At 39.6% G+C, this 72,089-nt stretch overlaps 1 protein-coding gene across 3 annotated transcripts; it reads right to left on the bottom strand.

Annotated features, from left to right (window-relative positions):
• Positions 1 to 37,976: 37,976 nt before the first annotated feature.
• Positions 37,977 to 71,875, bottom strand: usp25 (ubiquitin specific peptidase 25). 3 transcript variants are annotated; one of them, XM_073479055.1, is made up of 26 exons: positions 71,639 to 71,875; positions 64,998 to 65,075; positions 64,278 to 64,422; positions 64,005 to 64,128; positions 62,007 to 62,169; positions 59,551 to 59,637; positions 57,980 to 58,117; positions 55,562 to 55,638; positions 55,325 to 55,398; positions 54,237 to 54,388; positions 52,845 to 52,972; positions 52,625 to 52,720; positions 52,272 to 52,436; positions 50,338 to 50,576; positions 50,125 to 50,195; positions 49,802 to 50,030; positions 48,676 to 48,942; positions 47,964 to 48,103; positions 46,682 to 46,888; positions 45,732 to 45,827; positions 44,198 to 44,376; positions 43,458 to 43,536; positions 43,198 to 43,277; positions 42,745 to 42,868; positions 40,424 to 40,616; positions 38,586 to 38,849 (listed from the first exon to the last, which is right to left on the bottom strand). In XM_073479055.1, the coding sequence occupies exons 1-26, from the start codon at positions 71,678 to 71,680 to the stop codon at positions 38,677 to 38,679; spliced, it is 3,546 nt and encodes a 1,181-aa protein (XP_073335156.1). In that variant the 5' UTR covers positions 71,681 to 71,875; the 3' UTR covers positions 38,586 to 38,676. The 3 variants fall into 3 exon arrangements, with proteins under 3 accessions (XP_073335155.1, XP_073335154.1, XP_073335156.1); XM_073479054.1 differs by lacking the exons at positions 45,732 to 45,827; positions 46,682 to 46,888 and adding an exon at positions 69,655 to 69,800 and having other exon boundaries at positions 37,977 to 38,849; positions 71,639 to 71,858; XM_073479053.1 differs by lacking the exons at positions 45,732 to 45,827; positions 46,682 to 46,888 and having other exon boundaries at positions 37,977 to 38,849.
• Between the last annotated feature and the right edge of the window lie 214 nt (positions 71,876 to 72,089).

Raw genomic sequence — 72,089 nt, 5'->3', positions numbered from 1 at the left:
ATTAAAGTCAGCAGTTACATTTCTGGAAATATCCCTATGTTTAAAAAAATATATACACACATATACAGTGTATGTAGTCATTAACACTTAATAATAACCTTCATTAATAAATGGTAAATTTATAATTATTTAAACTTTAGTTAATAGTTATTTGACTGAACAAACAATAAAATGCTTTATAAACTATTTAAAAAGCAATTTTAAAGGTTTATAAACATCAGCTGCAAATTTATAATGGCCATCCAAATAATGTTTATAAATGAACTACACAATATTTTTTTAACAAAGTATTACAAACATCACTTGCAACTTTACAATAAGTAATTGCTTAAAAAATGGTTTATAAATCATTTCATTTTTCTTAACAGTGAAATAACTATTAATTCAAGCATAATTAACTATAAATGTACAATTTACTAATGCTGGTTATTATAAAGTATTACCTTGTAGTCCTCTTCACCAGAATTCTATTAGTGTCAGTGTCTTTAAAATGCTAAAAGCCTCTCAAACAGCATTTAGACCATCGTGAGACACTAAAACTCCCCTGAAATCCAAACTAATGAAATTCTTTTAGGGTTGTCAGGGTGACGGACTACATCAATTTAAAGGCGTGAAAATCCTGGGAGACATTACGCCTTTAAATAAAGAATTAATTACCAAAATTAATAATTAAACAAAATAATAAAATCAAATTTTGATGCATTCTTGAGGAACAACGCTTGTGGTCAAGGAGCCCCTGGATACGATGACAGGCTGAAATGTAATTTTTAATAAAAGGCAGAAGTCAACCTCGCCTATCCCCACACCAACAGATCAGTGTTAACACTGCTGCTAACCTCACTGACACACACAAAAAAAAAATCTGAGTTGAACTAACTTAGACACCATTACTCACGATGTGTTGTCCCTTCCCAGGGGCCACAAAGGCATGTGTCTCCATCCCTCAGGTCAAGCCCATAGGCTGCTGCACAAAAAACAGAGGGCATCATAATCTCCTCAACCCCCTGGAGTCTACCCTGCTCACAATCCACAATGCTAAGCACATCCACAACATCTTCACTATATTGTGTGGCCCATAAGATTGTACTGCGTTTGGCTTCTGTGTTAACACATTTCACATTTCAATTATTACTAATTACTAAAATGTTGTTTTGCAGCATGAAACATAATTAAAAAGGTCAGTTTTGATAACGACTCTGGACATGAGGGGCCATCTTTACAAAACGAAACACTCACTACATGAAAACTTGCGCTAATTTATGAGATGAAATACACCGTTGGACACCCCTGTAGATCACAAACAGTGTTAAGAGCTGTGATCATTGTGTCTGAAGGCAGTCCCTGTGTTTGTCACAGCGAGGCCGGCGCACCATCACTGTCACCAAAGTCAAACATTAAGCTTTCGAAGGTGCTTTAGAAGGTGAATTGGAACAAAGGGCCCCTCGCCATAACCACTAGTCAAAGCACGGTTTAATTAGGTGTAGAGCAACAAATCCTCCCTATTCAGTGGCCGGACACTTGTGGTGTTGGAGTGGAGTGTATCGACGGTGAAAGACTCCCGTCATAACACTAGAGGAGTGTCCCCTCCCTCACAAAGACACACACTGATTCACTAATGCCTGTGTGTTAACAAGCCCATCGTCTGCTTCTCTAACTCATTGTCTCTTGAATGGGTGCTAATGGAGAGACAAAACAGCACACACACACACTGAGGCCCTCCTGCAATGCGCTGCTCTTTTTATAGAGACTCAACACTTGTGCCTATAAGTTGAGGGACATACCATACTTCAGCTTGTCAGACAGGCTGCTCCGACTGAATCGAACCATGAACTCTGAAAATGGAACAAAACAGGCACCAGAAAAATTTTGAAAGTACAAACTTTCAAATAAAATGAAAATACTGTCTATGACAATTGTATGAGGGGAAACTTGATTGAAAAATACTGCTGATTTCAATATTTTGTATTATTATTAAGTATTCAAAACTAAATAAAAAATGTAAACCACTGTTAAAATGCAAATAAATGTTACTGTAATTTATATCAAAGTTTTACAACCTTTGTGAAATAAATGAAAATCTGCTTTGTTTAATCCTTTCTTTTTAAAGTTTGGTATTTAATTAAATTAAATAAGAAAAGCGGTTTTGCATTTTTTTATTTACTTCATCAAATTATGTATTTTTAATTTTGTAAAATGTTTGGATCACTAAAATTAGTAAATAAAGATATAAGATGTATAAAGAGATAATGTTTCAAATATTTCGAAACAAAACAAAAAAAGGCTGGTTTGTTCCTAAAATAATTAAAACTCTACAGGCACACTTTTGGCAACTGTCTAGAAATATACAAGACAAAGTAAGTGAGACTGTGGCTGAATATGGGTGGTGGGCTCTAATCCTGAAGGACAAAACCAGAATATCCACCGAGACAAATCTTGTTTGATGGATCCCTGCTGCTAGATCCAACCGCAATAGTCCGGTCTGGGAGGCCCATTGTATCAGAGACGCTCGAGAAGGAAACACACTCAAAATTTATTAGAAACGGGGCTCCTCAAATACCATATTAATTCAAAGACAGCATGGTAAAAGCAAATTATCTTAATCCAACCAAGCTTCATGCATTTCAGTACAATTTTAATGCAATTGTTTCAGTATTTATCTAATCACAAAAAAGCTTCAAGATTTGTAAATGTTTTTGAATCTTTTGCATTTCTATTAATATTAAACATTTTAGATTTTTCCCAATTAAATGTATATCTCTATTTTAATGCAGCTATCCTGATAAAATCATTTCATATTATTCTCCAAATGCAGATAAACATCTAATAGTCAAATTAAATTGATGAATTCAATGAAACAATCTATCACTAACTGCTCTTTAAATTTTAAATACTTTGTGATTTTTGGATTACATCATTTTCTGGCCACTTCAACAATAAAAATGTATTTAAGAAAAAACAACATAAATTATAACAAACAAACTTCTTTCTTACTGCTAAGGAGTTAAATCATCTGTATGTGGGGATAGTTTGGGTGGGCAAAAGAGTGAAGTGAGGGTTAATGAAATAAAGAAAGGATTGAGAGAGAAAAAAAGAGTGTATTGCAACAGTGGCGTCTCCCTGGGATTTAGCATGGCTGTCTGTGTATGTGTAAGACAGAGACAGTGACAGAGAATGAGACGGTGCTCAGTGTTCCCAAGTGCTCAAGTGTATCTAATTGTGTGAGTGCAATTATGAGCATCTGCTTTTTTCATCTTTAGTGTAAGCGAATGTACGTGAGCTCACACAAACGCGTGTGTGTGTTGCAGCTGAAAATGTGCTCGGCTCTCAGCTCTGTGGTCTGAGGGCAGAGGCTGGGCAGTGCCTTTAAGCCGGCTCTAGGTCAGTCCAAACACTGGCAGCTATTCATGACCAGATCAAGTTGATGTGAGATTCTGTCCCTCCTCTGCCCTCCATTTCCATATGAATGTGGAATATGCTAAAGAAGAAAAACAAGCAAGATCCTTGTCCCAGGGAGCCACCACAGGGTGAGAAAACACTCTACATCCTCCCCCATGGCAAATAACAGAAATATTGGCATCATAAGCACATTTAGATGGAATAATAAAAAAGAGGAAAAAACAGATTTCACACACACACAAACTCTTCCTCTCTATCTCCTCTCCACACACATTCAAAGCCAGCCAAGGTCAACGCTGCTGTCAGCCTAGCAGCTTATGAATCAAAACACAACTGCATACACATATTTAGAAAGGCTTTATCATGAATGGACAAACATCAGCGCACACACATATACACAAGAACAGCTCCATGCAGGCTACATCCCCGCCACTCTATATAAAGGGTTTAACCAGACAAAGGGGTTTGTCCTGAAAGACAAACAGCAGGAAACACGGAAACGGCAATGAACGTGATGCACAGACGATCGCATCAAGCAACCCCCACAAGTACGAAGCTATGTTGGAGAAACAGCAGTGGACTGAAAAGACATAAGAGTAAAAAATGAACAAAAAACACAGATCTGCATACCCTGGACGTCCCGTATCCTCCCTCTGCTACCTGACAGGCCCAGGCTGAAGCCAGGCAGCATCAACACCTCGCCATCACGTGTTTATACATGTGTTTCAGACAGACGTGGGCCTCCTAATACACACAGACAATGTCACACGCTCCTATTGTTCCACTCCATCGTTTGGCCGGAGACAAACCCCAGTCCTGTCTAGCTGTTTAAAGGTGGGCTCAAACCCAGAGCGATGAGGCCATCTATTACCAGGAGGGATGAGGGGAGGGGAGACAGAGACCCCTAAATAGGGGGAAAGCTCACTCAGCTAGGTTTATAACTGCCGGTGAGCACAGGGAGCCCAAAGCCTGCCGCCGCATTCGGCTACACACATATACAATGAACATCAAGACACCTTTTCAGATTGACTGCTTTTTACCACAGAAACCTGAAATAAAAGCACATAAATTACATATTCTCTCTTTCATTCAAGGAAGGAGAATGAACCAACAATTACCTTTTATACTATCAGAATAGGTTTGACCCACCTTTTGAAGGTATCAGAAATATCCCTGATGTTAATTTAGTACATGTGGAGGCATTGATCGAACTACAACATGGATCAAACTAATGTAAGTCAGAAAAACAAGGACAATCTAGCAGATGTTATATATATATTATGTGTTCTTATTGTTCATTCTCTGCCTTGTGATTATATATAATTTATGTGGTAGTTACAACTTATAATAGTAACCAGCAAAATGTGGATAAAATAAGTACCCTCAGTAAATCAAACAAGGTATTAAAGTAAGAAAAAAATAAACTGGTTTCATACATTCATCATTCATTTGTTTAATTAGTAGAAGCACCTTTCACTTTTTATAACAGCAGTCCAAATGAAAAAACATCTACCAATTTAGTTTATATTGATTTAGCTTTTCTCTCGTGCTTCTTGGCAGAAGAGTTCAGCATTGCTCATTTTGCAAGAGGACCTCAAGTCTGACTTAATTTTTATTTATTTATTTTCAGGCTTAAAGGCAATAACAAGGCAAAAAAAAAAAGAACATTTCAGAGGATATGTAATTTTTTTTGTATCCAGTGTGGATGCAATCATGCACCATTTATAGGAGTCACAGCAATGTTGATAGAAGAAAAGACAAAGAAATGCGTTTCAATCCATACTTATTACAGTAACGTGTATGTAAAATGCCTACTTGTGTAGGTTTTGAAAAACAAATAGTTGAAACCTGTTTTACTAATGCCATGGGGCAGCATGCACTGCTGGCCGCAGTGCAGTAATCATAAACACAGCACCACAAACAAACGCTAACCCTAACTGCGACACAGAGGAAGGCAAACAGCCAGCTATACTGCAACAACATTACAGAGTAATGTAATTATAACCATCCCATGTGCAAGTAACTGCATTAATGTAAATTCAGTCAGCGAGACTCAGTCGCAAGTCCCCAACAGAGTGATGATTCTCCTCTTGTGAGGACTAACTTTAGGCTCCATTTCACAACAGTTGGGGTCTCAAGATCGGTGTATAATGCTACTCAGAAATATCTGTCATTGCTAATCACTCGGCTAAAACCGGATGTGTATGTTCATGTTTTTATTTAGAAAGAGCCAATCAGAGGGATTTTGCCTCCTTTGGTCGCCCCTTGTAAGACACAGATGATAACTGTTAAGACCAGTTGCTGTGAGACCTCCCCACTCTTTACACCATCCACAACCTGATGATATTTAACTTATTTGACTGTGCTGCAATGGTGGAGTTTGCACAGTGATATTTACTGTGAAAAACGTCTGTGGGATGATGTTCCAGTGACCCTGACATAGTTAAAAAAATAGACTTGTGCTTTCTGTAATATTACAGCAGTGATTTATTTTCTGCGTGCAGACATCAGTCTGGTCTGGTTACCATCAGCCCAGCGCCAGCCACCTGTGCACAGGCCCTCCTGTATTTACGTTTTGATAATCACAAAGAGTGATCTCGACCACATTTTGTGTCTTATCTACAAAGAGCGCTCACTCCTGTCCGGATCAGAAAGTTACAAGAGACCTTAAACAGATTAAAAACATGGAATGTTGGTCCAAGATTTTATATCATCTTGTCCAAATAGAAACAAAGAGAAAACCAGAAACTGAAAGAAAAAAGACAAGAAATTTTTGTTGCAGCAGATTTGATCCTACAATTTGGACAATGTCCTACTGGGCTGCTCTGGTCTCGACTGAGTCATAGTGTGCGACCTTCTCCAGCAGCACGCCGGCCTCTGCCAGCTACACAAACAGTGAGAGAGAACATGACATCACCCCTCTATCATTCACTAGATACACTCGAGGCTCACAGTTCAGCAGGTTCAAATGCTCCATGCAGATGGAGGCTAATGTTAACCCACTGAAGCAAGAGATCTTTGCTTCAGGAGGCAGAACGGGTCATCACTGACAGTTCAACCTGAGGCTCCTCCTGTACACATGTCCATCAGTATGTGAGCCTGTGCAGCCTGGGCAAAAATTGTGAACTGCTTTGTCTGTTATGGTCGAAAAGTCTTACGTAAATGCCTTCTTTTCACCATTATCCTACTATCACCGCCACCATTTTTAAACTTTCCCCCAAAGCGCTGGCCTGCTTAACAGACACTGGAAGTCATTACAAGGAGATGGTGTTACAGTTTGGTTTGAAGCAGATTTTCTCTGTCCCTACTAAAAGTGGAGAGAGAGGCAGAAAGACAACAGTGTGGCCATGCTGGATGCTGATGTAAAGGGAATACAGTCTCTCCGGGCCGTAAGCCTCAGCAGGCATGTGGAGGGTGTTCCCTCCTGACTGTGCCTGCTGTAATAAGTACGACCAGCCTCAGCAGGAGTAAACAGAGACGCAAATCTCCCTTCCCTCTGGGCGGCCCAGGCAGGAGACATCAATTCCCCCTTGCAATCACCACGTCTACATTCAAAGAGATTTCATTACACCCTTGCGACATCACACCCTTCAACAGCTAACATGCGGAAATGATTTTGGATTTTGTCTCCATTTAATAAACAGACCCAAACCAAGACTCTAGCTTTGACAGTTGGCAAAGGGCAAACAAGAATATAGTTTTTTAATGGGTCAGTCTCAAAATGAGGTGTCATTATCACAACATAAAAATGTCATGACCATGTAGTGCATTTTCAATTTATCTATAACATGAAAAACAGCAGTTTTTGACAGGAAAAATACAACCTTGTCTGACTGAAGCAGAGGTGGAAGAAGAAGGAGAAAGAGAAAGAGAAAGAGAAAGAGAAAGAGAAAGAGAAAGAAAAAAAACAGTAGTCCACCATGTGGCCCTCAATCTATTCATTGCTCCCGTTTAATTTCTTTTGGGTGCATAATCCTTTCAGTTTCAATAGCAAATTTAACAGTCCCCAAGGCCCAAGCACCAGACTGGTCAATACAAAACCAGACAACTAATTACTGAGCGCACCACGCTCTCCTCTACCCCCTCCTCCCTCCCTCTTTCTCTCCCTCTTGCCTCTCTCTCTCCAGCAGCTGTGGGGTTCATGTACACAAGAGCAGCAGTCAGGCAGTATTAGGTTTCCACTTCCCAGATCTCCCTTAAAAGCCTGTCCCATAATGGCCCTTCAGTCACACAAACACGCATAGGGTTTCATACAAAAAAAGCACACACAGTTGGACAACCACATGTGAATATATATTCACTTAAGCCATTTTTAAGATTCCTAAAATCGAGTTTTGCTTGCCACAATTTGTTTGCTAGTTTTCCTCTTTTTTTGGTTTCTTAAGTGAATTCCCTTACTTTGATGCTTAATTGTTAATTGTTCTGATTATATTGTTTCCTAGTGGCTAAACAAAAGTAAATTGCATGTTTACTGAGAGACAACAACATAAATGTTGATAACGTCTAGCAGTTAAGCAGTAGCTTTAAGAGCGTGTAATTACCATGTAATTGACGCCTTGTTTTCAAGTAATAAATTAGAGCACAACTTGACAGGCTGTTTAGCTAATAAAAAATGCTAAAAGCTGACGGACATGTGAGCACTAAAGTGGTTAGTGGAGCTGAAATGAGCAGTCAATAAATCAGTTACTTATTTGACAGAAAATTAATCAGCAACTATTCTGATAATCAATTCATCATTGAAGTCATAAAAAAAACACATTTTTTCCTGCCTCTCTAATGTCAAGGTTTGCTGATGTCCTGCTTCACATTATTCTTAACTGAATATCTTTGGATTCTGGACTCATTGAAGACATTACCTTGGGATTTACGTAACAACAATGGGTGTGGACATTTTGTGATCCAAGTTATTAAGCAATTAATCAGGAAATAATGGGCAGATTAACCAGAAAAAATTTAGTCTTAGTTGAGCAAGGGTTGGGTACCAAACTCAGTGCCTTTAAGAGTAAGAACTGAAGTATTTTGTACTACAGTACACACTAAACTCAATGTGAAGCATTAACAAGTTTATCAACATCTTCATGTAATTCATTAGCTAGCAGAATAAGTTCTTATTGGAGATAACTGGGCTTTTCTGATGTCTGGTTGACGTTAACTGAGCACTTTTACTATCAATAGTAAGCCACTGGCTGTGTCCAAAATTCCTGACCAACATGCTATTTAGCTTGCTAAAACAGCTATGTGGGTTTTTTTTAGTATGCCCATAACATCAGTATGAAACCAATAGTATGTGAATTGAGTACTATTTACAAGTACCAAAAAAAAAGATAGGATGTAGTACAACTTCAAATTCCAGGAATTGGTATTGGATCAGATTTAAATGGTACCCAATTCGAGTTGCAGTCCTGGTGGTTACTACTATGAGGACTAATACTATTGGAAAGCAAATTCAAAAAGTCATGCCTATCAGGTAGAACTTGATTTGTTTTAAACACAATGCCAACAATACTAGGGCTGCAACTAACTATTATTTTAATTCTTGATTAATCAATTAATTGTTTGCTCTAAAAAAAATGGCAGAAAATGGTGAAAAAAAGTTGCATTAACCATGTGAGTATACTCATCTTCAACATTCTGAGGCAACATTATGGCTGCAAATGACAATTATTTTTATTTTCTATCAATCTGTCGATTATTTTCTTGATTAAATAATTAGGTGTTTCGTCTATAAAATGGTGAAAAATGTCGATCAGTGTTTCTCAAAGACCAAGATGATGTCCTCAAATGATTTATTTTGTCCATAACCAAAAGATATCCAGTTTACTGTCATAGAGGAGTTAAGAAACCAGAAAATATTCACAGTTCGAAAGCTGGAAATTACTCAAACCTGTTAAATGATTATCAAATCGAATAGTTGGCAGTTAATTTAATAGTTGACAACAAATCGTTAATCGTTAATCGCTGCAGTTCTGAATGATATCAATGAACAATTAACAAAAGGGAAATTAAATGAAAGCTCATTCATCAAAAAATATTAGACAATTTTTCTGTGCAGGAGAAAACAAATAATCGATACCTCAAACATAAACCCTAATACTGTATCCAGAGATGGATGATATTTTGGCTATTTTGAAAGCAGAAGAGGATGCATATGGTGTATGAACCCTCAGTTGACCTTATGACATATGGTGCTTATGGTGTTTTTAGTGTAGATGAGAAAGAACTTATCCTCTGCTTCCCATGAGTAAATACCCTGGCTATGACAATGAAAACATGGTCATGATAGCATGTTCAGTGCTACCCCTGCCCCATGTTGTGTCGTGTTGTGACTGCTGTCCTATGCTTTACAGCCTTCCTCTATAAACAGATGCACTCTCAAGGCTTTGATCACGACCCAACGCACACATCAACTCAGCACAGCCCCTAATTTGCTGATGGGTTTAAAAAGTCCCTCAGTTAAGATCACTTCCCTCAGATAATGGGAAGAGTTGCCCCCCCGTGACCTGAGTGGAGTGTCCTTTGTCTCACTCCTAATGTTTGCCTTAGCCCATTGTGTCTGCATTATCCAGCACCTCCACCCCTCCTTGCAGCACAGCTTTGACGCGACAACCCCACTGCACCACACTGGACCGCTGTCAAAGAGGAAACACTAAATGTATGGAAGCCATTTCCCAGTGTGCCTCTGAGCCCTGTATGGGCTCCCCTCCTCCGTGGACCTCACCCCCCGCCATGTCTGTGTGACCACCGAGAGGCTGCGATGGTTAAAGAAGCCAAGCAGTTTAAAATGGAGTACAGAGTCATGTGGTTAGAAACATTGGGGCCGACATACATGCATGAACACGCACATGCATCCAACTGATGCTACAAAGAGGTCCTGCACCCCCTTCGCTTGCAAACAAGGAGGACGAGCTCCTGTCAGCTCAAAGACAAGCAGACAAATTGCCTATGATCTCTTGACCCAAGACACCAGCAACTGTCTAAAATAAACGTCTCTAAAATTGACAGGACACAAAATATAACTAACTTTAATGCATATAATGTAAATTGGATGCATCAAAGCACAATGATCAGCACTTTTGTGTGTTTAAATGACCAAGATCCAGTAGCAAATTTGGTTTAACCATTCTTTCACTTCTAATAGGGACATTTTAATGGCAGATATAAAGTTGGCTGGAGGTGGGTGGGGTACAGGATAACAAATAAAAGGCCACTTTCTTTCTGCCTTTCTTTGTTCTTTCTTTCCTTTTCTCTGCTTTGAGTCAGGAAGGACAGCTGGATAAGAAATGGATCACTGGTAAAGGGACACACAGTCTCCATCACAGACATGACATCACCCCCTTTATAACCAACCCATTGGGGGCCATTTGTGCCAGAATGCAATGCTGTGTGTGTGTGTTTGTGTGAGCGCCTGATTAGTTGGTGCTGCAATATCTTTTTTATATCACTATAAGTTCAAAGACCAACATGGTGTTCCACTTTTCTTATTCATATGGAAATAATAAGTTTAACTGAACATATAGACATGGGTATTAATTTATTACAGAAAAGAATGAAAACTAAACATCTGCGTTATTTTCCTCTGGCAAGGCACAAGACTTGGCTCATGTCATTAATAATTCAATAAGAATTTGACTTATGATGCATATCATCTGTCATCATTATCTAAGTGCTGAATGACATCTTGCATCCATCTGTCCTTGATACTATTAATCAAAGAAAGAAATCACGCTAATGACCCATACTGTCATATCTGTCTTTCACCCCATGAATAAAGTTTAACAACTATGGAATACCTTAAAACATTCAGTGACAAATCATGGTGTTACTCACCCTTGGGTCTCTTGGGACTATCACTATGGTACCATCTTTATATAATCACTGCCCACAGGGTGATGAATTAAAATTTATGTCTCTGTCTTTAGAGTTTTACCATCTACCATCCACCATTTACCATCTGAATTCAAATTGCGGCAGCTCAATGATGGTGCCACATTAACTTTGTTTACCAGGTGAAGGGCCTTTCGTGATTAACCCAGAGGCTGCATGTACAGTTTGTTAGATCTTCTGAGAATCCTCTCGGTACACAAAGAGGCTTCTATCCTGGTGAAGTCAGCCACAGCTCGCTCAGAGCTGCAGGGTCTTAAAAAACATAAACTAGTAAACATGGTAATAAGTCAACGGGAAAGAGAGTTCTGACTGGGCACTAGTTGAGCATTACTATTTTTAAACTTTCTTGCACAGTTTCACAGTATTTTTCCACACCAGTTTTCCACCTGATTAACCACAGGGATGATACATAGTTTACTCAGTTTGCAAACTGCACAGCTTGCCAGGAAGAAAACCCTCTCAGAAGCATGATGATGTGATCTTTGATCAACTGATGTGTGGCCTTCACAGCTACTGTAAATGATCTAAACTAGAGAAGATGATTCAAGCTTTGAGCAGAATAAACCCTGCGATGGCACATCATGCTGATAAATTGTGAAGGTGGCCTCCACAGCATTATGCCTCTCCTTCAACGCACTACTGCCTCATGAAGGACACAGTTGGACATTCATTTTAAGTTTTCCATCTAAATTTAGCAGGACCTCTTGCTTGAGGATCATATGGATGATTATGTTGGGAACCCTCAGCTTTGTGGTGAGTATAATGAAGGAGCAACTACCTGAAGAGGTCTCTCTCAGGAAGCAATGGTTGTACCACTCAGATCAGTCAAAGCACTGAAAAGAGACAAGGGTGCTGGGACAAGATGTAGTCAGTCAGCTCTCTGTTTTCTTGGCATCCAGGGTTATCAACTCCTTCAGTTGCCTGAGCAGCTGCAATGTTGAAAAAGTTATTCTCATAACTAGTCACGTCATATTCCTCCCTGGAACAGCATGGATTTCCATTCACACACTGTGTATCCACATTAGTCAGCAATGTTCACTAGAGGCCTACCCTTTCGTCCAGTTTTAAGACTTTTAAGTTGTGTCTGCCATTGGTCTACTGTCAGTAAAGAACTGAGGTGTATCATTTAGGGTACCACAACGTTTCTTCACATTCCCTGCAGAAATAGCCTCTCAGATAAAATCCTATTGTTGACCTGAGATGCTGAGTTTCTTTCTCAAAATATTTCTTGTTCAAGAGGGAAAACTGTGGTTTTCTCCCTGAATACTTATGTGGGAGACAGAACAGGAGAGGTCAACAGGGTTGTCACTTATTGTGTTTACATGCACTTTAGTAATTTGATCACAACCCGAGTAAGGTAATACTGAGATTACTGCAACTGTCATACAAACATCTTAACAAAGTTATCTTACTTGCATTAAGGTTGTAATCGGAGTAAGCGCAACTCAATTTACAGAGATGGATTACTCATCGATCTTTCAAATGACTCTCGACATGCACAGTATACACCATATAGCCTGGTTTCTCTCTCTGATTTGAATTCGTACACGTGCCATAAAAGTCCCAGCATGAACCAGATGAAAAGCAGAGTCTTTTGAGGAAAGATTCACCAACCATGGAAAAATAAAAATGCTTTTCGGGGTAACAGCAAATGGATTTGCATTTGAAAGTACCGGTGTGTATAACATAAGGATGTGTTAAATTGATTCGATTACGAATCAACAAAAAAGTGCATTCATTTTACTTCATGTACATTCATATCTACTTTTTCCCTGTAAGCCTTTTAAGATCCTTATAGACTTGACTATCAAACAACTCATATGAAGCAGGGAGTGGTAAAAATGTATTCCTTAAAATTAAAATCACAGGAAATACTACATGAATTACATTGTGGAACTTTTAACAAGCTCTGCACGACTAAAAACATTATTGGAAGGAATACTAAAAGCTAAATCATGCAAATTCTCTCTTGGTTGAGTGGCAGAAAAGGAAACCACCTCCTATTTCCTGAAGCAGTCAGATCCTGCCTGCTTTCTGAGTTTCTGTTTTCATCCTCAATGGCACCTCTGTCATTCACATGGCAGCAGCAGGCTAACAACTAATAAATCACTTCTACTAAGTGAGCTTTTCCTTTCACTGCTTGCAAACAACCGAGCTAATTTATAACCGGAGGAGGCATGAGGGAGAGGCTAAAATTGGCTGTAGAGGTCAGGCAGGTTATCTGACGACATGTCTTCACCTGGCATAAAAGACAACAAACAACTGAGAACAGCTACAGACATACACCAGATGAGCACTATTAATAAATTAAATACTAAATACCACCCAGATTCAAATAATCCAGCCTCCTTGGTGAGAGGACTAACTGTACCATACCAACTGGCTTAAAGTAAGCCACTGCAGCCTTTATTCTTTAAGCACCTGCACTCCTGTGAATTCAGAAACATTTTAAGTCACCTAAAATGTGTTTTTTTACTAAGACTCAGTTAACAATCGTGCTGTATGATTTTTAGAAATATAATGGATGAATATCACCACAACAGAAATATATAAATAATATACTGTACACAAAAGCAAATTCTGGTGCTTCAAAAACCAACAAAATTACCTGGCACAAAACACACCTGATCAAAGCACAGAAAGCTTTGGGATGGCAGAGAACACAAATATGTTCCTAACTTCAATTTAAAGCTCTTGATCAACAAGATACCTATCCACAAATTTTCTATTTCCCAGTGCTGAGCAAGCGATTTATGTTTCTGTACTTCACATGGTTGAGACTGATGCAGTGGCCACTTCAACCAAGAATACAACTTTTTGACAGTTACTTTATGAGTCCTCATTAAGCGGGGTTGCAGTGCTGCTTCATTAGATTGTGACCCACATGCCAAAAATAGAGAACTAGATTCTGCAGCAGACACAGTTTATATTTATTCATAAAAGAGCAGTAGTAGTGCAAAAGTCCAGCAAAGCTTTCCAGTATACTACTGTATAAGTTAAACAGACATTATGCTGCAGAGAGAGCAGACCAAAAATAATTTCATAAAGACACAAGTGAACTTCAAAATCTTGCCTTAATACCACCTTTCAGGGGTGCCGGTCGAGACACTTCATTCCCATGTTACTAAGATGTCTAATGAACGGAGGGAGCGAGGGAGGATTAGAATGAGTCAGTCAGAGAGACGGCTTCTGATTTCCTCAAAGAGACCAGCATGAAGGGAGTGAGGTCAGAACCCCAAACTGCCAATGAACCATCAAGGTGAGACACATAAATCACAGCTCTCAAGTTCAATAGCTTTCTGAAAAGAGTTCACTCACTCACTTACTCAACTCAGCTCATTCCCAGACTTACACACACACACACACACACACACTTTCTTTTAGAGTGCAAATATGTTATACTTTGAAGTCAGAGAACTATTCATAGTTTCTCAGAGTTAGTACCACTTACTTGTACAGAACCTTTGCCCCTCAGAAATATAATAATGTATTTGAAGTCAAGATGATTATATTTCATGTTAAAGATTTGTCTGAGATTAATTAAAGGACAAGCAGACTGGTCAGTTATTTCAGCACGTTGTTTTCTATTGCCTAGTTTTATCTCAGGCAATGATCTATACAAACCTAGTCAAAATCATAATGTTATGAAGATATTAGGTAACATTACTGAATCAATACTATTAACTATCTGATTTATGGAGAATGTTACTTGCAAAAATTGCTCATCACCAACATGACTGTCAAATCTAGTATAAATATTTAAACAGAAACAAATGTCAAATTGTAGTTTTAACAGCTATATGGAAGCCCAGTGCTCCAGAGGTATCACTTCCATTTATCACATAATGGAGTTATTCAGTCAGCCTGCAGTAATGCATTAGTTTGCTCTGGCAGCAACATCCACCGTGACCTTGTCTCAAAATTCTACGGAGGTGAACCAACTGCAAATAATCTGCAACAACGAGTTTCCCCAACACTATCAACACAATCTGGATTCATTAGGCATTGTGTATGAAATATGTAACATGGCTTAGTCTACAAGAGACATAATGATCTTGAAATCTTAAGTTTCTGTCTGATTTCTTTTTCCAAAATTAGTCAGAAATGCACTTCTCATCTTTGAATGTTAGTCAATGCTTTTTTTAACATCATTTCTATAAAAGGAATAAGTTTGAAATATATAACAAGACATAACAATGCAAAAGTTTTATCAGATGATGAGTGTATCAAAACTTCAATACTCATCGTCTCAAAACTGCGCTAAACACTGACTAAAAAATTAAATACTCATGAAAAGTGAAATGAATACAACAGATATCCTACAAGTCGGCTGAGACATGCAGCAGTTTCCAGGTTTCGAGGCCGACACATGATTCACAGTGACAATGTCAAAAAAGTAACTAAAAAAGTTTTCAGAGCCATTGTGTTGCCTCGGCCAAGTGCCATTCTCTTTGACCCCTCCAAATTCCCTTCCCCCAGTCGGCCTCCACTCCACCTCCCCTCTCACTCTACCTTGACCCTCAAAACTTGGTCCAAATTCAAATGCACAAAGCCCGTCTTATCACTAGAGCTCACAAATTAATTGTAACAATGGAACATGAACTTGGACAAACTGAAATGAAGTAGAAGAATAATTAGGCCCAGTTTCGAAGCTCAAACACAAAACCACAAGTCCAAGAATAAAATAGGTAACTGTTGGAAACACATGAATCAAAAGCAAAGTGGTATCAAACAAACTGCTGAGAATTCATGCATATGGAGACTCTTGGGTAGTACAGAACTTCAGAAAAGTGCTAAGAAAGAGAAAGAGAAAAGCACTTACCACATAGATCCCGACATCCAAGCCCAAGAATGACAGATTCCTCTCTTGTCTATCTCCGATCCACTTCCATTTTTCTGAGCTCCCATATGGCACCCCCCACCCCTCCGAGAGGCAGAAAGCAGAGAGAGTGCGGCAGAGGGAGAGCCAAACACACAGGGAAAGAGAGGGAGAGAGGGGGGCATTAGTCCTGGTGTGGAGATGGAGGGGACTGTTGCAGCTGTGCACCCCCGTCAGTATCTCCTCAAATCCAATCCTCTCCTCCATGTGTGTCTGCAGCACCGCGGAAAAAGGCAACGGACACAAAGTGATCCTCTTACACACAGCCCAGAGAAAGAGAGAGAGGGAGAGGGCGAGGGAGGGAGAAAGACAGAGACAGAGAGAGACAGAGAGAGAGAGAGAGAAACATAGTGAGGAAACGTCGGTGAAAGAAAACAAGTGAGCTAGAAGGCCGAGGCAGCTGAAGAATAGCAGGTTCAAGTTTTCAGCGTTTCCTCTACTGTGTCGTAGAACTCTGCCGGCCGAGTGGGAGGGAATAGCTTCTAGGAAGCCGAGGAAATAGTGCATAATACCTTCCAGCTTCTTTCTACCCCCACTTCTCCCTCCTACCCTCCCTCCCTCTCTCTCTCTCTCTTTTCTCTCACTCTCTATCACTCTTTCTCTCTCTCTGGTAATAAGCCTGGCTGCAACAACCCCCTCCTCCGGGCTTTGGAATGCAAGGCAAGAGTTTCAAGAGGCCCAGTTAGACAACCCTCAGAGTCACTGCACCTTGACCCCCGGGTCAGACGCACTGTGTATGTGTGTGTGTGTGTGTGTGTGTCTGTGTGTGTGTGTGTGTGTGTGCAGGAGGGGCTGGGGAGCTTTAGTTGTGTCTGTGTATGCTTAAATTCGTGGGGCCAGCTTTGCCTCACGAGATCACATAACCGTACCCGGACAGCCACTTGACAGAGATAATACTGTCGGACATTTACACCGCTGTAGTAAGTCACAATCAATGTAACACTGACTGTTGTTATATGCACACAATAGCTGCCTTCACTCTGCAAGAGTAATTGTATTTAGCTGGTTTATATGTGGAAAGAATATCACATTACTGAACATTATTCTTCACTTTTTAAATTGTTTTTGCAGTTTTTGTGGCTTGAGATTTATTTTTTCTGATTTGCTAAATCAGATGTTTAATTTACTGAATTTGCAGAAGTTGTTATATGTGTAATCCACAATCACATTAAAGAAAGCATCTCCAATTAGTATGACAACTAAAGCTGCAACGATTAATCGATTATTCTCAAGTAACTATTCTGATAAACAATTTATCGGTTTGAGTAATTTTTGAAGGAAATAAAAGTCAAAATTCTCTGACTCCAATATCTTTGGGACATGGACAAACAAGTGATTTGAGGACATCATCTTGGGCTTTGGCAGACCGCCATTTTTTACCTTTTTCTAACATTTTATAGACCAAACAACCAATTGATTAATCAAGAAAATAATAGTCAGATTAATTGAAAATAACAATAATTGTATTTACTGTGCTGCTTTGTTTAGGAGTTTTATTTGCAACTATATTTTATGGAATTTAACTTATAGATGGATGGAATTTCTCAGAACTTTTATGGGGTCCATTTTAGCAAAATTACACAGCTAGAACTGAAGTTACAAAGCTCTCCAATGTTTTCTTTTTTGTCAGATTTCAGATTAGTGGCGGTAAAAGTTAGACAACTGGACTGTTTTGTTTGGACGCTCTGCTGAAACAAGTTTTTAAATCCCTCCAATCAGGCAGGTTTGCGTCATTTGAATCGGAGAAGCTGGTACTTTCTGCCAGTCAGGGCCCACTATTGTGGCTGTTCTGCATGTAAAAACCTATTCTTCAAATTCATTCAAGTGTCCCAGCTAATACGGGTCCCTCCTGCCCTCACTCCCTCTGTCTGTCTGTCTCTCTGTCTCACGCCCTCACACACACAAACTCCCCATCAGTGCATACCTTTCAGCAAGGACAGGTTCACTAACAGTTATACTGAGGTACAAACAGTACAGCCTGACTTATGGACAGTTTTTCTCTTACCAGTATTTGAAATATTATGAGCAACTATATAGGCATTTTGACATCACTGAAAGGCATGGATTCTGTGACAAAAAATAACCTTAGCAAAACAGAAACACCCTCTCACATACATGTTGAAAGGTCAACAACATGACAGTAAAAAGCAAACAGAAAAAACAGATCACTTACCAGCCAGAAGTTCATATTTCTGCTGCAGCTAGCAGGGCAGTCCTGACAGGAAGATCCTGTTAAAGGAATAATATACATTATGCAGCCACTCCCAGGACCCAGCTGGGCTTATATCATGAAGCAAGTTATAATGAGGTTATAGATTCCACATAAAAGATAATACCTTGCCGAGTTGGGCACTCAACTGTTTATGTAATACTCAAGTCCCATATATTTGCATTTTTAATTAAGCTGGCATATCACAGTGAGTAAGATGTTGTTTTTGTGATGGAGATTAGGAAAATGGTTTAAATATGTCTTTTTAGTATTTAAAAAATACAAAACACTTGATTCAGAGCTTCTAAAATTATACCAAACAAATGTATTTTCATGCTTTTGACCTCTCTCAAGACATTCATGACTTAGAAAGAGGAGAGAGAGGGAATAAAAAGAATCTCTGATATTAGTTACAGAGGGCTGCTTGTCAGTAAATTAATAACTGTTCTTTTAATTATAATGAAATTTCAAAATTCATTGGTTCTAAGAGCCATGTTAGTATAATTTATAATATCCCACTACAATCTGAGTGATCTCTTTGTAATAATGAACAGCCTGCTCTTATCACCACTCGAGTCTTTGAATATAAGTAATTATCTGATTACCCATAGAGTTTATAACAGATACTAAACACACTACACTCTTCTACCAGTTGTCAAAACCATGAAGACTTGTCATATTGAATAAGTCTGTGGCCAAACTTAGGTAATAAATGTAAGCTTACCATTAGTGATGCAAGAACAAACTCCTTTAATTTTATAAGAACAGCTGCTGATGAATCTTCAAAACTGTTTAATCATTATTTCAGAAAAAATGTCCAATTCTTCAAATAAATACGTATGTGCCCTTTTCGTTTAAACCTATATTCTACGAGTAGTTAATGCGTTATAATGCGGAATATTTTGGCTCACATGTCCAATTTGGTGAATTTTGCAGCTCAGCTTTTACAAATTCATTTAGAAACCATGTTTGTACCCGAGTTGGCACAAGAGAAGGGTGGAATGCCTCAGGGCTCCATCTTGGGCCTCCTTCTGTCCTGACTTTAGCTGCTTCCTCTGGGTTATTTTATTCACAAAAAGCATGTGTTTTCCAGTATTGTCCTGCTGACAGCCTCTTCTATTCCCCAATAAGCCAAACTGACAGCCATGAACCATAGACACTGGATGAATGGTCAGATTCTCATACCTATATTAAACATGAACAAAGCTTTGCATTCTTTCTGGTAAAGGGCTTTGGAATGCTCTCTACAGATGGAAATGTCTTTACAAATATGCTTTGCTTGTTACAGTGCAAATTTTCTTACTGGAAATCTTTAAAAGAAAAAAAAAATTCAACTTACTTATTCTTAAACTTGTCATTCAGAAAGCTACTAGCTTTAGTTCCTGATTTTTCAGCATGTAAATACTTCACAACTTGGATTGCAAACTATGTGAGCAAACAACTGACCACAACAATATTGTTCACCCTATTTATTTTATCACTATATTATAGATAGACCTCACCACACTAATATATAACGTTAGGTCTAGCTCACTGTAAAAGCATTGCTAGAAACAGCTCAGTTTCAAGTTTACCTCCCGTCAGCTATAGGCCTTTTTCATGGCTGAAATTTTGACCTGTCATCACACGAAAGTTCAGGTGTGATTAACAACATTCGTTACACCTTAAATAGGGTAATATGACCATAATAGAGCTATCTTGAAAAATCAGCTAGGCCATTTCATCTGCCCAAAATTACATTATTGCAGATATATCAGTATCAGTGTATATATGTTGACCAGTAAGTAACAAGAAATTGAAGGACAGAAATGCCAAATTAAGCATAAGGACCTGTCGGAAGTGTCACCATTACATAGTTTGTCCACCAGAGAGCGGGTCAATTTTTTTTAGCTTTAGAGCTGCATCAATTAACCAATTAGTCGTCAACTACTTAATTAATCAGCAACTATTTCCATAATAGATTAATGCATGTGAGTATTTTTTAAAGAAAAAAGTCACATTTCTCTTCTTTCCTAGCCTCTTATGTGAATATTTCCGGGTTTATTTATTCCTCTAATGACAGTAAATTGAATAGATTTTGGCTGTGGAAAAAACAAGACTGTGAGGATGTCATCTTCGTCTTTGTGAAACACTGATTGACATTTTACCGTTTTATAGACAAAACACCCCTAATCAATTAATTGAGAAAATAATTGACAGATTAATAGAAAATGAAAATAATTGTTATTTGCAGCCACAATCCTCAGAATGTTAAAGATGAGCATATTCACATGGTAAACCCAACTTAAAGCCTTAAAAAATAATATCTCATTCAAGCAGAATATGAGCTGATATATCAACATTTCAGGTGATGGTGTTTGTTTTCTTTTAAGTGAAAGCTGCACTCAGATCACACCGGGGAATCCTTTGGAAAAGAGAGCCACTTGTCTGGACTTCATGCAAAACAAACAATTCAAACAAGATTTCTCAACATTGTCAGACATTTTATAGATTTAATTGATTAATCAAGAAAATAATCACCAGATTAATCAACAATGTCAACAGTTGTTGGTTGCAGCCCTATTCAGCTGTAAAAGGTGTCACTCAAGCATGTATTTCAGTCACAATTCTTTGACAAAACTAATCTGAAAAAGACAAAAAATGTCTTTTATGTTATGTATTTATGGTAAAAACATTACTGGTTGGTTGATTTTGAAACTCCCAAATATTGATCACTATTGGACTCAAAAATCCAGTATTATTGGGTGAACTAACCTCCCTCAGCCAGAGGGATCAGACGGCTCCTTTCTATTCCAGTGTAGCAGTCAGCCATGACAGTGTGACAGTGGGCAAGCACAAAGCCCAGACCATGAGTCTGAAGAAGATAAATGGAATTCAGAAATTATTCATCTTAATATTAACTCATGCTTTCCATACTGTGACATGACAAAATGTCAGTTGTGAAAAAATATTAGATCAAAAAAATATTAAATAATGCATATGTGGCATGGACTTGGACACTGATGGTAACATCTTCCATGTTATTAGCTATACCTGTGCTTTTGCTGTTATAACAAATCAAAATGTTGGCTGCAAAAATGGTCAGTTGATATCAGTAAATATTGCATCAAGGATAAATGTAATTTAATGTATATGTCTTTGCTTTAAATTGTAACATGGTTTCTAATATAGTCTTATTTTGGATCAACTGAGGCTAACCTGGTCTAATGTTGACAGATTAGAAATTCAAGAGCCCTTAAAATTCAATAATTCCTCATATTGATGTACTGATGACTTTGTTCAATATTGTTATAACCACGATGTTTTTGTCATCACCCTTAGTAAAAAAATATTTTTACAGTACTTTCGAAATACATCAGTTGCCATTTAAACTTGATGTCACTGACCACATCGTGCAAGACAGTGAAAGTGGCAAACTCAAAGATATCCCGAAGCGGCAATTGCAAATGTATTTTTGGACCTCCCAGAGATCCAGTGTTGCCTTGTGTGACATCAGTCAGTTGGCAGTTGCCAGCTTTGTCACGCCTCCATAACATTTCATTCCATTCATTCCTCAATTTCATCGTCCGCTGTTATCGGTCTTCTCTTTGTTTGTCTGGCCATGGCCGTTAACAGTAACGTTACTGCTTACTCCCAACGCTAGCAGAGACCAGGACAAACAAAACTGTTGTGTCGCGTGCGAACCACCTACTCCCTCTGGCTGACCAGCCACTGCTGGGTGAACGCACCACTGACTGTGCGCCACTTGAGATATTTTCCGGGAAAGTCGCCAGTGTACATCTTTAGTATTACAGCAAATGCAAGAGCTTTCATCAGTGGGCCACAGGCTCAATCATCATTGTGTTACCTCAGACGGTGATAGATAGTGACTTAACAGATATTTATTTACATGAAAATCTTCAAGATTATTACTTTACAGGTAGGATAAACGGTTTACAATCTAAACTGGGTTGGGAGTTATACATACAACTATTTTTTTCACATACAGTATCAGCAGCTGTATTGTATTATAACTGAATGTGACCAGGTCCAGTTCCATCACAACTAAACAAAAGATTATTTAGTTGCTCTTTTAAGTTTGTCACTTTATTGTCACACTGTTTTATTTACTGAGTGCTGGTCCAAAAGTTGTGTCTTTCTGCCACACCTTTTAAACTGCATTTAGATCAAGATGTTTGTGTGAAATTTAAGTTGCCACTGCTGAGTCATCTCAAGATGGATCTGCTTTAGCAGTAATTTGAAAACTGATGAGTTTAACTTTAAAGGTCCGGTCAGTGAGGACTTAGCTTAAGTACAGTACATATGCAACAAGGTTTTCAAATGGGCTGGACTATTGTTGTTCGCCTTCCCATTCTTGTTCTGCTTTTAACACAAGGAGCAGCCTAGATGCATCTCAAGCCTGCTGCTGCCCTCCACAGGTAATAATGAGACATACCTATTCAGTTACTGATCAATGGAAGTAAGAGAGAGAAAATCAAAGCAGTTGAAATTCCTTGGCATTTTTACATTTCATTAAAAACAGCAACAAATAGCTTCAGTCAACATTACCTGTTTTGGGAGAAAAAAAAAGTTTGTACTCATAATTAGTCGATCTTGCATTAGTAAGAGAAATTAACGCTGCATTCATGTTTGATTCATGATTAATGGGATTCAGTATGTTATTAGATCGATTATGTGCTTATTTTCAAGCGAAAGAATGGCAGATTTGTATTGTTTTTTTAATCATTATATCATCTTTTTCTGTGGAACATAAAAAATATTTCCTGTGAATTAATGGACAGGAAAGGTGTCAGCATTTGTTTACTTGATTCTCAATGTGTGACGCCACGACTGCTCGATTTAATGGCAGATTACAGATCTTCAAAGCTTTGATAACGTTCCCAGCACTGATGGGAAATTGCATGTTTTAATACTACATGCACAGCAAGGCTACACTCACAAAACAGTCAGAGGAGTGTGTAAACACATGAGACATGAGTGCCATGGAGTCTGGATTCCCTCACAGATTCTGCCTCCCACCCCCTGCCTTCTCACAAACACACACTTACTATGCACACTGTGATATATTAATATAAGCAATGTTCTCAAGTTCAGAAAGTACATGATTAAAAGACTCCATCATCACACTGAGTACGTGTGGCCCAGCATATCAACTCACTTAAGTAAAAGCAATGGAAAAATACCTAATGCCACCAAATTCAAAACTTTCTTTGAATTAGTTATTATGATACAGCAGAGATACAATACACTTACCAATATCCCAATGTTGCACTCCCTCTCTTGCTTTTTCCACACAGACTGAGGAAGTAACAGAAACAAGAAAATTTGATTCAAGGTCAAAGAAGTGGCATCATGAGCACATACTTATGATGATTTCTAGCTTCTTTGTTTCGTTAATTAATTAGCTTGTTAAGTGGTCAACTTGCTGACTGACAACTTGCCAATCAGAAAAAGATTTCATTATTCACGCTGTACAGTATCCAGTTTTAATATAAGCATATTAAATTTCATAGAAAGAAACAAACCTTTTCCTAAGGTTACTCTGATTTAAAACCTAAGAGGTCACCCCCAGTTAACAGTGTATGACAGGAACTTCTACAATCTGAGGTTTGGCTCTCATTAATCTTTGTCAAAGAGTGTATTTACATTATTGAAATATTATCAATATTATTAGGATTTCTGTGGCCCAAGAAGAGTAGTCGATATGACATGAGAATGACTGAGAACACCTGAAGCAAACACACACACACACACACACACACACACACAAACAAACAAATAAACAAACACACACACACAACAGGAGAAACCTCTACTGGGGCACACAATATTTTTGGTATGTTTAGTGCTCTGTTAATGGCCAGAAAAACAAGGGAATTTATCTTACACACGAAAAAATAGCTTAAAGCAGCCAGTCAGTGTTTGAATAACTCTATAGTTGGGAAACTGGTTAAAAACAGAAAGGAAAGGGAAAAGAGGAATCCACTGAAAGGCTCTTTAAAAAGAAGGGAATGGCAGAAAAATGGAAAACGCCTGAATCTTAGTCCTCTGATGAAAATGAGGTTCAATTGCTAGCGGATGCTTGACTGGACTCACCCTGTGGTTTCCTCTGTTGTTTTAGTGGGATGTCAGCTCCAAATGAGGGAGAGGAACAATCCAAAACTTTGTTGGCTGAGACGAAAATTTTCCTGGCTACTGGATTTTTTTTCTGTCAAAAGAAAAACAGGGCGATAACAATGTATACAACTGACTGTATTTTAACCCTTTTCTATATTACTGTAGTATAAATTAAACCAAATGAGAGAACGGTCAGTGTTCATTTTCCTGAATAACAACTGCGTCAGCTTACGTTAGCTTACAAGCTCATATAACTAAGCTAGCTAGCAAGTTCATCACAACCAAATGAGGCGAATTAAAAAGTTAACGTTAAAATTCATATAGAACGACGCATATACACATATAATAACAATAATAACAATAATAATAATAATAATAATAATAAACATAATCGTTAATTTTACCGTTAATAAAAGCAAACCTAAGAAACATAAACTACTGACAGGCTTGTCATAAATGCATGCAAGAAAATGAGGGTAAAAGCAGTTGAGCGCGGTGTGAACTGTTGTGTCCAAACATCAGTCTGAAGGCTACACGGAGAGCCTTGATGGAAAGATGTCCCGCCAGGTGCCAATAGTAGTAACTGCACGGAAACGCAATGCATTGTGGGACAGTTTTTTGTGGGGAATTGCTCAAAATTTTAAAATAAATGTCTGAGGTATCTGTAAAGCTGGTAGTTATTACTCTGACATTCCCTATTCTCATCAGATAGACCTCCTGCATGTCTACCAAGTTACGTCTTCACGGTTAAAGCCACAGTTTGACTCCATCCCAAGGATTTACAGATAGCCTCCTTTTTCTGTGATTTTTGCGTGGCTCCATCTCGAAGGTCGTCAGTGAGACTTTATCCTAGTAGACAGACGTCAGTGTGGGAATGTTAAGATTCAGAGCTGCAGCAATTTACACTGTGACAGGCATCGCACCGACAGGTCCGACTGGACCAGGCACTGTGGCAGTACGATGTTCTCAACTTTTGATCGATTTGCATGACATTTGGTTTGCGTGCCTTAAATTGGTCTCCTGGCAGACTGAAGTATCAAGAGTTCCAATTTCAGTTTTAAGTTGGATTTTTTCCTCATGTCATCATTGACTCTACTGAGTTTTTGATGGCAGGAAACATTGAAAATAAAGTGTTTCCCACAGTGGATTAAATTTGAAAATGAATGCTATTGGCTATTAAGTTTGGTTTAACTAGCAGGAACATTGAGGGAACTAACTACAACAGAGAACGATGGCAAATAACTTCATTATGTTTTAAAGGGAAAGTTCACCCAAAAATCAAAATTCAGTCATTATCTACTGTCCCCCATGCTGATGGAAAGTCGGGTGAAGTTTCTATGATCATAAAACATTTCTGTAAGCGTTGCAGCATTCTCCTGAACAACTGAAGTAGCCTCGATGAGGACTTGTTTTAAAACATCACAAAACAGCCAAGAAAAAATGCAACAATAACCCAAGTCTCCAGAAGCCTCAAGATCCCAAATTAATTTGAAAAGACGTCATTATTTACACCCTCGACGTGCAGCAGGCTTGCCCTTTCACTTCAGACGGGGTGCTCGCTAATGCTTTTAACTTAGCAGCTGAAAGATATTGGCTTAAAAAACATTGTTAATCATGTCTTTTCAAATAAATCTGGGGTCTCAGGGCTTCCAGGGACATGGATTACACCAAACAAGCTGTATGGAGCCATTTTATGTTTCTTTGTTTTTTCAGTCGTGTTTTGAGGTTAGATTTCCCCACACTCCTCAGTTGTTCAGGAGAATGCTGCAACACTGTTTTGCTGTGAATCTCCAGAAATGTTTTGTGGACTACAAAACTTCACTCGACTTCCTTCGGGGTGAGTAGATAATGTTGATGATGAGTTTTCATTTTTCGGTGAACTTTTTCTTAAACCTTGAAGAAAAACTGACATGTTGCACTGTTTTTTTTCCTTTGTTTTACTTTCTTCGTTGAGAAAAAGAAAATGAAAAAGAAATCCAACAAAATACACAAATTCATCACTGTTTAAAAAAGGGAACAACATGCAGCATAGACCGCCGATAGGCAGGCATGTGGTACGTCCCAGAGCACTGGCCCACAAGGACACTCTTTAACGCTTTCAGTCCTGCTCCCAGCTGAGACTTGGTTCAACTACTTGCTGCTGACAGTAATCCATCTTAAGAATATGGATTTCCAGTTATACTTTTTGGAGAATTGTAATCATTAACAGCCAGGTCGTTAAGATAGTCCCCAAACATTGTCTTTCATGAAAATCTGACTGTTTAAAAGCTTCTATAATTTATACATGTTGGCTTGGCAGCTACCGCAACCACCATCAGTCATACAGACAACTTCTTCATAGCTGCTGCCAGCATCAAGTTTACTGTCACATGCATTAGTCAAACTGTTGATATAAAGGAAGGTTCTTTAAGGACAACCTCATAAATACCTTTAACACCGCTTATTCCCTCCTCCTGCCAAACAGCCAGAGGGTTCTAAATAAAACTAGTTATGCCAAGTGAGCTGGCAGGAGGAACAATGCTGTTCCTCAGTGATCTGGGCCACGAGGTAGGGGGCTGGTGGTGGTGGTGGTGGTGGTGGGGTGCAAATTAAAGAAGAAAACTGCGGGCTGAAAGGACTTAAGGTAATGATTCATGGCCTTGGGTTTCAGTGAATGTTTCTTCATATATTAAATGCATCAGTCCTTTTCCTCATTGACTGGATGCCAAGACACTCTTTTTGCTGATTGTGACTTTGCCCAAATGGGAAATTGAATGCTGAATGTCTTGAGTGCTTTTCATGCGAGTGCTTAGTGCTCCTGCTTCGTTTCCTTCACTCTGTGTCCATGACTTCATTTCTTATTGGCTGCTTCTGAAAGAAAAGTATTCAATAGCACTTAGGAGTTACTTCATCAACACTAATTAAGAACGTATTACAAAGGATCAACCAAAGAGGCAGTAATGCATTTTATTGCAGATATAAAACCACATTGAAAATGTTCAGAAACAAGCAAAAGGCCGCCATTATTACCCGCCGCGACAGCATCGGCTAGTAATGTTTTCACCTTGTGAGTCTGTGTGTGTGTGTGTGTGTGACATCATGGCATAGTGTGGTTCTGGAGACACCTTCTGTAGCAGGTGTTTATATGTCTGTCTGTCTGTTTGTGTGTCTGTGGACAGATTTTGTCAGCCAATAGCGTCACAGTCGTGCAGGATGAAGTCACTTTAAAGGTGTGTAGTGAAAATGAAATGTAGTGTAATTCTCTCTTATTTGACTGCTCAATGGAGAAGGGATGTACTCTACTCACGAAAGTACAGCGAGAAGATGGGAAAAAGAACACAGATAGCTTGTTAGCCTTAGCAAGCTAGGTAGCATCCAACTAGGTGGGCTTGTTTATTTAACTTGGCTCGCTTTAGCTCCACCTCTTTGCCCATTTTTGATCTGCTGGAAGTGAGGTGGAGTCAGACCAGTACCACCCAATTTAAGCTTTATTCTGGCTCTTCAAAAACCTATGGGTCATTGTTGTCACTGTCAATGGGTTTGAGCAAGGTGCCGTGCTGTAGGAAGTAGGATGGGGGCAATTGGCCCCACACTTTACGCCCCTGGCCCACATTTGTTTTTAGCTGTGGATCAGCGTATCACAGTTCCAACCATTCCCGTCCACTCAGGAGCAGCTGTTATTGTTTGCACCATGTCCGTCTGTCTGTCTGCCTGTGGACAGATATTGTCAACATGACAGCATCACAAAGTTCACAGTGTGTAGTTGAGATCAAAATGAAGGCCGAGTTTGAACATGGACGCGCTCCGACCCATGAGTAATGGTTCCAGTTGTTTTAATGGTACTTTTTTGCAAAGTCACTGATGAAATAACAATTTAGGAAACAACAGCTCAGGGGTTTGGTCACAGGGTTGCGTTACTATTGGTTTTAGCTGTCAATGTATTTAGATCAGAAATAATGTGTGTCTCTTCATTGATTATACATTAAAAATATTACGACATATTCATCAATAATCAAATAAAGAGTCACAACAGGTTTACGGTGTACATACTACCACAATCCCACAATCCCCCGTGACCATCTTGTGATGTCAATGCTTCATCCTGTTGCGGTCTTATCAGAGCAAACACATGCTGGGTTCTTTCCACATGTGCTGATTGAATGCAGATCATGAACACAGTGCCACACTGTGTTTAGAAAGGAGACTGGTAGCACTTTCTGCTTTTTCAGCCAACACTCCAAGAGTCCCGATGTTGATGATTAGAGAGAAGTAGGAGTGGTGAGAGGGACAGTCAAGTATGAGGTGACCTGAGTGCCTTGTCTTCAAGCTTGCCTAAAGAAGCATGCTGAAAACAGAGCGCTCTGACAACGCTGAGCTGACAGAGACAGAAAGTCAACAAGGCAAGAAAATGTGTTTAAACAAAACAAAAGCAAGTGACAGAAAGTATGCCCAGTTTTGAGGTTGGAGTTGACTCAAAAATGAAAAACATTTGAGAAGAGGCACACACAGACTGCAGCCTGCTGCCGACAGCAAGATGCTTATTTCCAAGGCAACTGAGCCAGCAGCCACAACAACAGCCAGTCCCATGAGAAAAGATTTATGCTCGACATCACTCACTACCACAAGATGTTGATTAGCGTTGCCCTCACTGACGGCACGAAAAAGCAGATCTCAGCAGTTTGGTGGCGGCTGCTGGGCCTCCAGTAATGAGGCAGTCAGGCAGCTACCTCACCTTTTGTTTGTCCACCGATGGAAGTCTTGTTTGGCCCAACTGCGTCTCCATGGAGGTGGCACCTTTAGAGACCTCTTCTTCCACCGAGTTTCTCATCACGTCCCGGTGCGAGGCAGTGGCTGCTGTGAAACACCAGCCCCTGGCACGGAGCCCAGATGGCATTTTTCTCCCTGCACAACTTTTATCTGACCGTAAAACACAGCCCAACGAGGGCAGGGCTCTCAGAAAGCACCATTAAGTGCTAAGTGAACAGGCAGCAATTTACCATCAGCTATTCTCAAACCTGACTATAGAGTTGGCTGTTAATTGATATTCAGTTCAAGGGGGATTAAAGACCCGCATGAACAAAGATGTTAAATATGTGTTCAGAATGGCTGTATGAAGAATGCCCTCCGCTGCTTTCTATTCATGCGACGGCTGCAAATTGCCAGCAGCGTGAACTTGGAGCGGTCTGTGCTCTCAGAGGCTTTTTTTTTGCCTGAATCAGTCGCTGCAGCTGCAGAGGCCCGAGCTCCCTCTGCACACTTATTTTCTGCACATTTCTAAAGAAGGAACTCTTTGACAAACTCAAAATGCTGACTCAGCTGAAATGTGAGTCATTTAAGTTTGGAGGGGAAGAAAAGGTTGTGTAACATTTATTAGCTGCAAAGTTGGAACCTGTTTCTTTTGCCATCTATAGGCTTCAAATGCGTCACTGGCTGTCACCTAACATCTCACTGCAGTGGCGCAGGAGGGATGGGGGGCGCTGGCATGATGCTACTTGTCTGGTCTTTTAGCATAGGAAGCAAAGCTTAGTAACAGCTTATGTATTTAAACCTGCGGACATTTAATATGACTGAACAGCAGCAAAAGACATGAGCAGGCAGGCTAAAATAGAACATCAAAGACAAGCGTAAAACTAAAATTGAAACTTGGATGGGGAAAGTGGACTTATAAAAAAAACAACCAGGAAATTATCAAATGAGCATGAATCATGACCAATATGACCAGATGCTCTCACAGTGATTGCTCACAGCTTAGGTAATCATAACCGCCACAGTGGAGCCCATGTCTCTACGCCCAGAGCCACAGCCTGTCAGAATCACAGCCATTCCAGCTGCTATTTCCAGTCAAAATCAGCAGGTGTTTATTAAGCAGGTTGTTTATGGTGTTCTTCATATGGGCTGGCAAGAACTCACCAAAGTCCTCATTGGTGCAGTGCTGGAGCTGCCTGGTTGGTGAGGACAGCAGCTAAGGTATCATGAAGCTAAGGTTGGTAGGATTGTAGACATTTTTTTAAGTATCCAACCAAAGAAATCCCACCTCCTCCCTTAAGACCACAGCAACTTCTCCAGATCACATGAACACACACTGATTGACTGTACTGACATCCATCGCCTGTCGATGAGCCTCCTAGCGCTTGCTGGCCAGCAAGGAGATGTGGTAGCAACTAGTTTGCTACTGTCAATACGTAAATGAACAACTCTGTTAAATGCCACTGTTGTATAAACACAAGCAAAATGGCCTACACGAGCGTACCTCAGTTTGAAAAAGCGACAGTTTGAAAATGAGGGCTTGCCCTCAATGACTCTTTGAGATCTAAATAAAGGTTGTATGAATGAATGACAGTTACTCCTCAAGAGGTTTTCTCACCGCTGCGCGGTAACTCGCTGCCTCCGGTCATTTCAATTAGGGAAGGGCAGCAGAGGAGAAACGGTTTGGACAGCAGCGGTTGGACTAAGAAGTGGTTGCTGCCCACATGAATGCACACAGATTTTGCTCTGCCGCTCACAGTTCACCATGCTGAACTTCTGGTGGTAGCTGCCTGGCGTTGGCCAATCAAATAGATGGGAGCATGCATCGCAGAAATAGCAAACATGGATGAGCTGATAATGTTGGTGTCTGAGTACCCAGGGCTGTACAACATGGGGCTAGCCTCGTTTAAGGACAATCTGAAGAAAAACTGGGCATGGGACAATACTTCCACCAAACTAGGGATGACTGGTTGATTGCCTAAATATGTAGAGATCTTTGGTAATGTTAGTTATTGTCCTGCTGCCACTCCTTGTACCCTGTGTATACACGACAGGACTTTCAAAATCTTCTCACAACTTATTTTCTGCACATATTATAAGATTAGCAAGGATGTATACTATACACAAAGAAATAAATAAGCAGATGGAAAAAAGTATCTGGTTGTTATTAAGTCTTCTGAAGCACCAGCCTGTCATCACAGCCCTGGACCGCGGCAGCAGCCACTTTTAAAAACACTTTGCTTTCCGAGGGAATCCTCCTGGCGGGTGTCAGGGTATGAAAAATCCTCTACTGCTGTGGGTGGGTGCTTTGTGCCTACTGGGTTAGCCACTGAATGGGGCTGTTGCTGCCATAGCAGCTCTGTTCTCTGGCTCAGGGGCTGGAGTGCTTTGTGCTACTGAGTTAGCAAGCTGTATACTGTGAGCGCAGTACATCATTGTCATAGCTAATCATACAGTACCATTAATAAAAGTAAATTACGCACATGGCTATTGTAAGCACTCACCGCTGTCAACCTAAAATGCTACTATTGGGAAATTTTGGCTGCATTTTTCTCTTCCATTCTTGAGGGACTGGCTGGCTCATAGCTTTAGCAAAACATGCCTTGACAAGTCATGCGCAGTGACAGGTAGCCTGTAAATCAGTATTTTTGCACTTCCATTTCTCTCAAAGTCAGCGGGGTTTTTTGGTTAAATGCCTGAAATAAGGTGTGTGGTTACCACAAGCTGAAGATAGTGGTGCATGACCAAGCCGACTAACTTCTGGTTTAGCGTGCGGCTGACTTGAATCGGGATGAACTAATTTAATTGTGGATTATTGGACCTAATGGCTCAAATTATGACAGTCAAAGGATTCTTTTCCTTGGGCTCAAAAAAATTTATCCACCGTTTTACAGATGCTTCATTCACAATGTTAGCTTATGGGAAAAAGTCTTTTCGGACCCTAGTGCCTCATGTGACGATGTAATTACACGGTTTGGCCACTACGAAAACTGGCTTCAGAGCCTGGCGCTCATCCTGGGGGGCCTACATTGGAGGCCTTCAAAAGCCACAGATACTTAAAATTTAAAGATGGCGCCAGTCAGATATCTTCTTCTTTCCTCTTGATTGGATAGCTGCTCAGTAGCAGTACTGCAGCTGGTGGCCGGAGGCTGTATTGCACCTTTAAATTATTTAAACTGCTGTCACAGTTATGGAGGGTGATGTAAAGAGGAAGTTGAATAATGGACTTTTTAAATGATAGAACTGTCCCAGTAGGATCAGAAATGTCCAGTTATTATCCTTAATATTAGAGCAGAGTAGTATTTGTATGGTGCTGTGTCCAAGCATTACAGCACGGACAACTCTCACCTGTAAACAAATGAACAGGAGGCAGCCTTATAAGCAAAGATGCACATACATGTAAGATATATATTATGCACATCTTATTGAATAGATAATAAGAAGGACTTGGCAGAGATGGGTGTATTGTCTCAGCTGTTTTTGCCCACTAACAACTGCAGGTCATGAATCTGGCCTGTGGGGTTTAAATTTGGATGCTGTTGTAAAACCAGTTCAAACCACCAATTAAGCCTGTCCATCAGTATCATGGATGGTATAAACTGCCACAGTTTCTACTCTATAATCATCACAGAACTTGGCCTCATGCCCCACTTCAAGTCAATAGAAATAATGAGCAAAATTAGGGGATGCCGCTGCCAATAATGATAATTAATGCCCCATAAACATTTTCAGTCCTACGTGGTCTGCTCGGATAGGTCTATCAAAAGGCCAACTCAAAGGTGGTTGCACACATAACCACACACACACACACACACACACACACACACACACACACACACACACAGAGAGACAGCAATGCAGATGATAACTCCTGCCCTGGTGTTTTTAAGACAGGGGTAAAACGAGGACAATGTACAGCCTCACTTACAGTAAATCTCCAACTCTTATTACTGGTATCGGGTTTAAACATTCATAAACAGAGAGATAGATATTAATCTTCACATTTAGAGTGAAGGTTGAGAGAGTTACACAATCTGTCTGGCCTTTAAAGCACCGTATTTCAGATAAAGTCCTATACAGGGGTTGGAACTGTTTATTTGACAGAGACTTGGATCAAAAGAAAGAAAAAACAGATTTGAACAAAACCACCAGCTGTCTCAGTAGTAGACTCTAAATATGAGTCAGCAGAGCAAATATTAGTAAAAGCTGCTGCGCTGCTGTCATAGTATTCTAATTTTGCATTTCTATTTATTGCTGTGTGTGGGTGTAGACATTTTAATTTGAAATAGCAGGATGGATCCGCTGCTGTCTGTTAGTAGGAATCATTTACTCTTTATTGTTACAGGCACACTTTGAGACTGAGGCTGTTAAGATGCAGTAGTGGAAAGCTACTCAAGTACTCTACTTAAGAACAATTGTGAGCTACTGCCATATTAAACTTCTACTCCAGTACAGTTCCGAGAGAATATTGTATTTTTTACTCCACTACATTTATTCTTCAGCTATAGTTACATGTTACTTTTCAGATTAAGATTGTCCACAAAGAAAAATATAAGTTTATAAAATACGACACACTGTAGAAGATGGAGCCAGTGGTTTCATCATCTCTCTCTCTCCACCCTTGGCTGTCGGTGCCTCGTTCCAGATGTTTGGATCTGGATCTTCATCCTGCAGGAGATTCACCCTCTCCTTCTTGTCTCTCTCTCTCCCTCTGTGTAAATGGCATGCTTGAGCTATGTGATTTTGTCGGGATGGAGGGTTTTGTATGCTGTGCAGATTGTCAAGCCTGTGATACTGGGCTATAAAAGATAAAATCTACTTGATTTGCGGTTTGCTGCATTTTTGGCATCAGACCGCTTACAAAAGAAGCAGTGTTGAGCTGTGGCCCCTCGTCACATTTCAGATTTCTGAGTTGTTATCAGCTTACCAAATAGTGATTCCCACTGTAAACCTCTCACATGGTTTCATTTAAACATCTGTTCAGTGTCCAACGATGAAACATTTAAAAACAGAATAAGTAGATTTGTGTAATCTATTAACCATTTCATGACACCAAGCTGTAGGTTGTTCAAACTAGCTCCACCTCTACCAACAACAACAGTAACTACACTACTTACACATCAATGCATCAGCAATAACAACCTAATAATATCATATAGAGTAATCTAATAGTGACAGCGATGGAATGAGTACATGTTGCTGACGATAGGATTTTGCTTACAGGGCTTTTACTTGTAATGGAGTAGTTTTACATTACTGAGCAGGTACTTTTACCTGAGTAAAGGATGTGACCACTGTTAACATGGGTACAGGTTTCATAAAAAAGCTTCAGCTCTTCTGCAGAATGAAATCAAACAAGTCAATATGTGCCGTGGCTGACAGTTTAAGTGTTTCAAAAACTGCTTTGTTCATTTTGTGTGTGTGTGTGTGTGTGTGTGTGTGTGTGTGTGTGTGTGTGTGTGTGTGTGTGTAGAAACATGGCTTCACCACTCAAAAAACATCCAGCCAATGACGTGACAGGCCTGTGGCTGGAAACGTGACTCATTGATAAAAAGGCCAGAGAAGGCAGACTCAATTGTAGCAGACAAGCTGTCAACCAACGGTCCAACGCTGGTACAGAGAGACGTGAAGGAATGCTCAAGCAGTTGTTAACTTGTCAATACAAGTTCACCCCAGGCAAATGACAGACGCAGCGTACAGTAAATGCTACAAACCATCACAGAGACTGTTTGTCAGGCGGCTTGTTAGCCAGAGCCAAAGTTATTTAAGTGTGTCCAAAAGTTTGGAGAATATTTTGTGATCCTGTGACAGCTGCTCTTCTAAACTCTGGTTTATTAACTGCCTTCAGTCAATACAGACAAGCTGTACATGCATTGTATAGACCAGGTCTCATTTTAAAGGTGGAGAGATGGAAATTTTGTTTGACTAAGAGATCAGTGCAGCTTTTAAAAGTGCAGTTACACACACCTAATTATCTACATATATTTTATTGTGTCACTGTCACCAGCCTTATCTACATGTCAGTGCAGGGTGAAGATAGTTTTCTTATTTCTAAAGAAGAAAAAACAAACATAAAAGTTTCTACTGTAACTGACTTTTCTTGTAAAATGTTCAAGATCAGCATTCAGTGATCTGGAGGTTGTTAAATCAGTAACACTTCATTTTACAGGTCACCAAATGTAATGGTAAGTAGCTGGTAAATATTTCAAAACTTCTTAGAAATAACCCCAAATCTACCATAACAATGACCTCAAAATCACCCTGATATTAATTAATAATAATGTTCTACTATTTTCCTAAAAGCAGTTAATTAATAGTTGAAAATTTCTTTTAAAACACTTCCAGGAAACTTCCAATTGGTTTCTACTTGAGTTCTGTTGATCATGAAATTTTAACTTCCAACTGGTGTCTGTCTAACTTCTGTAGGTCAGTAAACTGAATTACATTTCAACAATAAACCATTCACTTCTCTCTCTCTCTTTCTCCGTCACTCTCACACATACAGCTATTATACCGAGGTATCAAAATTATTGTGAGGTCTCAAGAAGCAACAAACGGACAAATCTTTTAAAATGGGAAATTTTTGATTCTCAATTATGAAGTTGTATTTGTTGGTTATTAGCACATTTATGGTGGCTAACTATATAAAACTCTGACATTCTGGAACATTGTTCTTAAAGTTGGACAGACAACTAGTTGAAAATTAAGCTGCAACAACCGGCTTCATTTAGAGGCCTGCTGAGGGGAAGTTAGACGGAATCCAGTTTAAAGAAATAACAGCTATTTGTTAACCACTTATCCCATAACATTAGTATTGAACCATGTTGGGATAAGCAACTTTTAAGGCAGTGTTGTGGTAATTAGGGGTGATTTCAAATATGCTACTCACCATCTTCTTAGCATGAGATTTCCAGACCTTCTTTTGTACATTTGTTGGTTTTTAAGAAGAGCTTTAAGATGCTTGTAATGAGCATACTGAACATGATGAACATCAGCTCATACAAAATCAGCTGGTGTCAAGATAAAATAATGGACTGTTACAGAGCAGGTGATGCCTGCTTGTAACCACATCGGTGTAATATAGTGGATAGGATCTAAAAGTTGCTATCTTCCAGACTGATTAGTCTTCATGGTTATAGCTCAGAGTAAAATGCAAAACATGACTCAGTATAATCAAAACAATTTTGAAAATGCCTTTCATTTTACGACCTGCACAATGCTGGTAGCCACGTTTTGAGAATGCTTCTGGAAATGCTTCTTGCCTTCATCACATGGGCTGTTTGTAGTGATCAGTGTTCCCGGAAATTAGTTTTACTTCAGGAAATTAGTCCAAAACTGCATCATTAAAAAAAAACAAACATTCAAAGCAACTCAAATCGAGTCTCGGTTTGGTTTTTTATTCATTCGGCTACATGCTGTTCGCTTTGGAGTTTGTATCCCCACGTTAATGAAAGTCTGATTCTAATAAGCTGCATAATACCAGCTGCATTAACGCAGCAGGACGTCATGAGATTAGAGACTAGGTCTCAGGTTTGATTCATACGTCATGTTACTGTGATTTCGTGGACACTAAACCCCTACACTGTAAAAAGTCATTTCAGAATTAAGTGGAATCAACTTATCTTTTCTAATTAACTTAACATAAATATGTACGTTTTGTTTCAAGTTGATTAAACTTAAAGTTTATAGTTTTTATTTTCAGACCACTTCCAAACTTATAAACATAGAGTTCTTTTAACTTGAAGTCTTTTGGCTTGAAATGAAGAGTTAGACGAATGTAATGTACAGAGTTCAATCAACTCATAGAAATAGGTTTCTAAAGAAACATGATCAGTATATTGGCAGACTTCCCAGCATGCATTGTTTGAGAGGTAAAACTCTCAGGAGTCCCTTCTTTTTATAGTTTGAAGAAAACATCCGTTATGGAAACTTGCTGTGTGTTAAGATAAGTCATGGTTGAAAACATGGTTGCTTTTTTTACACAATAACGGAAAAAATTCTAGCCATGACAGAGGTTAGTATTGAATTCTGCCTTTAGCCCATCACACGTTTGCACTTCTGATCAATTGCTGAGTTGCTTCATGTAATGTCTCCATGCTGATCCTGTGACAGTTAACTCAAAGGAGCTCCTGCTGCTACACTTTGTGTGAAATGAAGAACTGACTCCTCAAAGAAATCATCACATTTAAAAAGATATCCAATTTATTTGTAATGATTGTCAGTGTCAACAGTTGTAGATTCAACTTTATATCTCAGGTTTGTCGAACATGCATTCTCAAGTTCAGTTAACTTTAAATTGTGTTTCACAAAAAAAAAAAAAAAATGTAAAAGATGTCAAACAAACTATTCAGCCGAAATGAGGTTAACTCAAATATCAAAGCAGCAATTGAACTTACACTTAAGTTGAAACAGCCCAAAATTATTTACAGTGTACTTACCTTGTGAACTGTCAGTCACTTTGGCCGTTACCTTAAAGGAAAAGTTCACCCAAAAATGAAAATTAATTCATTATCTACTCACTCCCATGCCGATGGAAAGTCAGGTGAAATTTCGTAGTCCACAAAACATTTCTGGAGCTTCAAAGCAAATCAGAGTTGCAGCATTCGGCATTAATGACTGATTTTTTAATTTTTGGGTGAATTTTTCCTTTAATGTCTCAAATGGAAGAGAATGTTTCACTTGTAACAATGATGTGAAATGCTAAATATAATGTCAGGAGAAGTTATTCTCATGCAAGCAAAGTAAAAATCAACACCAGGCAAAAGATTTGTTTATTTGGCCTAAAAGGGCCATAAATAAAATTTTATTCTCTCGATTTATTAACAAGCCACAGGAAGTCCATGGCTGTCTACCACAGCACTTAAAACATCTCATTCTGGCGCAGTCCACAAAGACATGAGACCCATTTTGAGATACTCTGAGCCGCTGATAAATCTGAAGGCTCTCTTCCTTAACTTCCTTAGAAAAATAAAACAAAACATGGTAATACTGTACCAAACTGGAGGCAGAGCAGCAGGGTGATCCTTTTCACGCAGAGAGGGGTGCTTTAGAAAGGGCTATGAGCGTGGTTGGGGAAGCTTGAATCAAACAGCAACAACAACAATAATAAACTATGAAAAACCCTCAAACTTTTTTTTTGCTAAACTGAAGCAGAATGTGCTTGGCTTTCAACCACCGCATGATTGCCACGGTTTTCCATCAACTTCTCCTCTCATTTCTTTATTCCCTCCCAACAGTCCAACAGTCCGTCCTCTCCTCCTGCCTCCGTCATGTCTTGTTTAAAATAAAAGTGAACTAATATTTATAATGATAAAACCTATAGCAGCAAAAGAGTAACAGAGGAATAACAGCTAGAAGCGAGTGACCCCTGGATTTATAAGGAAGGCATGGGTTAAGAGAGGTCCATGGATTTCTGCCCTGGGTGGGGCCTGTGATAAGGGAGAGGTGTGCTGCCGTCCCTCTGAGCTCATCTCCCCTCGGTGGGCACCCTGCAGACGGCGGCCATGATGCGGCTGAATCGCTCACACAGCTCCAGGGTGGAGTAGGTGGGCAGCTTGGGAGGGTCGTGGAAGCTTTTGATTTCCGTCGAGCAGTCCAGTAACTTGGGGAGGAAGTCAGTCAGCTTTTCCTGGAGGTGGGCTGCCAGCAGGAGGACAGACAGACAGAAAGATGGGAAGTGATTAACTGTACGGGCCTTGCATCACAATGTAGTGAAAGTCTGATTCCAGACACAGGAATCACAGGGTAAATATTTTCAATGTGATATCACAAGTGGTTTCAAAGCATGTTCCACAACAGATACAGATTGTAAAACCCCAGTGAATAGTGGTCTGACTGATAAACTCAGCTTTTCCTGAACAAAGGCCAGCAATAAGGAGAACAGGCTCCCTCTGGACTCTTACTGGAACATACTGATAAAAGCTGAATCCTCTTAAGGACCATTTTTCTACCAATAAATTATTTTCAGGAGTGTTCTCTGAACAATGCTTAGCCATCTGACCCACAATCTAAAAAACGATTCATTGTATGTAGGGCTGCAAATAACCCAAAGCTATTCAGTTTACAAAGATATAAAAGAGAGAAACACTCAAAGTACTCAAATGTGTGGCTGTTTTGATCGAGAAGCGACGCAAACAATTAAACTACTATCAAAATAGCTGCAAATTAATTTTTTTGCATGATCTATATGCAACATCTCCGATACACGCTGATGTGGTGATATGCTGACAGTGAGTCAAAGGGGCAACGTCAAGTCAAAGAGAATATGTTGGAAAAACATTTTGTCCCACTATTTAGCAATAAGCAGCATGAAAACATTTAATAAATGTTTAATATCAAGCCTGCAACCGGTGATTATTTTCATCATCCATTAATTGTTTTCTTGATTAACTTTCTCACATTTGAGAAGCTGGAACTGATGAATATTTTGGCTTTTTTAACATAACTATGACAATTAGTGGATTATTATGACTTGATTCCACCTGTCACATCTCTGTAACCTCACGTGTGCAACGTTCTTTGTTCTGTCCTTCGGGAGCGTTTCAGAAGAGGAGCGTCATGCCTGCCTGTTATTGCTGACTTGTTCTGATTGTGTTTATTTGGTCATTTATTTGGTCATGACAGACCTGCATTACGACATACCCAGTTGAATCTGGGGTTAAAATGGTTGCAGATTAAATACGTTTATGGACTAATCGATTAATCAACTAAATACAGATAACAGATAATGAATGACATTAACACACAGTTGTAGTAATATAAAATCTTCAGTCTTCAATGTTGTACATTAATAAACACTTAAAATGTCTGTATAACCGCTTACATCTACACTACAGTCTGTTATAAACCATTTATAAATGTTTGTATACTGCTTATTAATGTTAAGTAGAGGGAAGGAAAGTAAAGACTTGTGAGGCTATGACTTTCACTGCAGAGGTGACTTCTGCTGGGAAACTCTTAAATCATCTTAAACATTCTATAAAAAATTGTCTCGAGCAGTTTTTCTAGATAAAACAACACTTTACATTTTCAGATTTCCCAGAACAAGTGGAACTGCTTCTCAACCTGGAAGGCATTCTACTGTGTGAACCGAGCAGTGGCCTGATTCTGATGATCTTTGGCAGGGGTACGGGGAATGTACTAGTAACCTAAGACTTCAACTCTCCAGAAATATCTAATAGGCCGAGACTGTTCCTCCTCTCCCAGGGACTCACATTCCATCTCTTGGCCCAGGTAGGAGCACCAGCGGTTCCTCATGTCCTCCACCGCCAGCAGGTCCCTCTCTGTGTCGTGGATCAGCAGCAGAGGGATGCAGGGCACTACCAGCTCGTTCATGATGCCCAGGCCAGTGGTCACCTCCGGTTCTTCTCCTGACTCAAACATGGCAGCCGCTTGCTCGTTTAATTTCTGTGGAGGGGGAGACACTGGTGAATTTTCAGTATGTAAAATTATATGTTTTACATTCATTCCTCTTGCAGCACATGTGATATATAGCTTTAACATTTGCCCAAGGCTGTGGAACAACCGCGCCCAACACTCACACTGTAAAATCTGGAAGTGAATATTTTAAGCTACCATTCTTTGTCTTACACCTTCGATTTTAGGGAAGTAATCAATGCTTTAAGTTTTTGAACTACACATCCCAAATTTAGGGGTTTAGGGTGCATGTAAACGTGAGGTAAGGTAGAGGTAATTAGTTAGCTGTAGGCTACAGCCTGAGATCTGTTTTTTTTTGTGTGCCTATATTTGCTTTGTAAAATTGGCACCACTGAAAATATGCAGAATTAGCTAAAAGTAGTTCTTCTTTGCACTGTCGCCACAGATATACAGACAATTATCACTGCATTACTTTGATACTGAAGTAAACTTGAAAACCTGATGATTCTCAGGCAACTTGCACAATTTTAATGAGCGTCTTTTTTCTGAGTTAGCAGATTTATAAATGGTAATTCAGAGACAGTGATATATTTGAACACTGTGAGTGACACTGAAAATAAAACTATGTGTCTCTAGTCTGTGTGTTCAGACTTGAGTGTTAACTCTGAGAGGGAGGGAGTATGAATTTTGATGCATATTGCAGCAATCGGGTGCTAAGGTTTTCAAAGTAACTTAAAAGCCTCCATGAGCTGTTTGTCACTGTGTGCATGACTAACTTCCTGTTGTTTTTAGAACCCTGGCATGAACCTGTCTCTTTCATCTCATACAGTATCTTTGCCTCATGTCTGTTGCGCCCCCCTCAACTCTCCCCTGGGGAGGCACTGATTCAAGCAGAAAGGCCATGTTGCCCTCATGAACATTCTGGCCAAGAAAATTATTATATATTATTTCAATTTATTTGAAATAGCTTTGTCAAAGAACACACTTTGCCAAGTATGCAATTTATTATATTTGTGTTATATAATTGTTTTTTATGCCAAACAATATTCTTGAGTGTTTTCATCTTTACCACATGATTCATTTCGCTGTTCTTGTTCTATCTAAAGTTTTTCATTTGTTCTAATAGATAAATCCTAGTCAGCTAAAGTACTAACAGTAATCCCACACACATCATTAATATCACATAATATCCTGCAGCCACTGGAACTGAAGTGGATCCTGGCGTTCTGGCATTCATGTGGATACGAGCTTTTCTTCTTGGCCTAAACCACCTTGCTGTCACAGACAAACTCCCTGACCTCCTCTCTGAGGAAACGACACGTTTTTTTTTGCTAGCCAGTTTGGAATCGGGGACTGAGAGGCTGGATTTGCAAAACATCCAAGTACATTAACTGTGTCAATGTTAGCAGTGTTTTCAATTAAAACAAGAGCTGAAGGTAAACAGCTGAGCGGACGCAGCCAGAGGTCCTGGCCAGAGATCTAAGATGACCGATCAGGCTGTGCAGAGCTGAGGTTTGAGGTTAGCTGAGGACACGCTTGTGTCTCATGGTAATGTGTTTACACTCGCTGGCCCTCCTGCTTCCTATTCCCACTCCAATGATTACATTACGAGCACAATGCTGGTGTAAGGTTACTGAGTGCAGCAGCAAGAGGGCTTCTGAGGACCAGTATGAGGCTGATCAGACCAAAATACCCTCGGCCCTAACCAATAATACCAGAGCACAGCCTGGAGCTTGGTGGGGCTGAAATGAAAAGGGGCTCACATCACAACGCTGAAAGGATTTTCATCTGTCAGTATCAGATGAAAAACCTTCAGTGGAATCTTTTGTGGGCTGCGAGCAAGCCAAAGCAATATCTCAGCAAAAGCAATTTGATTATAGTACCACGGCTCAGTATTGAAGGGGAAATGTCTGGCCGTGTTAGTTTTGCTGAGTCACTTTAACAGAGGAAGTTTGATCCAGAGGAAAGGGAGTGACAAAGAAGAGACGGAGATCACAGGGAGAGAACTGCTGGACACAAACACACTCTGTACAGAGCCAATGCCCACTTTGTAAACACTTTGTTTAGCTGAAAAAATATGGCATAAAAGAATAAACATATCCACTCATTTTAATAGTCAATGAAATATATCACTGTGTTGATGCTTGCATTCCCTCACCAGCAAACACTCCCGACGGTAATAACCAAGGAGCTCCTCATCATGCCCTCTGTACAGCCCTTTGGACAAAAGCTCCTTGTTGTACTGGTACGCGTAAATCAGATACATCAGGGCCTCCATGTAACTGGAACGAAAGAGATGCACAGATGTTACTGTCAGATAAAATTGTATCAAAGTTGCACTGAGAACTTGTGTTTGAGTGAGCTGTTTCACCGAAGAAATAAACCTGATGAACTCACTGCACAACTATACAACTGGGAACTGCGCAGACTGTAAGATGCTGCCCTCTGCAGGTGGCATCTTAATATTTACTGGCAGCTACAGATAGGCAATTAACTGAAAATGAATGTGATGTGCAACTCTAAACTGAGTTAAAACTTCACCAAGGTAGTTGGAGACTGAGTTTACCTAACAGTAGGTATGTGGAGAAGCACTAGAAAGGTGTCAACATACTTTGTCTTCTGTGAGAGCTCCAAGCCAGTCACCATGAAGATGGTCATCTCACGGAAATTCCGGTAGACCTGATGCCACATCTGGTTTAAAGAAACAGAAGTTACCATAGGCAAGTGCAGTGAAATTCATATCCAGTCATATTGACTGTCAAATATAGCATAGGCTATAAAGACCATGTATAATACTGCATTAGAGGCAGTACAAAAGGATTCAGATCTACTATATTAGATAAATAGAACCAGGAAGACACCACTGCTGACCTCATATTCATCCATGTTGACCTCCTCTGGCTTAATTAGGTCCAGTTTGGCACGTGCCACATTCATAATGCTCTTACATCTGTGAAGGGAGGTGGGGAGACAGGAAGAGGAAGCGGCGTTAGCAATGAGATGGTGAGTCATTGTGAGGTACTCCAGGAGATGAAAGAGTCCACCCTGCCCCTAGGCCTTAACATGGCCTAATGAATCACTCTTTAGTGCTGAGAGGAGAAGTGAAACACTCCTCCGGAGGCTCCTATTGAGGCCACATGCACACATAAATCTAATTATCTTGCTCAAAATAGAGGAGAAGGGAGAAATCAATTTTTCACTCATGAATATGGATTGAGGCCAACAAGCGTAGTTGAAAATTCTAAGAGATAGTAAGGGGCATTATATACCCTAATGACAAGAGCATTACAATGTTAATAGACAGGGAGTCTTGATATTTGCCAGCAGTATTAAAAGAAAGTCATTACTGGACATGTGTCTCCTAAGATTTTTGTTTGAAAAAAATAATAAAAAAATACAGAAGGAATACCATCAGATCACTGTCTGGTACACAGCGTCAGTATTTGCTGAGGGTAAACCTATATGTTCTGTATGTCAGAGTATAGGTTTCTGCTGCCCTCTGCTGGTCATTTTAAGGAGCTGATCTGATGTAACTTCTTTCAACTGACCAAGTTTTAGACAACAGGAATAAAATCTTATTGTATAACAAAGTTTAAGGCTGTCTACTCTACCTCTCATCAAAGGCCAGGTTCCTGTCAGCAAACTGTGTGAGCAGAGTCCTCTCCAGGATCTTCTTGGGTGCCTGGTTTTGGATGAAGTAGACGATGATGTGCTGCAGTCGGTAGTCATTCTCAGGGGGTGTGTCCTCCTGGGCAAATCTCAGAAGACGAGCATACTCCAGCTTTATGGCCTGACCAGAGAGACAGAGACAGCAGAGTAACGGTTACAAACTCTGAATAAGGTTGAGGTAGTATGTGACATGGATACTACTACTGACTTGGGTCCTCTTAAAGGGTAACTCCCCACAACCTGTAAACACACTTCAATGAGTATTTGGTGGAGTACTACTACATATGTGAAAAAAGTAGTATAAAACCTTTTGTGGCTCCAGAGGAAGTTGAATGTAATCTGTTACATCCTCCAGTGATGTCACTCAGTGCAGTTACATTGTGGGTAATGCTGGATGCAGCTTTCGAAAAGTAGTCCTCTGGTCTTGCATTGCAGTCACTAACACCAACATGTTGGACTTATTATGGAAATAAGATCAAAATTGATACAGCAGAACCAGAGATATCACCTTTTTTTTTTAATATAGATATCACACATTCTTCTTACTTTAAAAAACCTGCCGCCTACATTACCCACAATGCCACTGAGTGACATCACTGGAGGCACTTTATCAAATAACATGCAGCTTCCTCTGGAGCCACAAAATGTTTTATACAACTTTTTTCACATATGCAGTAGTACTCCCCAAGACACACTTTAATGTGGAAAATTGGTTACGCTTTGAGTTCAGAACTATAGGGCAACCTGCAAAGGCTTGCAGTTAAATGAATTTAAGACATGATTGTTTTCATCATATTACAAATTTGGAGTTGATTTATGAAGTCACAATGCACTCAAGAGTTAGATGCAAACACAACGTAACTTCTACAAATTGGTACATGATTCATAAAAATATCAAATATTTTAAGGTGGGCACACACATTCACTCAATCTCATATGCTCTACTCTCTCAGAACTGGAAAACTGTTACATACGCAATCTAACAAGATTATTCTTGAGATAGTCTATTTAGGGGAATCTTTATCATCACATTATTGGCTTCTATTAGATTTGAAATGTATCTTTTTCTTTCACCTCACTACACATCGGCCTTCATGAGAAATGGTATATAGAACCATCACATCTATCCTAAAGTTTACTTTTTCACTGCTGAGATTTGAAAGTTCAAAGCTAGACGATTTTGGCAACATAGGAGGTCCTGACTTGATGTGGTTGATTTAAATATTCAATGTGCTGCCCAAAAAGTTAGGAAGTTTAGAGCTGAGTAGCTGCACAGCACATGTCTGAGTTACTCTGTTGAATTACAGTGACTGTAGTAGTTACTAAATACTGTAAGTGTTTTATCCATCTTACTGCACTGTAAAAAAAAAGTACAAAGGAGAAGACCAAGAAACACATACACAGAAGAGAAGGTGGATGGAGGTTAAGTTGGTGAATGAGTGGAATGAAGAAAGGTAAAGGAGAGATAGTGTGTACCTTAAAAAAGGCTGCCTCAGGCCCATTCTTTTCATATACGTTGCTGGTTTTGCCAATGGCCATAATTATACCCTGCATGTTGGGGGTCATCATCGCCTGCCCAGGAAGCAGGAACCATGTTAAACACAACAACAGGTCCTTGTGACGAGCCGAGCAAGGTCGACCACTATGTTATGCGCTCTGAGGCGCTACAATAAAGCATACCACAGTCAGGGCATGCTAGACATCACTCAGCAGTCCATGCATTGGTTAGAGTGACACTATTGTGAGGGACACAGCCAGTCAGTTCAATGGCACAATGCACAACCCTCACAAGGATAATGTGTGAAAACCAAGGCAGCCATGTGACAGCTGTGTGTGACAGATAGCCAACAGTGCGGGGGGACAGGCTGGAATACTAACAACAGCAGCAACTCTACACTCAGACCATACTGACCTACATCTACTGCTGTTAACAAGGCAACCCAAAAGAAAAACAAACTATGAACCATGATAACTGCATGAAATCTGTACAAACCATCATTAACATCCCCTGGAATTGCATTCGGTTTTATATACAGGCCAAACATACAACAGCTTATTCAAATCACAACATGAGCCTGCGTTCTTGTCTTTTTCGATGTAAGAGTGACTTGTGTGAAGCAGCAGACTTAAACTTTCTGCAAAAGGTCAACCTGCCTCTGTGCCAAGATGCAGACCGGCTCAAGAAGAGACTTTTCACACAAGAGTAATGCAGAAAGGCCACCAAAGAGGTCAGGCTTATTGCGCAGCTTTTTCAGCCTCAAGCCAATCCAGAAATATGTTGGCGTCAAGTGTCAGATTTTCTCAGGTGTGAAAAACCTTCGTGTAGAGCCATGTGAATGGGCAATGATGCTCTCACTCAATATATCAAACAGGCACAGACTTGTCAGCACAACAAGGGGGAGAAGGTTTGTCTGTGCGAGAGCTACCTCGTCATCATACCCCCCCTCTTCTGACTCAATGACAAAGGTCCCCACATTAGGAATGGCCACCTCTACGGTACGCTGGCCAGGGGACTCATCGTCCGTGACCAGGTCAGGAGGAGGGGTGGAGGGGGTGCTCACCTGGACCTCAGGCTGAGGGGAGGTGGGAGGGGGAAGAGACTGTAGAGAGAATGGGACAGAAAGGATAGAGGACTGATGGAAAGGTGAGGAACATTAAATGTAGAGAAAAGATACAGTGAAATATTATAAAGAATACAACGCATTTTATACCTGAACACCACAAGATATGATGTGGTTTTCTCAAAAGACTGACATATTCTCATTGGCTGTTAAAGACTGGGCTTGACAGATCAAATAACTTTTAATCCTTGTTCAGACTCACTGGGAACAATTGTGGACACGGTGTTGGAAACTAGAATAAGCTTGAAATGGGTTTAAAGGATAGTTTCAGATTTTTTCAAGCATGTCTTAAAACAACACTCACACACTCACACCATGTGTGTGATAATTCATTTTGTTGCTGAGTGAGGGGTAAGTGCTCCCCCTCTCTATACTAGCTGTGAAGAGCTCCCTTCCCAACACAGTTCAAATGTAAAAAAAATGTAACAAATGGGGGACAAAGTCCATATATTGCTTTCCGTGCATAAAATGCATTCTGAAGGTCAGCTAGGTCAACTAGGTGTTGTTATAGTATTTTTATTATAAGTTCCCTGTTTGTGGTACCGTTCCTCAAAGCAGCTCAGCAAGGAAAGAAGACTGTTTTGAAAAATGTCGAAACCATCCTTTAGACCTGCATTAACGGTGGGGTGAGCAATCCTGGAGAGAGATAGTTGATTGTTGAACGTCATTCCCCGCATTTAACTGTATTTTTGGTCGCTTGGGGGCAGCAGGCAGAAGCTGAACACAACACAACAGAAACATTCTGTATTAGCATCTTTAAAAGTTGATGATGAACTTGTTAGCAACCAGCAGTAACAGAACAACATTATCATTCATTTTCAGTTGTGTTTCTGACCAGCTGGCGAATGTATGTACAATATTCTCCTTGTTATGGATCTCTTTAGTTTCCATCAACTACTGAGACAAATATCTGGATCTTTACCTGCTAAATTCTACACTATGTTGACCAGCTAGTCCCTAACTTTGTTCTGCTATATGATCCTAGGCAGGTAGTGAACAGTGGACTTCAAGTTTTTTTGCTGAAAAAACAGCAGCCTACTGCGTCTCTATGAGAGTGTGGTGTGCTGTTTTTGCATGTTTTACATACAGCATTTAACAATGCTTCGGGGCTCCTCTCCTCCTGTTCAGCAGCAGCCCTGGAGATGGCCCGCTCGGTGTCCTCCTGCAGATGCTTGGAGTCATTTGTAGGTGATGGCTGCTCCATGTACTCTGGATCCTGCTGGGGTACTGCAGGATGACAATGACAACATTAGAGAAATGCACAAATGCATGATACTTTACGTTTCAAAAGTACACAAATTTATCTGGAGAAATTAACCATAGTATTTACCAGTATCGAGGATTGCATGTAAAAAGTTCTGATTTTTTGACAACCCTAAATTAAAATTAAGTTGAGCTTTTTTACAGTGTGTCTGCATTAATCTATCAATTGGTTTCCATTATATGTTTATTTGAATAAATGAACAACCCAATAACAAACAGCTTTTACTGCCTAATTTAGTCAATCGACACACTACAATTCAATATAAATACATCCGAGTGCTCCGGGCTGAAACATCTTATTTTCATACAGCCAGCACAGGTCACACCCTTTGCTGTGATATACTGTATATATTGCATACAATCTTATAGACAATAACATGTCAAAGGGAGTTAGAGTTGTAAGGCTGCACAACGTCATTTCCTCGTCTGTTTGTAACTCTCTAGGGAACAAGAGTTTTTTCTGTATATATATTCCTACCAAGTATTGATTCTCAATTAAGTATTCTACTCTGTATTCTGAGCGCCATGACCCTAACCTGCGTTGTCTGGAGGGCTGGACTCAATACTCATGGGCTGAGGGGAAGATGAAGAAGTGGAGATGCTGGATGCTGCCGAGGCAGCTGCAGCAGCTGCGGCTGCGGCCAGGGCCAGCTTCTCCTGCTGGGCCTTGCGGGCCTGCAGAGCATCCCACTCCTCAATCTCCTTGTCAAACAGCTCGTTGTCCTCCTTCACATACTGCTTCAGGTCAGGAGGCAGTTTGTCCATGCCGCTGAGTATCTGTCCTGTTTCTTTATCGAACTCTTCTGCACAGACAACAGAAGGAGACAATGAACAATCTCTTCAGCATCAGTGGCTTTTTAAATGTATGTTTTGTATAAACTCTTTCAACAGACAGGACTTACTATTTACTTATATTGCTATACTTAAAACACACACACACACAAAAAAAAATTGCTTTTGTTATCGACACCACCACTACATAAATTGAGAAGATGAAAACTGTCCTTTGACTAGAACTCAAGTCTGAGCTGGTCCTCCAGGACAAATTGTAGTGCAAAGTCTGAGTGGAATCAGCTTCACTACTTTGATTTAACTGAGTCAACAGAAAACAAATATTGGACATAAATTCATAAATGAATATAAAATCAATGTGGAGAACATCAAAAATAACTAAATGACTTTTCCAGATCTAATGGTTCAAGTGGACTAGTGGACGCCTTTAGCAAGTTTTATCATTAAGGTTTTTGAGTGTTGTTTATTTATCTGTTCTAGCTTTTCAAACTATTTGTACACAGATAATAATGAGAAACTGCTTTTTTTTTTTAATTGAGGAAGACCATCAAACTCTACGCCAACTACTTCCACATCCAAAGGTATGAGATTATGTGATAACCAACAAGGAAATAAGATCCAAGTGATGAAATAAGCTGTAGAAATCAGTGATTAAAAGGTTAACCAAGACATAATGTTCATATGATGACATGAATGAATCAGTCCTTCACCTGACAAATAAGTGGCAGATGTTCTATTTTGGCCTGTAACCGTGACCGAGTCAAATACATGCTTTTGAGAAAAATGGCTGGAGTAATAAACAAAAACAATTCCGACAACTGTGCATGAAAGATACACCCTACTACTAGCTAGACCTTGGACAATGTGTACCTTCTATGAGAAAGGGCTTCTTGTCGTTGATATACATGAGACAGTAGGCACTGGCATTGCGGTAGCCTCCGAACGAGTCCCTGACAAGCTCCTCCCAGGACGACTTAGTGACAGAGATGTCGTTGTACTTCATCCAGCAACGCTGATGTGGGTCATAGATATAAGCCCAGTAGTGACCTGCATTAGCCTGGCCTTCATGAACCAGCACTGCGTGAAGCCGGTATGGAACCTGGAACAACACAAAGGAGATTTAAATACTGATTAACACATGGAGCAGTTGACATGACTTTTTGTATTGCTCATTACAGAAAAGTGCTGCTCACCTGCATCATAGATTTGTCAGAGTACATCAGCTCAATGGTTCTATGGATTCTGGTTATACTGCCCTGCAGATCTGTTGGGAAGGACATCATATACAATCTATCAGTAAGTGCCAATATAATGTTTACTTTATCAGTATTACTTGTCTTCAAGGTGAAGCCACCACAACAGAGATGATCATAAGACAGCTGCAAATGGGAGACAGTTAGACCTACCACGGGTGTCATTTTCCACTTCACTCCTCCAGCGATGCAAGCAGCCCTCGAGCACCCTCAACTCCTCTTCAGTTATGTGGCGTGGGGCAGGGTGCATGGGAAGGTCGGGAGGTAGCCGGGACTGGGTAAAAGGCTTATGGATGGGCACTCTCTGCTGCTGGGCTGCAGTGGGAGCTGTAGTGGGACCTGAGGCAGGGCCTGAGCTCTCTAGAGGAGGCAAGGAGTCCTGCTCGGCTGTGCTGCAGGGTGAGAGACACAGTATAAAAGGTAAAACCTCAAAAAATATATCAAAAAGGGTCTGGTGAAGTAAAACCAATACCAGCCTTTTGCAGGTTAAATTGATGAAAAACAAAATCCTATTCAGGTTCGGGGCTCAAAGCACAAATCCCCCCAGAAAGTGTTGACACTGCTACTGAGGTTAACTAAGGGCAGTGTGGGCACAGCATGTGCTCTAAGCTGTTCAAAGCACCTCAGTGCAGTTTGAGAGGTATGCAACTTTGTGGTTTATAAAGTACAAGTAGACAGGGTGTGTGTTAAGACATGTTAAATGTTGTTCAAATCCCAATTTTTCAGCAAACACGTACGGCATTTCCACTGCTCGTTGCAGTATTATTATCATTTAATTAATCTAACAGTTTAACAAGACTAAGAGTCTACAGCCATGCTAGTGGATCTGTGACTTTCTTACTTTGAGCTAAAGCTTCCATGCTCATGATGACAATACTAACATGCTGATTTAAAGCATGTGTAATGTTAACTGCTAAACACAAAGAACAGCCGAGGCTGATGGGGAAAATCATTAGATTTGCAAGTAGTCAGTTATAAACTAAAGTATAACAAAAATTCTAAGCTTGACCTGATGCTGTATGAAAAGTCAGGGGATGACCAAAGTGAGAAGGGCATGCATGTCTGCACATTTTCATGGCAATAGTCTAATAGTTTACACAACATACTTCATATAAACTCAAAAATATCAACCTGCTCGTGGAATAAGACAAAGTTAGAGGCCAGTTAGTGAACATTGTTGAGCATTAGGCAGCTAAAGAGACGGATATTTCCCTTAAGAAGTGGTAGAGACCACAGTAAGGACCAAAAATCAAGAGTTAAAAGAGAGTTAATGGACTAACAGTGTGTCAATGCTGTATTCACAACCTTTTTCTGCTGCCCTCAAGTGACATTGCAGGTTATTGCACTGTTTAAATAAGTGACAGAAATGTTAAAGAGTTACTCCAACATTTTTTTACACATTAAAATGTGTACAGGTCTTGAGGAGTACTAGTGCATATGCGAAAAAAGCATTAAAAAGCTTTTTGTGGCTCCAGAGGAAGCTGCATGTAATCTGATAAATTGCCTCCAGTGGTGTTACTCAGTGGCTTAGTTGCATTGTGGGTTATAGAATGGAAAATCTTCTACACTCAACACTACTTTTTTCAGATATGTATAAGTACACCCCAAGGCCTGTGAACATACTTTAACTAGTAAAATTAGATTTGGAGGCAGATTTTAGCGAAGTCTGTCCAGGTGAACATCTTTCTGTCATAACGCCTGACAGTGTAACATCCCCTGCAGACTAGTGTAAGGTATTTTTCCTGTAATCTTTGCAACTGGCTTGTTCACATGAATATGCACATACTCATGAAGAGCCAGCATTCATCAATTCAACGGGCAATGATGACAAATTTGCTCAATTCGGAGGGCCGGCTGTATCCGACTTGAAATACTTGTATAAGCACGCCTCACAAAAAGTAATAGGGGTTTAGGATAAGAATGTGAAAATGATCTCGCATTAGGCCCGTTGTTTCCCTGTTTGCACCATCTCTTCATCCATCTCCTTTATCTTCACCTGCTTCCTGTTCCTGAAACTAACAGAGCAAATGATGGAAAAGGGGAGAAGCAGCGACAACAAACAGCAGGCCATCTGTTATGAAACTTGCCTTGGTGGGGGCAGCTGTTGTCCTGTTGTGCCACCGGGGGGTGCTGATGAGTCAATGTCTTCCACAGGGGAAGTGCACACTGGCTTACTGGAGGCAAACTCCATGGCATACTGGAGGACATCTGCCAGAGGAAACCTCTTGGGGCCTGAGCCATAACTCAGATACCTGAGAGAGAACAGAGAGGAAGTGAGTGTGTCAAAGAGATGCAGGGAAGCCGAGGGAGAGAGAAGAATAGAGGGCATAATGACAGATAAAGAGAGGACACGGTCAGAGAGCAAAATTACTCTCCATGGCTATCTAGAGAGCTTTGTTGACCTTGGCTAAATAAACACGTATAGTTGGATGAGTAGTACCTCTCCAGTCGCTGCTGAAGCAGTGTCAGATGCTCTTTCAGCCTCCGGATCTCCTCTCTCTTGATCCTGGTTATTTCCCTGTTCCTGTCCATGTACCTAACAACACAAACACCACAGCAGAGGCTTCAGTTTTTAAGTGCTTTGAGATTAATAGCTTATATCCTGCAGAGACAAATACTGTAGAATCTACAATAAAGGCCGGTGCTAATATTTCTGTTACCTGTCCATGTAGAGCATAGAGGGGAACTCCAGCTTGTTGTGGATCTTCTCAGGTCGTCCCAGTGCTTGGTTAAATTCAAATCTTGACAGTTCAAAGGTCAACACAGGAGGGAGTTCTGTAAACCAGTGCTGAAAGAAAATTGGAGGTTGATCTTGAGATTAATTCTGTTATCATTTTCCCTTGAGAGTAGAGTTTCTCAAACATTCACCTGTCACAGATCCCTTTAACAACATTTAGTTTGCAATATCCCCATTAGACAAGATTTGTTTTGGCTGCAGATTTTGATTTGACCTGAAATTTAACATGATATGGAGGCATAACTATTAAGTATCCAGTTCATTTTAATTCATTTCTTAATTTAGGAACAACTCCTTCTTTACCACCTCTCTTGCCCTGCATTACACTGTTTGGTAAGCGATTAGTATTCGCTATTCAGGTGACAATGGGAGCTTGACATTTGGTGACATACTGCGTTCTGCAATTTCTATCCTGTACTTTGTATGTCAGGATTTTACACAGACCACCCCCTGTCAAACACTTCAACAGAGAGCAGAGGACAGAGAAACTGACAGGATAGGTTGCTTGTGTGACCATAATTTACAACAAAACCATATTTTTCACAAGAACCTATAAAATGCTCCAGGTTATTACAAATTTAGAACCAGTTCCAATTCAAAACAAGTGTTTGGGGAGCATCCCTGGCCAAATATTTTTTTTTAGATTTGCACATTTTAATTTTCACTCACATGTGCAAGAGCCCTGCATATATTAATCATCACCTAACTCTTTTTGTGATTACAGGCTTATCACCTCTGCTAACAATTTCCCTGGGGGAAACCCTGTATTCCTGTATGATGTGGATGAAACGTCACTCCCGCTCCGTCTCTGATGCTCACTTGTGATGATGGCAGGGGCTTTTCCAGAGGGCTTGGTGCCATACTCATCTGTGCACTGACCTGGTAATTAGCTGCTCCCAGCTGCTGTGGGACAGTGTTCGGGAAGGCTACAGCTAACCAGAGGTCAAACCCAGAATAGCACACGTGTCACATAAGGGCAAGGAGGGCAACCCTTTGGAGAAGATCCAACACATAAGCCCTAACTATTTAACCTGACCTGACTTCTTTTGTAAAGAGTGCTACTGATGGGCGGTGACTGATAGTTGTTTTGTGAAAGTGTTTAGTCTTTGACTTGGTGTTGGGCCTCAATAAAATATGTATGACACACCACAAGGCTATTAAAATAATTTCTATGAAGCACAAACAATCTTTGTATTACTTGTATACACATCTGAGAATGAAAACAAAACACAATTCATTTTGGTTTGTCTAACTTCTCAAAATGTCCTGAGCATTTCAATGGAAACAACTGTTGGCATTCTGCTTTGGCACTGACCTCTTGTCCAGACCTGGCAGAGTTCTCTGCTGAGTGCAGGGACTCGATCTCGCCCTCTATCATTGCTGCCTCAAGACATTCGTGGAGATCCTTGAAGCCATTTACCTGCAGAGGGTACTGCCCAAACATCTCTGTGTTTTCAAACTTTTTACCTGTGAAATTACAAACATAGAATGGACATGAAATTGTAATTAATCAGTGTTGTAAAAAGTACTGAAAAGTCATACTTGAAGTAAAAAGATATCTTGCTAAAATATTACTTTATTTACAGCCACCCATACAAAAAGTACTTCGTAAAAAATACTCCATACTATTTTAAGTATCAAAAGTAAAAGTAAATGTAAATTATACATTTATTTATATGTTGAGTATGTGGCTAAATTATTATTATTGGCCTGGCTGATCACTGGAACTTATATTCAGCATTTCCCTTGCTATTGAAATCTGTTTGTTTTCCATCACTGTAATTAATAATTAATAAAAGATCCTAATTGCTGACCTAACTGAAAGAAGGCTAGGGTTAAGGTGTGTCCTTATACATCATGTAGGTCAGAGGTGTGCCAGGCGTGACAGAAGAGTTGGACAAGCAAAGACCGTGAAAGTAAAAGCAATAACGAGCCATTTCACACTCGTTTGCATCCAAGCTGATTTTCACTTGTTCAGCAGTCACTCACTCATCATTACACAGCTGCACAGACCTCCCTGCATAAACTACTGATGAGAAGCCCAAAAAAAGGGAAAGGGGGGAGTTGCTAGCGGACATGCAGATGAGGCATTAAGGTCATTTTACGAGCAGCAGAGTCCACTGGCCCAGCTTTTGGTGGCTCTGGGCCAGTATTGTCATGCATAATAAGCGCAATGTCAATCAGCCATCAAGGTCTTCCACGATCAATGCAACCGCTCTCCTCTTTTACATGGAGCACATCTCATTAAGACAAGGTCACCTTTCATTACTAGGGGCAAGGACTTGCTTACTTTCTGGCTGCAGCAATCAGACCATGCTAATGCTTTATTTCTCTGTGATTCTCTAGCTGCCCCTCACTTTTTCTCTTGTGTTGTATTGGTGTTAACTGAAAACCTCAACTCACCTTCCAGGACACCCACAGCAAGGAAGCGACCGTAGAAAAGCTCCACCATGGGGTTCTTTGGCTTCTCACCCTCCCTGCAGGCAAAAAAGATGGTGTTCAAAAACATAGTTCAAAGTTGTTGACAGACATCTTTGATTCAGTTCCAAGTAAAGAATGTACCTGACTAATTTGACTCAGTCACACCAACAGGCATTTGTCTACTGCTTGTGACCTCGAGATATAAAGAGCTGTGGTTACCTGTCTTCTTCAGCCTTCATCTGGAATGCATCCTCCAGCCAGTCCAGCAGCTTGTGGGTGAACTCGCTCACATCCTGCTGTTGATCAAAGCACAGACGTACATAAAAAATGACCAATTACGGGACTGCCTTTGGGAAACAGAGGTCACAGAGTCAAACTACAAGACTTAACTGCACCTACAAGCAATCAAGTCCAAGTCAGTCCAATCAGTCAAATCAATGCCATGTCTGTCATGTGCTGATGTACACTGAGCTTTGGATAAAAGATGACTCGTCTTAGCAGAGGAGTTCACTGACAGCTGAACTTCAAAGGGGACCTGCATGACACAAGGCCACCATCTCAGACATCAATGCCCTTTGATAATACAGGCCAATGCCGATCCAACCTGACTAATACACGGAGTAGTGACATGACTGATGAGTACAGAGGCCAGAGGACTGACCTCAGTTAACCTCTGCAGTGACACAGGCTTAGTGCAAATGCTTATGTAAGGAGAACAACAGAACAGTTTGTACATTTGACATGTGTATGTCACGTTATAGGATATATGCACAAAACAGCTAACTCGATGTCAATATTATTTTTTGCAAAGTTCAGAGGGGATGATGTGGGTTTGAGGATTAATAGCTATAGATAAGAGAGGTTAAGTGTCTTGGATTCAGTAGAGCTGAGTCAGTAGAACGAAAATGAACCTGAGCAGTCATGCCCTCGGTTGAAAGGACTTGGCACAAAGAGGGGATAAAGGGTATTAAATATTTCCGGTATGTGCAAACAGTAAAAGATGCTTATTTTCTGTAGGACAAAAGAAGAGGAATATCAACACACACAGCTGTTTCTATAGGAATTATTCACATTTCTTGAGAGTTGACTGAAACTGACTGAAACACTCGCAGCATGTAGTAATAAATAATAATATAAATAAAATAAAATAGGGGTGTCACGATTTCAGTTCTTAATCGAGAATCAATCTAAATGAGCATTAAAATTAAATTATTAAAATCAAATCAAAAATGGGCAATTTCTGATTTTGGCAGGTTCAGTCCTCCATATGAAAGATGCTACACAAATAAAGTTTGTTTGATTTAGTGATCAGCTAGCATTTATCCCCTCTCTTCCATTCATACAGTATATTTATCTCTCCTTCAGTATTCTTAGACAGGATGAGGATTTCAGTCAGTATATGCAGGTGGCTAATGTTAGCTGCTTTCCAAGCCACAAAACATTAGCTTGGATGCACTTTAAAAACATACTGTAGTTTTACAGCTGGAGCTTTTTGTGAGCCTTTTTTTCTTTTGCTTTTGAACTTTTCATTTGGTGTTTCATATTGTATGTTCTTGTTCTCAGCTTCTTTTTTCTTCTTCAGGGGTGTCATGATTCTCCACATCCACAGTTTGACTATTTATTTTGAGGTTACGAGTTAATTTACATTTTTTTTATTTTCAGCCCCGACGGCTATGTCATTGTTAAACTATCGAGTCTTGATTTGTAAATATCAAAAGATCATTGGTTTTATGCTCTGACCATTGTTATATAGTATTTACATAGCATTGGTAGTATCCCGTTCTTACCACCTGAAAATTAAATAGGAAAGTAAATAAATACTTTAATTAATAAAGAAGGGAATTAAATAGCGAGGCAAATTTAAAGCAGAAATATCTATTTGTGACACATTTCATAAATTAATTAATGCCTACATTCATTTTCAATTTTATTTTTGGTGCAGATAATTGCATATTCATTTATTTATTGAGCCATTTATATATTTAATTATTTATTTCTGATTTTGGCAGGACTGCCAAGTTGATAATAAGACAGGAGAAATATATGCAGAAAAACAACAGGAAACCATGAAAAACAGAAATGGACAATGTTCCTCAGTCTATTTAAAAGAATTTGGTGAACAACCAAATCAACAGCAGCACTCAGTAGTAGTACTAAAAATAAAGGTTTATTGGTATCTGGACTTCTATTTCTTTTTCAAGGACTTTAATTTTAAAGATTTCTTTAAAACATTGCTTAAAATTGGAAGATTTGACATAGGTCTGTAGCTACAAGGTGCTGATGCAGCTAGGCTAACATAACTAACACAGCTTTGTATGCTGTAGGGAAAACATCCAGCTGAGGAGGGTGATAAATAAACATAATTAGAAGACTTCAATGTTGTTACGACTTTCCTGAGCATCTCAACATCTGCCAGGTCAAAACTGAAATGTGAAGCCAAGTGTTCTCCACTCCACATTATGGATGCTATCTGGGTAAAATGTTTGCTGTCTCTTTGCTTTTGTCAGTAGGAGATACAAATGCAGTAACATGGACACTATCTCTCACCTGCCTGATGTAATGAAGCTCTCTTCATTGAACACTGCCTGTACTGAGTGAATGTTATTATGCTGAGCATAATGGCAGAAAGAGGCTTACCTGCTGCGATTCACTCGACTTGAAGGCGTCCTTGAGTATTTCCACAGCTCGTGATGGATCCACATATTTCCTCTTGGACCCCACCATGAGGGAGAAGAGGTTCCTCAGCTCCTGCATGAAAGGCAGGTTCCTGTGCTCCTGGTAAGAGTAAAACAATCAACTTTAGAAACAGCTAAGAGGTGATAAGGTGATGTTTTTGCTGTAAAGCCATACATACTACAGCTTCTAGTGGTAGTTAACATGGTTAGTCAACATCAACATTCATTAAGCCAGCCTAATTAGATTTCACAACCTGCAGCTACACCCTGAAAATGGGCTGAGCAGCAGTAGATATGAAATGTTGATTGTTGACTGATACTGATTATTTTGACACACTGATAAAAAAATCTGATAAACTACTTGATCCAGATAATAGAGAATGATTTGTGAGTCCTGATTCAGAAAGAAGTTCACCTGGAACTCCTATATTTAAGGTGCTGCAATCAGTAGGATTATTTCTCTAGAGAAGAGTCATCACTCTGTTGTACTACAAAATCACTTCACTTGCAGCTGTAAAGTGATGTTACCAAGTGACATCTCTGTACACGGAAACAATCTTGGGCAGAGTACCGTCAGTGGCTTTAGAGAGCACATTAATCAAAAGTCTCAGCATAGCCATTTTAACCAGTGAATGCAACAGTCAGTTACCTGCATATTTCAACATTGGTCTTTGATAATAATAAATAACAAGGTCCTCAAGTGTCATTTTAGGACCATGATAAAGGCCATATACCTAAACTTTTAGTAACAACAAGGTTATAAATACAAGTTTCTTTTCCCCAAATCTTCTTTTTTAAGTTGTGCAGTGTTACCATATTGACATTATAACATGAGATACAGAGGCAACATGACTCAGCAATGCATAATAACAACACTTATTTCTCTGAGCTAGTGAGTCAGAGATGCTTTAAAAGATTAGACTGTAAGATCTTGCAGTCTCGTACTGCTGAAGTAAAAGGTCAGTGATTAGGACTAAGGGAAGTGATATGAAGAGATGACTGCCCAGAGCCACACTTCCACAGCTGAGGCTTAGAGCAGATTAGCGACAGGCTGCTGACCCTGTGGTGAACACATGCTGAGAACTATTCTGCCAATGTAGTGACTGTGGATAGACAAATTTGAGTACCTCAAATGTAAAAAAACCCAAAAAACAACACCAATCAAATACACTCTCTGCATGTCCTGTTGTTTCTTCAAACATTTCACACGAGTTGCTACTTCTAGTAGCTTGCTAGCAGGGAGCTATGTGAACCAGAAGGGGTAAAACATTAAGCTGCAGTGACCTTAGGGCAGGATCACACAGCTGCTGAATGGTGGCTCGCAGTTCCAAGAGGGTCAAACCCTCTGAGCTAAGGCACTGCTAGCTGCTGTGATAAGCTACAGAAGAGCTGCTCAACATCAACAGAGCTGATGTGAGGTTGCACACACAGGCAACTGAGCTAAAAACCGTTAAAAGACATCACACTCTGATGTTGTTATTGCTGCTTTCCTTTCCTCTGCTGAGAACCTGAGAAGAAAGGTAGGGCTCTAACCTTCTGGTTGCGAGGCAGGTCATGGACTCTGGCTGGTGGCGAGTAGTTGAGCACCAGCCTCTGGAACTCCAGCAGGTTGAACAGAGACTTGAATTTGAAGCGGGATAAACAAAAGTTAGTAACACAGAATCATAGGACAGCCTTATCCAATTTACATTTTTTCATGTGAGAGATCGACCATGATTAAACGCACAATATTTTAATAATAAATTAATAATTAATACAAATTTCTGCCGCTAGGGATCTCTTTATTAAATCAAAACAAAAGATGTTGGCAAAGTGCTGTGTGGGGAGGGACTGGCGAATCGGACTCTGCTCTGATCTGGAGCCATTTACCAATGGAAGGAGAGCTCCTAAGATTACTTTTTAACTTTTGGGAATAAAAAGTGGATTTATCTTCACTTTTGTTTATCAACCTGACTGCAGCAGCAATCTGCAGAGGTGTTAATGTACTGTAATATTGACTGCTGACTGGAGCTGGAGGGGAAATGTACTTAACATCATGAACGTAACATTACAGAGAGAGCTTAATTGAGTGTCTGCAGCTTATGTTGATTGTTGATTGTCCAGCCTCAGCTGGACAATAAAGTTACGTCACAACATTGCTCCTATGTTTTGAATTGTGGGCGGACATTAGACTAACGTTACTTATCTGCGAGTGATAAAATAAAACTCATAGCGTACTTTTTAAAAACGGACATCTTGGGGCACGTGGGATTTTATGAACTTGCTGGGAAGCACGAACTCGACGAGACCCACGCTGAGCATGACCTCTGCCTCACAACAATTATTAATCACGTTAGCATTTTCACCTGAAGCTAACGTCTGCAGCCATAAATAATAACTGTTACAGTAAGCCAAGCTAATCAGCCAGATCTGAGGAGGCGCTGTCAACTTTGTCGTCCAACTCTGAGAGAGGTGCGCGCAGCAGAGTCAATAAATACCTTATCTTAAAGCTGCCATGTGAAAACAATATTATTGTAGATTACAACAAATGTGTAAGGCACTGCAGATGGACAAATGTTTTGTTTTTCTAATGTTAATGTCTTGAAAAGATGCAGCTTTTATTTTGTAGACTGCTGTAGTCTGATTACTGGAAGGACTTTCTGAATAAAAGGGGAACTTAAATGATGAAAAAGTAGCCATGTGCAGTAATATAGATAAATGACGATGTCATACACTAAGATGCATTGACAATCATTTTGCATTCGAATTGTTGACAGCTGAATCGTAATCGAATCATGAGGCCAGTGAAGATTCACACCTCTACAAAATACATAACAAAAGTCATTTATAGGCATCTTAATGCAGAAATATATATTATATATTATATCTTTAAATGCACTCAAAAATCTAGTGTTGCCTTAACTGATAGAGGCCTTGCTCACAGCGTAACGTCATGAGACCTTTTACAAAGCGTGGCGTTTCCCTCTGCTAAGCAAGGAATCCACAAAAATTCACTGCCATAAGGTTTCAATAAATTATTAATACTACTTCGTGCACGCTACATATGCGCTCTATATGCAAAATACTGCTCCACTGTAACTCGATTTTCCACATTTCCCTGAAAACTAAAACAATTTTTCCAGGTTAAAATCTTACAGCATGTTCTCTGCAATTACATTTAGACCTCCCCTCTGGCAATTCAAACCCCTGCCAGCTGATCCATCACATGCTCCTGCCAGCTCCAGTTCATAAAACGGAAATTAAAGCAATATTGTACACAAATATAATGTAAACCTGACCCCTGTCTTTAGTACATGGAATAACCGGTGTGAAAGGCTGAGTTGAATGTGTGAAGTTTTTTCATGTTATGTAAAACATTCTGTAATGTGAGACTAAGTTCTTGCTTTTTTCCTTCCTTTTCGACATCACCACTGGTCGTTTTTTAGTACTTTTATAACATGGTGCAACAAGAACCATCTACACATAATAACAAGAGCCACTTGCTTTAATAAGGGTCATGATTTGTAGTTTCTGTTTTGTAAAAGTGAATATAAAAGCTGTTAAGATATTCTCTAACGAGAAAGTTGTTTACTCCTGTTCTTTCACCAAGTGCAGCGGGGTCAGGTTGGGGGTTACATTACACACAAGAGCCAGGCACCATGTGATGGTGTATCCAGTGTTCATGAAGCATATTTCAGCTCAGGTCACATTCTACCACCGACTCCACCAGCATACAGGAAACTAAGGCTTTGTGAAAACTGAGTTTTGAAATTTTTTTCAGTATTTTCAAGCATGTCAACATTTTGATGATTATCTTATCCACTACTACTTGATGTCTACAACAGATCAAAGCACTGATTCCTGCCCCATTACAATTACAGGCAACCAAAAACAACAAGGAAAGGAACAAGGAAAGAAATACAAAAATATAGACCAAAATCTCAGACGGTGTCTCAAGTCATGATAACGATATACATCGTGTGTGTGTGTGTGTGTGTGTCTGTGCCCACCTGTATGACAGCACTGAACCAGCAGGTATTGCCAACATTTTTCAGACCCACAGGGCAGCTGTCTATCCTCTTCCTGTCATGTGGGTTGGGTGAATCACTCCATACTTCTGTGTGGGTACGCTTCAGACTTGCCTTGTTCTCTGCTATGCTGGCCTCCAAAACTCTAAAAAGAGTGAGGAAGGCAAAACACATACAAATTCAATTAAAGGCACCGAACATCTTAGCATTGCCATACCTATCATTTTAAAGGTCTGGCTGGAACCCACTGGGGTAGGGGGATTATTGGCTTTATGTACATTATATACATTTTAAAAAAAAATTTCATTTTACAGTATCTTTCTATTGAAATACATACAGTTCAAAAGTGTTTCTCTAAAGCGAAATGTCACCATATAAACTTCCACATAGTTGGCCATTAATGGGGCTTATCTCAATGGTCCACATCAGGTCAGTGAGAATGGGGTTTAATTAAACTGCCAGATAGTGGCTCCAGTGTATTGTGCTTCAATCAGGTCATATTGTACCTGATATTAAGGGTTGTGATTTTAAAATGTAATGTTCATAAGGCTCTTATTCTCTCTTATCAGGACATAATAAATTAATCACATTTATTACAAGGTAAGTGACCATTTGCATCCTCAGACTGAGGATGAAAGGAAAAATACGACTCTTATGTGTGGTTAAAGTGGTGGCCTGTCAAAATATTCATTCCACCCTTATTCTTTTAAAATGTGCCCTTCAACTGACATCAAACCTCAAACCTAATCTAGAAATGTCCAAAATATTCGAGACCCCATTTCAAAACTGGTTTCTTTTAAGACTGTTAGAAAGGCTATTCAACACTTTTTTGCTTATCTCCTCGACAGAAATGATTTGCTGAACCTGTAACTATGAGGTGGCAATTGCCTCGGACCTCATCTGACCTTGTTTTATTTAATAGAATAAGGGATGTTCCAATTTAAGGATTTTTTTACCCAGATCTCAACTGAAACCCTTAAATATCAGGTATCAGACGATATAAAGTCTGACCTGATACTTAAATTTACATTAATGTTGATATATATATCCGACACAACAAAATAACAACTGCAGCTACTAAATCTGTCGCACCTCATCTTGTACAGGCTGCTTGATCCAAATAATGAAGGTCCTGATTCAAAACTATAGCTTGTATTAGTTTAAATTGTTGATATGATTTAGATGAAAGTGAAACAGGACTTCTGAATCTGATGTGACGCAATCCTCTGGAGAGAGGATGTATCACTCTGTTAGAGTTGTTGGAAGGTCTGGCAGAGTGCAAACACCAGCTGCAGAGAGCCCAAGAAGCTGAGATCAGCCAGGTTTAAAGTTGGTCTGTCATCAAGATGCTCACAGAATTAACATTAATTATTGACAGCTGTATGATCTGCCACAGGTGACATTTGTCATTTTAACCAGTGAAAGCACCCGTCAGTGCTGGCTAAAAATGAGAAGCAGTTAGCTCAGTGTTTTCCATACTGCTCTTTGCTGAAAACAGAGAGGAGAGATAGCACATTCCTTAGTGTCGGATTTTAATGAATCAGTTTATTTTGCAATCTTGGTGTCAGATCAGAGTCAAGCACTGGTACTATAAAATAGTTGTACACATTTGCACTTATTTTCACTCACATACAGATCCAATTGCACCCAGGGTAGATCCCAGCTAGCTGATTTTTATCAGCTTTATTTTACCTGATACTGACCCATTAAAATACGCCCAGATCTGCCTTGAGACCGATCCTTAGGATCAGCTCAGGACATCCCTGATTTTTCACTGCAGATCAACTACTCGGCATTACACAACACAAATGAATGCAAGATATATTTTCATCACACCCTGGGCAAAGATGGAGACAATGTAGGTGGTAAGTGTGGATATTCATCCAAGGCTTTGTTTTTTGTATTTTTTGTTTGGTCAGATGTTGGGCCCAGAATTTCTTGGCATATTTGCTCTCAGTTGCTGAGTAATGTTAAGCCCACCTGCTGATGGCCTGCTCCTCATCAGTGATGCCTGTCTCCCTGAATGCCCGGTTGGACTCCTCCAGGCTGAGGGCGATAGCCCTCTGCAGGTCATCTTTATCATCCCCAGTCAGGTCAATCACATCTGCATTAAGAAAAAGTACACACACACACAAAATAATTTAGATTGCATGAACACCTATTTTATGTTCATGGTTTATACTCAAACAGTTAATTTTTTTCACATCATCCAGTCCATATTGACAAAGTCTAACACGTAAGTAAGCTGCTCACTCGTGTCTGCCTGGCTGCCCACGCTGATGTATCTGTCGCTGGCCACCTGGGACGTCTGGTAGTAAGTCGTCTCATCTTGCTGTGGAACCTTGGCATTCTTTTCTGTCAGAAACGCCACAGCCTCGGCCATGTCCCCATTGCTCACCTGCAGCAACAATGTATTTGTAAAGGCTTATGTCAGATGGTTAGGAAACAAAGGAAAATAAGTAGTCGGAAAACTTGACTAGGCCTTGAAGCCTGTTTCAGATCAGGCTTGCATTTATCTTTATTTGCTAACAATGGTTGAGGAATACAACTGTTCTAAAAAGTGTGTGCAAAAAACCTGAAACTTCAAAACTTTAATTGGTGTTTATCTAATGTAAAATTGTGTAATTCTAAGGTTCAGTAATAACTTGTGTTGAACTGCTTGTATATTTCTGTGACAACCAGAGATTAGCCTGTGTCAGCAGTTGCACATGAATGGATCACACATAGATTTGAGGTAGAGAAGCCTCCTGTCTCTTACATTAAATGGGTCTGTTGCTGTTTTTGCTGAGCATGTGTATTTGGATGGATTGTGTGAAAACAGCTTGTAAACAGAAAAAATTTATTAGACAATATCTTGATGTGTCTGAAAAGTGTGAAGGAGACAGAAAGAGAAACAACAACAGAACAGTGTGTATAGTGTGTATCTATCAGCTCTGATATCAGGATTTGTAATGCATGTGTTTTATGATGTACCTGCAGAGCCTGCTGAAGCAGCTGAACGTCTGTGGTGCCTGTGACCTCCCTCAACTGGTTTAATAGCGTCTGCTGGTGCTATGGAAGAGAAAAAAAGAGGATACATATCAGTTCAAAGCAATGCGTGATGGAGGAGAAGGTTTAACACAGGTTCAAAAACAATGGAAAGGACCCACAACTGTAAATGTGAAACAACCAATGTTTCAACTAAATCTGTGTTTGGATATTGATTAGTAACTATTTGGATTATTAAAATTATTTTTTGAATATACAGAGTGACATACAGCAGCAGGTGCAGCTGCTCTTAACAGCTATACACATGGAACCACTATTGTGGGGATGCACAAATAATGTTGCACCATCACAAGCATCAGGGTTGACATATTCTTGATTGATTAATATTCGTAACAGTGTTTAACTGAACACTGAGTCATGGCAAACGGCTGCTTCACTCTCAAAATAGACTCTGGAAACTCTAAACTGTTTCATCAGTACCATCAACCACAGTAAAAGTAACCATTAATCACAAACAATTCTAATAGCAAATCACAAAGTTATATACTCTCACAAGAACATATCCAGTATTAACTTCAAGAATCAGACCTGTAAATTATTGTCCATATTAATGAGTTTATTGAAGTCTGGTCACTTATTGATGTCAAACACAGCTCGACTGCATGGTCTTAACACACACTCAACCTGCGATGCAAGGCTTGAGTAAATGTACTATAAATAAAGAGGGAGTGCACTTAATGTCAGCGGCCAAGGCAGAAGTCTTAGGTGAGAGGAACACAGAATGCTTTCTGACTGCTGACACAGGTGCAGCAGGCAACAGATAAGAGTGTCAGTTCAAATGGGTCTACATTGGTTTAGGACTTAACACTGTAGGTTGTACTTTTCACACACTGATTGCAAAACATACATCCATCTACGCCACACAACAATTTAATGGAGTAGCTACAAAAGCCAATTAAACCATTTATGCTCGGAAGCATGCTAGGCATGGGACAATATGACATTTTCATGTCATGATTATTCCCTCCAACATAAATGCGATTCAAGATATTCCGAAAACCATAAAAATATTATTAAAACTACAAAATAAAACTTAAATTGCACTAAAACATACTGGAATCACTTTAACCTTACATTTTGTTTGCTAACAACTATTTTTTATTGTATCAGCACATATATTTTTGGTGAAAAAAATTATCTTAAATAAATAATCATAAATCATAAGGTGTTGCTGCTCACATAAATGATAAATAAATAGTGGGAACCTAATCTTCCTATCCGTGGTATTTACACACATCTGATTTTACTTGTTTTTGTGGGCGATTCAATGTGCAAGCTGAGCCTTCAACTATGGGGACAGGCTTAGGCAATTAAAAAAAAAATCAATATAGGACTGTACGTCAGTGAGCTAGACAGCTTTATTAAGTCTGTCATGTGAGGTTATTCACAATTATCTTGATTCAGAAATATTCAGATAATGAAAATTTACCACAATCAACTTATTGTGAGTGGTTTTTAACACGATAAAATCTTTTATCGTCCCACCCCTAAAGCATGCCATGTCATAAAGCAGCAGAACACCACATAAATAATGTAGGACTTCATCCAACATGTGTTTCGTGTTGTGCTCTTGTGCAGTGTATGAATCTGCACTAATTATGTGAAGTGATAAAGGTAACCACATCTTGACGGCACCTTAATTAAACATTAGATATCACCATTCACCAAAAGTACTGAACTCTAAAAAGAAAATGGCCTCAGTTCTGGAAAAAAGAACTCTCTCAAGTGTAAACGTGGCCCGATACAACATTGCCACGAACACAAAATCTTGTTTACAGTGATGTCGAATGAATCCCCTTCATTACCTCCAACCACATTCTGCAGGGGTCCGACACATCACTTGCTATCAGGGTTACAAAATAACAGTGTAGTGATTTGGAAATTACACTCTCTGTTAAACCACTAACACGCCAGCTGGCAGGCAGATTGGGAAAGTCAGCAGTCACAGCTGGTGCGCCCAAGTTATGATAAAAAGTGTTTAAAATAGTTTTTTTTCTTTTACAGTTTTAAAGCCACAACAAACAAAAAGCTTCCGCGGTGCATAACCCTGTACATAATTGCATCATATAAGCAGTCTAGAAAGTAAGTCACGTTATATTTCACAGCTGAAATCTGATTTGGAGGACTTGGTTTTAAGACAGAAAAACTGTTGATCCCAAAGGAGGTTTGCTTAAGCCTTTTGCCTGGAACAACCAGATCAACATATCAAAATCGCTGTAAAGGTTAAAGACATTCAAGCGATACAGAGTTGTCAGTCAAGCACACAAAATGATTTGCAATGCACTAGAGACTGTGGCATGCCTTGGAGAAAAAGAGTCTGTGATTGTGATTAAAAAAATATAAGTGGAGTGCCACAAAATGAAATATATAGATTACTTAATTATAAATGTAATAGTCACACACTGCAGACACAAGAAAATAATAATGATCTTCCATTAATTTTTTGAAGATTCTAGCTTGGAGGGATTACTATTCTATAGGCCTGTCACAATAACTTTACCGACTTACTGTACATATCTTATCGACTCATCGATGTATGTACATGACCTTGATAACTTCCGCTGACTTTGATAATGCCCGTTGTGTTTACATGCATGTTTGTTCACATAAAAATGTCGCCAACATTTTAGCCAACATGATGCCAGACTAACAAGCAGGGTTTTCCCTCCCATTATAAGACTTGAGCGAAGCACCATTACACATGTTCACATTGTGTTTAGAGCTGAACAATATGCAAAGGAAGAACTCATTTTGATTATGACTGCTATTGCAATATGAGTCACCATTTTAGTGGGAATAGTATTTTTTGCATTTAATTCTGACTGAAAAAAAATAAAATAAATAAAAATGGGATGTTTTTTGGGGGTCCATAGCAAACAAGCATGTTCCCTCAGATATGAAGAACATGACTTGTAGGCTGGGGCATCTCTGTAAAACCACAATACTTCATTTATAATGGCATGTTGTGACTCATTTTAACATCATCAAAAAATTGCAGTACACAAATATTGTACTTGGCCATATTGCAAGTCCAATAATATTGTGCAATCCTAATGTTTTGTATTGTTTGGGTTGCATGGTTTTACTTTATTTATTATTTATTTATTCAAGATATTACATATTTTTTCCCATTCCAATTCCAATGTCTGAATATTAGGGAGTTTATTGCTCTTTGAGAGGGTGTATCTTATTAAACTATTATATCATCATTATCTTGGTGTCAAAAAATGGTCACAAAATAACAATAACATTGCTTATTGCAATTATTTCTGGGACAATATATCATTTATTATTCAACAAAAGTACTGGTAAAATGTTATAATAATCATAATTTATAAATGGTAAATTTAAAGTCAATTTATCTTTAATAGTTAACAGTTATTTCACTGTTAATAAAAATGAAATGCTTTATAAACCATTTATTAAGCAATTGTAAAGGTTTATAAACATCAGTTCCAACTAAATGGCCATCTAAATAATGTTTATACATGAACTACAAAGTATTCATTATCTATTATTAAATTAATATATTATAAACATCAGTTGGAACTTTACAATAAACAATTGTTTCATAAATGATTTATAAAGCATTTCCTTGTTCTGTTAACCATGAAATAACTATTAACTACTGTTTATTAACCATAAATTTACCAGTTATTAATGACAGTTATTATAAAGTCTTACCAAAGTAGTTATCATGACAGGCCTACCAACTATTAAACTGATCTCTTGCAAATGTAAATATTAAAAAACTGAACTACTTGAAGAATATTTATCATTATAACAATATCCTTCTCATCACAACAAACTACAGTTAGTATTAGAAAAACTTGCATTTACAACTGAGAACTGACAGCTCCGTCAAAGACATCAGAAAGGCATCATTCCTACTGTAGCGTCCTGAAGTAAGACACTTCATTCTTTCAGCCCTCGGGAAACTGTTCTGCACCTTGTTTGAGACCTGACTCCAATCCTGCTATCAGCTACATGATTTTCGGTGAGCTTTTGAAAGCAAAAGTGCTTTATTTAACCCAGGGGGAATGTTTTTTCATACAGTCATGGGAGTAAGTGAAAAGAAAGTTCACGGTGTTGTTTGAGTAAACGCACATAAATAATACATTAAACCCAATTTGTCTGTGACCATGCTCACAGTTTACGAGACAAAGGATACATAATTTAACAGTGAGCTTAATACTTGTGGAGCAGGTTAGCTCACAGCAATGGACTGGTAAATGACAATACGACACTGTTGTATACCAAACTTATAGAGGAGGTGCTGCTATGCGTTATCTGACACGTCATTGTAGAGAATGACAAATATTGCAGTGGAAGTCTGACAATCAGGGCTAATTTACAAGAAATACATTTTGTAGAATAAAACAAAGACAGGAACTAACCAAATACCTTACTGTAAGGCCTTATTTATAAGAAAAGGACTTCTTATACTTTTTCTTATAAGGACTTATAAGAAAATACAGCCTATATCACAAGGCATCCAATTACAGTAGGTCAGTATAGTTTTGCGAGCTCCAAAAGAGCCCCATTACAATTGCATTCATAGAACTGTAACTCGTGCACTTACAACATTTTTACATATCGCCATGTTTCAACCACTGGAGACAAGTAAACATGAAGATGACGGTGTGTTTTGGTCACTGTCAGACTGATGGATGCAGGTTTGTTGGCACGGAGGATGGCGGCGTCAGTGAAGTGTGAGGGAAGTTACACCTGTGACAGATTTGGGCCAAGTCAACCACAAGAGCAGTAACACACACACACACACACACACACACACATACATACTTCTCATCTTCATGTGACATGTCTGGCATGAGTGCTTGTCACACTGGTCTTCAGCCATTACTTGGCAGCTTGTGAATAACACCACATAATTCTCTGCATGGCACAGGGAACATCTTTGAGGCTACAGATGGGGGCATTCCCAGTGAATCTACTATCAGCTTCTCACGGCTGCTTTGTGTGCATGTGAAGGAGTTGCAAACAAAATCAAATTGCACTGACACAAGTAGGAGTCCTCCAGCATGACCTCATCTCTCTACCTACAGGTCACTACATGAAAACCACACCGCAACCTGCTCTCATGAACCACTTAATGATGGCACACGACTGTAAACTATAATAACATGCCACCACACTCACACACTGACAAAACAAATCAAATCTGAACATTTTTGCATAAAGACTTATTCAAATAAGTTATAGGAAACAAGAAAGAATATTTATATTCATATAAATGTTTGTGGACTAAAGTGGGTTAAAAATGTATTGATGTAAACCCGTCTTTACTGTCACTGTTGTTAATCATGGTTTCATTTCAGCCCTGAAAAGGTCAGACTGCATAATAGGGTTTGTGTTACACTGCTACTTTTAAATTGTCTACTGACGTCTGTCTGACTGTCATCACCCCATCAGATATTCACCTCACACCACTATCTTATGTCTTCTAGCTAAGTGAGCTATGTCAGATTTGGTTCAACACAAAAGGACTATGCTGCAGAACAGGGGCACTCTCTTGTATGCAGTGTGGTAAATCATGGCTGTATTACATAAACCTTATGCAAAATGATCGTTTCTTTTCATTTGGACTGGCAGAGCAAACATCTTACTTGCGTTTTAGCAACATCGCTCAAGTGGTTACATAACTAACCAGAGCTATGCAAAGCTGGGTTGGGTGGTCACAGAATCCCGTAACTACGAGCCCAAGCAACAGAACCGCCCCTTCATGCACTTTCATAAACCGAGCGTATGATTGAATGTAACCCAGTAAATGTGCCTTCTCGGTAATGAACCATTACACACTTGGCTTGCTATCTGGCTCCTCAATCTCCGCCAAGCATCAAGGCTCGGCTGTGCTTCCACATTCGCCGCTGGCCATACTTTGTAAACAAAGATATCAGATATGCTATGAGTAACCCAGGGAACATTTGCACACACAAACACGCAGTATCCACTTCGAACAAAACATTATAGTTGGTGGTAACTTACATTGTCAAATGTCTTCAGAAAATTGCCCCGTTAATATAAAAGAATATACGTTAATGTTCTGACTAAATGCTACGGAGCTGACGAGAGTAACGATAACGTTAAAGCTAAATCTGTCACTGTCACTTGGCCTTGTTTATTTCATTTGACGACACAGTTAGCCCAAGATGCTAACGTTACCGAAGGAAGTATCGCTCATATCAATAGGTATGAAATGCTAGCTATCGTAAACGTTACATAACATAACGGAACACAGACTACGCTAAGCTTTACCTTAACTTTACGTAGTACCGTTAGCTAACGTGCTAATAGTTAGCAAAATATTGGATAACGCTTTGCGCGAGCATAACGGTAGGCCAAGCCCAAACAAATTTACTTGCGGTTTAAAAACCATTCCTTACCAACGGACAGCCCGTATCCCAAATAAAACGACTATTCAAGGTTAACGTAACTAACCAAGGTGCTGACTAGCCGTGTCTGCAAGTACTTTAAGCCCTAAAACTATGTAGCTATACAGTTAGGCTAAAGTTAGCTAGCCACCAAGTTAGCTTCTGTAAGCTTACCTTCTGAGAATGCTGCTGGAGGACATTCTGCTCCACGGTCATGGCGGGTTCAGAGATAGATTTAATTAAATGTAAACCAGGAGTAGCAAAACGCACGCGATTATTTCTACTGAAGCGAAGTAAAACACGATGTTATGATGTCCCCTCCTTAATCAGCGACATTACGGGCGCCATGGGCGCAGGTCGTCAGCAGGCATGAAAACATTGCTCTGGCTTCACTGAGATCTGGGGTCGATTACTCACGTCTGTTTGAACGGCACTACGTCACTGCTCAGATTTTTGGAAATCATGGATAAAAAATAAGAATAAGAAGAGTTTAGGCTGATATCTGAGGCGTTATTATCATCCACATCCTTCCTGGAGTCCGTTATGTTGTGAGCATGTAATATTTGATGTTCGCGATCAGACCACGAACACATCTAAGCACCGACGTTATTAAATTTAGGATTAT

Source organism: Pagrus major, chromosome 13, assembly GCF_040436345.1.
Source record: "Pagrus major chromosome 13, Pma_NU_1.0".
NCBI lineage: Eukaryota > Metazoa > Chordata > Actinopteri > Spariformes > Sparidae > Pagrus > Pagrus major.
The sequence above is the reverse complement of the archived record's forward strand: the minus strand, read 5'-3'. Positions and strand labels throughout refer to the sequence as shown.

Excerpts from the sequence above, each read along its gene's own strand:
- usp25 (XM_073479055.1), bottom strand. The coding sequence starts at position 71,680 with ATGACCGTGGAGCAGAATGTCCTCCAGCAGCATTCTCAGAAG. Across the intron at positions 62,170-64,004 it reads GAGGAGCAGGCCATCAGCAG|AGTTTTGGAGGCCAGCATAG; the intron begins GTGGGCTTAACA and ends CACTCTTTTTAG. Across the intron at positions 55,639-57,979 it reads AGTCGAGTGAATCGCAGCAG|CAGGATGTGAGCGAGTTCAC; the intron begins GTAAGCCTCTTT and ends TTTGATCAACAG.